General features: G+C 39.9%; 1 protein-coding gene across 1 annotated transcript; it reads left to right on the forward strand.

Annotated features, from left to right (window-relative positions):
* The first annotated feature begins 11,020 nt into the window (after positions 1–11,020).
* Positions 11,021–27,030, forward strand: CMAS (cytidine monophosphate N-acetylneuraminic acid synthetase). Its single transcript, XM_005893235.3, has 8 exons — positions 11,021–11,380; positions 18,371–18,513; positions 18,672–18,827; positions 21,334–21,467; positions 23,213–23,307; positions 23,684–23,855; positions 24,986–25,139; positions 26,204–27,030. Exons 1-8 carry the CDS (start codon positions 11,121–11,123, stop codon positions 26,392–26,394), a joined length of 1,305 nt encoding a protein of 434 aa, XP_005893297.1. The 5' UTR covers positions 11,021–11,120; the 3' UTR covers positions 26,395–27,030.
* Positions 27,031–72,089: the final 45,059 nt, after the last annotated feature.

Consider the following 72,089-nt stretch of genomic DNA (forward strand, 5'->3'; position numbering starts at 1 on the left):
CAAGGCATTAAAAATTAAAAAGTTCAGTTGTCCTCTGATGAAATACGAAATATTGTACCAACTCATAAACTAACATTTTGTTCTCTAATACCTTACTATTTCATTAATTCCACTCATTGGTCCCTTATATGATGTGTTAATCATTGTGCTAAATGCTTTTTATGCATTATTCCTTAATCTTCAAAACGATCTGGTGATGTGGCCATTATGAGATAGATGAGAAAATTCAGACTCACAGAGGCTAAGCTATTTGTCAAGGTCAATCAACTAAAAAGTGATAAAGGGAAAATCTGAACACAGAGACTATTGAGCACAAGGCATGCATAGGAGACACTGTGTCTTCTTTCAACCCAGTGCAAAAATCTTTGTATCACTTTGTGGCAGTTGGAGAAATGGGCAGAATGTTAACTAGGGTACTCTGATACTTCTGGCTTCCTCCAGGGTCACAGACTCCCAAATGCTTAAAAAGAGCTGTGCTGGCCAGACCCATGGCCACACTGGCAGGAGCAGTGCATGTGATCAGGACACTGGGCAACTTTGTGACATCCTCTGTAGATGACTCATCTCCTTCTACAGCCTCTTTTTTTCCCACCACAGGCTCCTTCAGGAATGGGGCTGGACCTCCAAGTGGGGCCCTATTTCTTTGGCCCTGTGTAACCTGGGACTGGGAGCTGTCTTCTGCTCAAGGCAACATCCGGGGACAAAGATCTGATCAGGTGATTCCCCTTTTTTATCCTCTGATCAAGGGACCACCCTGTGTTTCTACTTACTATGTGGCTCCTTTTAAGATATCTTCTTCCCACCCATTTCCAGCTGTAGGGCCCCTGTACCAAGGGAACTGTGAACTTTTCTACCAGCTCCCTTTCGGGAAGTAGTTTATGAGGGCACCTGATGATACCAGCACCACTCACTCCTAAGATCTCATGGTTTCCATAGGTTTTCCACAATCGTAGCCAAGAACTCCATTTGTATAAAAGATTAGGCACACTGCAAAAACATCTGTCACCAGATCCTATTTATTCTGGAACTGGATGCCCTCTCTGTGCTTCCCTCTCCCCATCAAGTCAAACTTTAACTACTAAATCATTCAAGATGGGTTCTCATCACATAAGGGTTCAGAACCCAGGTTCTAGAGTTCAAGATTATACATTCAACCTTTAGACCATGAAATTTTTGATCCTTGCTTTACATCCTTGGATATGCTCCAGTGTCTCCTGGTTTATAGTCTATAGGAACTTGAATAGAATTTGTATCCTGCTGGTTTGTGAAAATTATATAAATTTTAATTATGTTGAAATGGTTCATAATGCTTTTCAGGTCTACTATATCCTTCTATTATCCCATCTATTCCATCTATTAATTATTGAGAGTTTGACATTGAAACTCCAACTAAAAATCTTAATTTATCTACTTAAAAAGTAATGTAATATACAGTGAAACTATATGTAACTTTGTTCTGTATTTTCCAAGTTTTTTGTAAATGTGTTATCATACTTTCATAATTTAAAAAGTAAAAAGGAAAGAAAAAAAAAGATTCTGCATTCAAATCTCATCCTGAGCACTTGCTAGTCCTAGGGTTTTGAAGAGCACTTAAAGTTCCTTAAAAAGCCAAACAGGGCTCAGTTTTCTTATCTACCATTGGAGATGATTTTAAGAGTTGAGGGTCCAGGTTAAAAAAATAAAAGGGTTAGGGTTGTCATGACCATACCAGACCACCTTACCTGCCTCCTGAGAAATCTGTATGCAGGTCAAGAAGCAACAGTTAGAACCAGACATGGAACAACAGACTGATTCCAAATTGAGAAAGTAGTACATCAAGGGTGTATATAGTCACCCCACTTATTTAACTTATATGCAGAGTACATCATGTGAAATGCCAGGCTGGATGAAGCGCAAGCTGGAATCAAGATTGCCAGAAGAAATATCAATAACCTCAGATATGCAGATGACACCACCCTTATGGCAGAAAGTGAAGAGAAACTGAAGAGCCTTTTGATGAAAGTGAAAGAAGAGAGTGAAAAACCTGGCTTAAAGCTCAACATTCAGAAAACTAAGATCATAGCATTCGGTCCCACCACTTCATGGATAATAGATGGGGAAACAATGGAAACAGTGACAGACTTTATTTTCTTGGGCTCCAAAATCACTGCAGATGGTGACTGCAGCCATGAAATCAAAAGACACTTGCTCCTTGGAAGGAAAGCTATGACCAACTTAGACAGCATATTAAAAAGCAGAGACATTACTTTGCTGACTGAGAGAGTCATTTCCTAGGCAGGTTGATAAGGAGTCTAGGGGTCCCCAAGGAGAGAGGGGTCTGGAATTCTCAAGGAAGAAAGCTCAAACTTTTTTTCCTTCTCTACATTCCTTACGATTATACAACAATAATGTATCCTGCCTGAGGACAGTCTCTGGATTAAGGATAGTCTCTGGATTAAACCTTCTGGCTAATTCTGTTATCTTAAAAGGTAAATTATGGGAGTAGGTCTGGTGAGGTCTTTACAATCTCCAGACATTCTTCGGATCCATTGGAGAGTATATAACTTCATTGCTAACACTAGCAAGGGGGTACTCTTTCTGCCCCCTTCTCATGCCTATGTCAGAAGCTTTCTCTATCTCCTTTATACTTTAATAAAACTTTATTACACAAAAGCTCTGAGTGATCAAGCCTCTTCTCTGGCCCCGGATCGAATCTTCTCCTCTGGGGGCCAAGAATCCCGGTGTCTTCGTGTGATTCAACAACAACCTTTCACTGATAAAAGTCCCTCTAGTCAAAGCTATGGTTTTTCCAGTAGTCATGTATGGATGTAAGAGTTGGACTATAAAGAAAGCTGAGCACCTAAGCATTGATGCTTTTGAACTGTGGTGTTGGAGAAGACTCTTGAGAGTCCCTTGGACTGCAAGGAGATCCAACCAGTCCATCCTAAAGGAGATCAGTCCTGAATATTCATTGGAAGGACTGATGCTGAAGCTGAAACTCCAATAATTTGGCCACGTGATGGGAAGAACTGACTCATTTGAAAAGACCCTGATACTGGGAAAGATTGAAGGCAGGAGGAGAAGGGGACAACAGAGGATGAGATGGTTGGATTGCATGAGTTTGAATAAGCTCAAACCAACTCAATGGACATGAGTTTGAGTAAGCTCTGGGAGTTGGTGATGCACAGGGAAGCCTGGTGTGCTGCAGTGCATGGGGTCTCAAAGAGTCGGACACGACTGAGCGACTGAACTGAACTGAAGGGTTGTCAAGAACCTGAAATGAGATAACACATGTAAAGACTCAGCAGTCTGCCTGGCACCAAGTTCTCCAAAAATAACTGTACTTATTAATAACTACAATTATGAATACATCCTTCTGTGCTGTGCTAAGTCGCCTCAGCTGTGTCTGATTCTTTGTGACTCCATGGACTATACCCACCAGGCTCCTCTGTCCACAGAATTCTCCATGCAGGAATACTGGAGTGAGTTGTCATGCCCTCCTTCAGGGCATCTTCCCAACCCAGGGATTGAACCCACGTCTCTTATGTCTCCTGCACTGGCAGGCTGGTTCTTTACCACTGTCCTTCTAAAAAACGGTCATTCTCTATTAACATCAAAAAAGTGGTGGAAATTTTTCATTCACCACATTGCACAGTATTGTTCCAGAAACATTCTCCGTTCAGGATCTTCTCTGGTTGCTGTTGTTTGTTCTTGCCTTAAATCTAGTCTTTGAGGGGTTGGGTCCACAGCTTCGTGGAACATAAAACCTTGGTATCTTTCCGACCCTTCTCGTGCCCCTGCCTTGGCATCCTCAGTAACAGTGGATGGCTACCTTGGCAGTTACAATTTACCTGCTTCCCTCCAAACAAGTCACAGAACCATGGTTTTGTTTGCCTGTAAAAAGCTGATACATTGCTTAGCAGACAGTTCTTATCAGATGTTTTGAATACCACAGGCAGCTCTCCCACCCTCTGGCCTCACTCTTATCGACTTCTTCCTCCCATAGAGTTCACAGTCTCTAATAGCTGGAGGCCTGACTGGTTCTGAGATCAGGAGTTCTAAGGCACCTCCTTTTCCTTCTCCTAAAATTCTTAACAGATAAGGATCCAGGAAATCCTTCAAGTCCACTAAATAATCTGAGCTTCCACAGTAACATTTCTTTACAGATGAACGCTTCTTTTACTTGTTTCATGAAAGTTTTCAAGTTTGTTTTCTACAGCTTCTTTCCAACCTGCTTTTTGAGATCGTTTCCTTAGCATTAATATATCCATGTTTTTAAAAAACATTTGTCTTTTTACAGATTGAAAAATTCATCTGTTCATTCCAGGTGTTACATGCCAGTTCAAATTTAAAGAAATATAAGGTCTCAAACACCAAACCGGAGAAGGCAATGGCACCCACTCCAGTACTCTTGCCTGGAAAACCCCATGGACGGAGGAGCCTGGTAGGCTCCAGTCCATGGGGTCGCGAAGAGTCAGGCACGACTGAACAACTTCACTTTCACTTTTCACTTTCATGCATTGGAGAAGGCAATGGCACCCCACTCTAGTATTCTTGCCTGGAGAATCCCAGGGACAGAGGAGCCTGGTGGGCTGCCATCTATGGGGTCGCACAGAGTTGGACACGACTGAAGCGACTTAGCAGTAGCAGCAAACACCAAACCATGAACAATTTTGTGTCAGTGGAAGTCCTCTTGGTCAGGATTTTTCACTCTGTTTATTACTTACTACTTCTGTTTGACAGATGTGTATCTTGGGTTGTTGTTGTTCAGTCGTTCAGTTGTGTCCGACTCTTTGTGACCTCATGGAGTGCAGCCCGCCAGGCTTTCATCTCCTGGAGCGTGCTCAAACTCATGTCCTAGAGTCAGTTTTGCCATCCAACAATTTCATCCTCTGTCGCCCCCTTCTCCTCCTGCCCTCAATCATTCCCAGCATCAGGAGCTTTTCCAATGAGTCAGCTCTTCGCATCAGGTGGCCAAAGTATTGGAGCTTCAGCTTCAACATCAGTCCTTCAGCATCTTGGGTTACATCCCAGCAGAGTCTGGCCAAGTTGAAATTTCTCCTCCACAGGTATTGTCGTCACATCTTCCAGGAAAACCTATGATTTGGTGACCATGTAGGACTCTCTCGTGGGCTGTAAAAAAAATTCTACCAGATCTATTGTCTATCTGGGGCTATCAATCTAGTCTTTGGGCTTCCCTCACATCTCAGTTGGTAAAGAAGCTGCCTGCAATGCAGGAGACCTGGGTTCGATCCCTGGGTTGGTAAGATCCCTGGGAGAAGGAAATGGCAACCCACCCCAGTATTCTTGCCTGGAGAATCCCATGGACAGAGTATTCGGGCTTCCTAGGTGGTGCTAATGGTAAAGAACCTGCCTGCCAATGCAGGAGACATAAGAAATGCGGGTGCGATCCCTAGGTGGGAAGATCCCCAGAGGAGGGCATGGCAACTGACTCCAATATTCTTGACTGGAGAATCCCATGGACAGAGGAGCTTGCTGGGACACAATCCATAGGGTCCCAACCCAGGAATCGAACCAGCCTCTCTTATGTCTCCCTTAAGTCTCCCGCAATGGCAGATATACAGATGACACCACCCTTATGACAGAAAGTGAAGAGGAACTAAAAAGGCTCTTGATGAAAGTGAAAGTGGAGAGTGAAAAAGTTGGCTTAAAGCTCAACATTTAGAAAACGAAGATCATGGCATCCGGTCCCATCACTTCATGGGAAATAGATGGGGAAACAGTGGAAACAGTGTCAGACTTTATTTTTGGGGGCTCCAAAATCACTGCAGATGCTGACTGCAGCCATGAGATGAAAAGACTCTTACTCCTTGGAAGAAAAGTTATGATCAACCTAGATAGCATATTGAAAAGCAGAGACATTACTTTGCCAACAAAGGTCCGTCTAGTCAAGGCTATGGTTTTTCCTGTGGTCATGTATGGATGTGAGAGTTGGACTGTGAAGAAGGCTGAACGCTGAAGAATTGATGCTTTTGAACTGTGGTGTTGGAGAAGACTCTTGAGAGTCCCTTGGACTGCAAGGAGATCCAACCAGTCCATTCTGAAGGAGATCAGCCCTGGGATTTCTTTGGAAGGAATGATGCTGAAGCTGAAACTCCAGTACTTTGGCCACCTCATGCGAAGAGTTGACTCATTGGAAAAGACTCTGATGCTTGGAGGGATTGGGGGCAGGAGGAGAAGGGGACAACAGAGGATGAGATGGCTGGATGGCATCTCTGACTCGATGGACGTGAGTGAACTCCGGGAGTTGGTGATGGACAGGGAGGCCTGGCGTGCTGCGATTCATGGGGTCGTAAAGAGTCGGACACAACTGAGCGACTGAACTGAACTGAATTGAGCCTCAGAAACTGTGAAATAGAAATGTCTGTTCATTTAAGCTGCTAAGTTTTAAGGTAATTTATTGTGTGGCAAGAGATAACTTATACATGAATAGTAATGTGGCCAACCTACCCAGATAAAGCACTGAATCTTAATTTGGATTCAAACGAAGATACATTTTAATTGGGTAATTTCATTTATAGAAATCTATTCCAGAAACTATTGCCTACATCATTACAAATTTATACACAAATTTATTAGGGATTATTACCTTACATAAAAATGTCCAACAATAAGGAATTGCTAAATAAAGTATGGTCTGTTCATTGAAAGTAATTTTAAATAACTTCTAACAGAAAGTTTAAAGACTTTATACTGTAATGATACAAACAACAAAAGAATATAAAATTTTATATACAATACAATTTTATATTGTTATATTTATGTCCCAGCTTCCCTGGTAGCCCAGCAGTAAGGAATCTGCCTGCCAATGTAGAAGATGCAGGTTCAATCCCTGGATCGGGAAGATGCCCTGGAGAAGGAAATGGCAACCCACTCCAGTATTCTTGTCTGCACAATCCCATGGACAGAGGAGCCCAGAGGGCTTCAGTACCTAGGGTTACAAAGAGCTGGACTGAGCAACTAAACAACAGCATACACATACACAGAGACATATAGTATTTACAACTCAAAAAAAAAAAAAAAAATCCATGTGTTAAAAAACCAGTAAGAAAGTCTTAGCTGTAGCTCGAGAGAGAGAAGTAAGTCTGTGGGTCTCTAGCAACTGCAGTCACTGTAAGTCACAGCCAGGACTTTAATTTTCATGGGCACATGTAAGACACTCTTAAGGACTCCCAGAAATACTAAGGGTAGGGCACTTTCTGCAGAGTTGGGACTCGTTTACATCACCAGAGACTGACTGATCCCTAGATCCAGACTTTGGTGTGGCTTCATTCCTACCCACTTGATGGTGAGATTCACCAACATTAAAGAATGCTAATGCTCAGAGGCCAAAGACCCTGCCACCACTTTTGTCTTCCTTCTTCTCTCACGCCCCTCATTTGACCTGTCAGCAAATCCTATTCACTATACTTCTAGGATACACTATACTTCTAGGATACACAAATCCTATTCACGATACTTCTAGGATACACTCAATACAAGAAATTGAGCACTTTCCAGCACCTTCCATCTATTTCCAGGGCCTGGCGATGTACCCGGCACACAGTAGTTATGCAGTAATGATTTGTTGAAAGAATGGAGTGAGTCTTATGTTCATAATGTCCACAAGGTCTGGCCCCTAACAGCTTTTTGTGCTGTTATCTGGCCCATATGATCCCTTCAGGAAATGGCAACCCACTCTAGTGTTCTTGCCTGGAGAATCCCAGGGACAGGGGAGCCTGGTGGGCTACCGTCTATGGGGTCACACAGAGTCAGACACGACTGAAGTGACTTAGCAGCAGCAGCAGCTTATCATCTTTTATCACAAACCCACCTGTGTCATATGCTCAAATTATAGTGAACTACTTCTAGTTTCCCAGTTTCTCATTGGGAAGCTGTTTTGCTCTTCTATGACTTCTCCAATACTATTCCTTCAGCCTAGAAGAGATTCTTACACTTAAACAGTATTGCACGAGTCATCTTAGCCAACAAAAACTCACTCTAGTCTAAATACTTCTCCCTTGTTCTTTGCCTACCCCAGCACATGCATTTCTATCAAAGCACAAACTGCACTCTACTGAGGTCTGCCTATTTCCCCATCAAAACGCTAGGTTCTGTGTCTTGGCCATGTTGCTTTGGCATTCTTGAAGTGTCGCGCAAGGCCTGGCTTCTGGAATGCAATAAATGCCAGCAAATCAATGAATTAAATGACTTCTCTGTGTGTTGAGTTTGTTCACATACAGAATCACAAAACAAGAGGCACTACAAATATATGTTCTTTCACTATAAATACAAATGAATTATTCTTTGGCAGCAATATACTTCACGCTCATCTTTAAAGAAAGGACAAGTCTGAATATTCGATTTGAGAGCAGTTTATTTTTAACTCCTTCAGAGTAACCCAAAGACAAGCTAACATTTCCTCTTCTTGGCACAATCATTATCCTTCTCTTTTTTCAAAATTCCATTTATTGTGTTATGAATACATCTGCCATCTTAAATTTTAAGTGTGCAATACATGATTGTTGACTATAGGTTATACAACGTTGTACAGCAGATTGCTAGAATTTATCAATCTTGTTTGTGTGTGTGCTCAGTCTTAACTGACTCTGTGATACCACGAACTGTAGCCCACCAGGCTCCTCCGACCATGGAATTTTCCAGGCAAGAATACTGGAGTGAGTTGCCGTTTCCTTCTCCAGGGGATCCCGAAACTTTATGCCCATAGACCATACACAAGAAAAATATATTAAATGATATGGTCTTAATTTTATTGAAAACAAATTATCAAACTGTCATATAGTGAACTAGATAATCACCTTCCACTTTGACTACCCCCTCCTGAACTTCTCTCTTTCTTTCTCAAGATTAGGAATCAACTAGCTGTCAGGTCTAACCAAAACCTCCCTGTAAAAATGCAAAGAATACAAGGTGCTTTATTATCGTAAGACTGCAAAGGGATACAAAAGTATGTGTGGGCAAAGACTGGAAAAGTAACATGAGATGGAGTTCACTGCCTATACCAAGCAGATACTGCAAACCACACGCTGTTGCAGATGCAATTACAAAGAAGGAACTGTCCCTTTCCTGGAGGAGTCCACAGTCTCATAGCTTTAACGCAAATTGCAGTAATCTCCTTTGATAAGAAACAATGGTGCCACTGTGTGGAGGACACCAGCGTGCCAGAGGAGTTAAACTACTCAGATGTCCATGGTCCACTAGGGTTTACAGGCCTCTAGGGAATGCCCGTGGAGCATGGCAACTTTCTTATCGGTGGGAACTAAGGTCATTATTGGAGTGGAGAAGGAAAAAGAGGTTTTGCGTGTCAGAAGCAGTAGTACCATGTGAGCATTAACTTCACATGGTAACCTCACATGGTTGCCAAAAAAATCAGTGTTGCTGTTTCTCAGCATAATAACCGGGAAGGTCCCATTCAAAGAGACAGTGCATTGAGGGCAAAATGACCATGTGGCCTGTAGTGCTAGGATGGTTCCTGGGGCCTGGCCCCTTCTCCAGGCCCTGCATTGATATCTGTTTATAGTCATCCTTCCCCATATCCAGCACCTTCTCCCAGAACCAGACCCTAGAAGGGCTGGGCTACTTCACAGGGAAAAAGATGAGATGTGAAGTTTCCAGTGACTGTCTGGAACTCAAAACACTACAGGCTTACTCTGTCTCCTTCAGAAAGGGCCAAGACCTGGGAAGCACACAGACCTTCTGTCACTCCTGGAGAAGGAAAGGCAATACCACCACCTTTCATTCATTCTGGGTGGACTAGCCTCCACCTAGGACAGACAAGCAGACTCTCTACTTCCAGATACAGGCTTGCAAAAGTGGAAAAATGCAAAATGTATGTTAGGTAGGAGATTTCTTTCTAAAAAATCACACAAAAAAGATATATGTGTGCGTGTACATGAGTGTGTGTGTGTGTGTCTGTATGCACCTTTGAATCTTTCGGCTGGCTCAAGAGCTTTTCCCTTCTCCCTGTGTGGCTTGACCTTGCTTTGCTCCATGTGAACAAAAGCCTCCCAATTTCAGATCAGAAACTCTCCTCATCCCCCTTCCCTCATCCTCCCCTGAGGATTCAGGTTTAGAGGGTCCTTAGCACCCAAATATTCAGCAAGAAAAAGATCCTTTCTTTCCCAGAGTCTCTGGAAAGGACTTGAGGGGGATCTGCTTGATCATTTTCCTGTCTCCCGGCCACAACTGTTCTCAGGAAGATGAGGTACTTTGATCAGCCTGGGTCATACATTCACTGCAACACTGCTGAAGATTTGTGTGAAATGCCCACCAGGTAAGAGAGCTAACAATACCCGAAAGGAAAAGATTTCAGTAGTCCAAAAACAAACAAACAAAACCACACAGATGTCTGTTGGACTTAGAAGGGACTAAGCAAGGTTGACTTCCAAGTTTTTCCACCTAGGTGGATGGTGATGTTGATAGAATATGCAGACAGACATTTTCACATTGTAGTGATCATATCTCACTATACACAAACTCAGAATCACTACATTGGACACCTGAAACGAACACGTTACATGTCAATTATATCCCAATTGGAAAAAAAGAAAGAAAAAGAAAATGCAAAGATGGAAGCAGTTTGAGCCCATAGGGAGAGCTGTTTTTAAAATGTTGAATTTAAAGGGCCTGGAGGACATTCGAATGAGATCATCTCTTAGAAACAAGGAGTAGGTAGCACAGCCGAAAAACAGACACTTAAATTTTTAAATGAAAATTGTTTCGAGTTAGGGTGCATCAGGGTGTGATGTGGGAAACCCACTACAATTTCTAATGGGGAAATTCTTCAGCAGAAGAACTATTTGTTGCCCGTGTTGCCTATTTTATTAATCTCCATACAATATCAAGCTCCGCAGAAGCTGCACTTCCTTCCAGTCAGGACCAGGCTCTCCGTGCCGGACTTTGGCTTGGGGGTCTCGAAGGCGGAGCCTACTGGCCCTGCGAGCGACCCGCGGACTACAACTCCCGGCGTGCCCCGCGAGGGTGCGGGATCGGAGGTGGGCGGGGCCGGGAACAGCCACCCCCGCGGGCAGTCGGGCGGGGAGATCGGGCGGCGCCGAGCTGAGGTGGCGAGACAAGAGCTCCCGGATGTGGAGAAGCTGGGGAGAAGGCGTGGGAGGAAGATGGACTCGGTGGAGAAGGGGGCCGCCACCTCCGTCTCCAACCCGCGGGGGCGACCCTCTCGGGGCCGGCCGCCGAAGCTACAGCGCAACTCCCGAGGCGGCCAGGGCCGAGGGGTGGAGAAGCCCCCGCATATGGCGGCCCTCATCCTGGCCCGGGGCGGCAGCAAGGGCATCCCCCTGAAGAACATTAAGCACCTGGCGGGGGTCCCGCTCATTGGCTGGGTCCTGCGTGCGGCCCTGGACTCGGGGGTCTTCCAGAGGTGCGCATGTGCGAGAGTGGGCGGCGCGGCCTGGGCGGGGGTCGAGAGGGGGAGCCGGGCCGCCGGAGGGGCCAGGGCCCCGTGGTAGCGGCCCCCGGAAGGGGTGCACAAGATCCGGGGTGCCTGGGCCCCGGCTGCCCGCGGGGGAGGCAGGGCTCCAGTTTCTTCCTTGTTCCGTAACTGCTAATAGCCATGAACTTGGGACAGTTCCTGCCCCAGCCCTTGAGAATGACACCCGTAAAAGGGGAGATTTCCTCTTTTCAAAAGTCTGCGCTGCCCAGGTTGACCTCACAGGGTAAAGGCAAGGAGGCCACCCTTGTGAAACATCTGCGATAATTAACTCCTTTAGACGGAGGCCACTAGCTTTCCCCTGTTGCTCAGCGTCTGCTACCCACCTGGTGCTGATCGATTAAGGAGGCGTCAGGTTCATAAATGGAGTGGGGTGTCAAGGCTTTTCTCATTTCCAGCTCAGCTTGGAGATCCTTTCCTGACCTTTGGAAAATACTCTAAGCCTGTTGTGAGTCAGCACAATCTAGAAAGCTGCCCACATTTGTACCTGGGTGCGAGATAGTGGGACAGCGTACCGCGGGGCTGTTCGATGAAATGCTTCTAAATGATTTGAGCATACCTTTGGAACCTCGTTTGCCCTAAGGACGGTTTTAATTGTGCATCATTTAAGAGTCATGGCCATATGCCATGTTAGTCAGGAGTTATGTCATTCATAAAAGGGAGGAGGCACTCTGTGCCAAGAATGAATTTACACATGGTAATTTCAGCCTAATTGTGCTTGAATTTGTTCCCCGTGAAAAGTAAATTATCTTCACCTTTTGATTGTCGAGTTTTGGTTTTTAAAGAGATGGCTGTCTCTGGAGCATATTAATTACATACATTAATATATGGACAAATGATTTTCATTTAATCGAACGTGTTTACAAAGGAGATACCAAAATAGTATAAATTTACTAATTTTCTTGATGTTTTTATCCAAAGGAAGTCTTGGGTGGTGCTGGGTGAATAGGTGCCTGCACGCAGAAGATATTAATAACAGTAATGTAACAGGAAGTGTGCAGAGGAGAGATAGGGAAAGAGTTGGGGATTTAGTTCAATTCGGTAAACACTGAGTTTCTGCCATACACATCCAAGGGTATTACAAGATGAATGTGACATGGTTCTTTCCCTGTGAGACTCACAGACTTTGGGACATTTTTACCTCCTCACAAAAGGTACACACTGGAAAACAAAAAAGGACAGAGAGAAGGTGCATCCAAGTTAGTAGTGAAGTAGTAAAACCGTATTTCTGTGATATAAACCAGAGATCAAAATCACATTCTTAATAGATTGAAAACAGAACTCCTTTACAACTCCTATTGCATATGTCAGAAGACCCTTTCAAACTGGCTTAACCTAAAAAAAGGTAGGGCGTGTTTGAGATACAAATTTAAGAGCAAAAATGATTCATTCATTCTGCAAATATTTATTGACTACCTACTATGTGACAGGCACTGTTATGTGTCCTTAACCAGGAGTTTAGCAATAGGGTCCATCCATAGATGGAGCTGGCATTATAATAGGGAGAAGATAGTTAATATATAGTGTACTGTATCAGGTAGTAATTCATATTTTTAAGAAAAAGTAAGGGGATGATACGTTTGATCACCATAATCCTCTATTTCTTGGTTCCTCTAGAAAGGAAAGAGCCAAAAAGGCTCTCCCTTTTATGGTATGGGGGTGGTTTTGCTGAAAACTGCAAAACTTTCTACACATAACAACTCTATCCAAGCCTCTGTGGTCAACCAAACTCCATCATGGTTTCTAACGGCTTAAAGGCCTAGTTCTTAGGATGATTCCAGCCCCATAAAAGGAGTGCTTAATGCTGCCAGGAGGATTTACCTTCTTTCTGGCAGATAGCCCCTATACACCCTCCTTCAACAGTTAATTTAGGAAGCTTGTAATTATCCATTCATTCTCTTCCCTTTGAGGTCTAATCTACCACCCCAAAGAGGTAGGTTTGAATTTAATTGACTTATTCTGAAGCTGCAGTCAGTTTGGATGGAGCAGCCTTCCTGCTTCTCACCTACTTTCTTCAAAAAAATCTTATCTACCCTGTGAAGGAATTGGAGAAAACTGTAGCTCATGCGATTTGTTTTTCAGGCCTGGAGATTACTTTGTCCAAAATCATTTTGACTTAATTGAGTTTCTAGCCTGCTTAGAATCAAAGCTAACAATACTTTCAAGGTTGCTAACTTTGCCCGTTAACTTACATAGTTAACAGTCAAGAAAAAATGCTGAGATATTATTTTCATTTAGTAAAAAGTGATTGTGAGAGCTGAGTTTGTAAGAGCTTGGTTTTCAACACTAGTTGAATGCTGTGTAAGTAAAGCTTAGAGTACATCGATTTTTTTTACATGTTGCCTAATATACTTGTGAAAAATAAACGTAAGTGTTGGTTTCACTTTTAGGGTATGGGTTTATGATTAATGAAAGGCCTGGGCTGTGTTGTCCTTGAAATGGCAGTTTCTGATTTGAAGTGTCTGTTACAGGGATCATGGTTGATACTCCTGTTCATCCTGTTAGATGGAGTATGACTTCATTTGAGGCTAAAGCCATTGGCATTCCACTTTGATGTTTACTTTATACTTGATTTTAAATTTTATTAAAAAGGTCTGTTTGTTCATTTGCTCATCCTTTTCTCTTGCACTTGCTAATGTAATGGTGCCCCTTAGCTGAGTGGAAATGATTGACTTCCTTATGATGATGTAATAAATAATGACTATTGTATTTTAAGTGTACATGTAGGATGCTGTTTTCATATTCATAGTGCCATTGCCTTACATAATACATATAAATTAAACGTTTGAACCTTTGAAGGTCTGAAAGCAAAACTTCAGTTTTCCTTCAAACAGAGCTAGTGTAAGGATTAAATGAGACTGTCAACTGTTCCTTTATCACCATTCCTATTATTTTCAATAGCTATTACTTACTAAACATTTATTTTATATTGTGGTTTATATTGATTTGTCATAACACCCATATTTGGTAATTGCTGTCATTGTCACCTCTGTTTTAGTGAAAATTTAGGCTTAGGGAGATTTGGCCTTGGGTCATACTACTAGCTTGTGGTAGAGCCGAGACTTGAAGTCCTTCCTTCAGAGTCCATGCTCTTAACCGTTTACTGTTTCATTCATTCAGCAAGTATATATTGAGCACCTGTTATGTAGCAGGCACTATAAAAATACTTTGTAAAAAGTAAAGCGTTATAGAAAGGTCAGTTATTGCTTCCTGGCCATTCTCTGTTTCTACTAATAGGTTGAGAATTTCTCATGTCAATGGATTTTGTATCCCTGGTGTCCAGAGAAGGGCCTGAAACAGACTACACAGTCAAGAGTCATTTCCATATCATGAAAGAAGGAATCAATGAATAATGAAAGAAGAAACATAGGCAAACCTCTGTTTTTATTTACTGTTTAAGCATTTCCAAAAGATCACTGAATCCTGAGGTGTTGAATGTTTATTACAGTAAAGATCAGGATATTAAAGTAAACGGCTTCAGTAATTTATTTCAGTTAGTGATTTAACTAGATGTCAAAAGATTGCTCTCTTTTACTGTTTGCTTTTTACTTTGTTATCATCACCACCCTCCTTTTATCCTCTCTTTAAAAAATTTACTGAGTTTTAATTGGTATTTCAGTTTGTTGTATACCTTTGTGACATTTTCCAGTAAAAAACTTATCCCAAAACTTTTATATTTTGCAGTGGAGGGAAATGAGGGCTTCTGTGTTCTGCCTTTTGCAGAATGACACGAGTAGATATGACACACTTGACTTCTAGCCAGTAGCTCATCTTGTTTATTAGGCTTCCTCTGAAAAAAATTAGGGGGCAGGGTGGGGGTTTATTGACTTTATCTTTAGATTTAAATCTTCCTTCTGCCAATAGTAAAGGGAATTTCTTAAATCTAGAGCTGTTAGAAATCTTTCTTTAGTTTCTTTCTTTTCACTCTTGACAATTGAGCATAGATGTTTGAAACATGAAGTTTCTCTTTCATTCAGTAGATGTTGAATGAAAGGGGTGAAAAATACAGTTGACCCTTAAAAAATATGAGAATTGGGGTGCCAGCTCCCCTCCTCAGCCAGGGCAGTCAGAAGTCCCAGATCAGCTTTTGATCTCCCAGAACTTAACTACTAGTAGCCTACTGTTGACCAAAGCCTTCCTAATATCATAAACACATTTTTTTTTTTAAATTTAGGGCTTTCCTGATGGCTCAGATGATAAAGAATCTGCCAGCAATGGAGGAGACCTGGGTTTGATCCCAGGGTTGGGAAGATCCCCCGGAGAAGGGAATATCCCCTGGAGAAGGGCATGGCTACCCACTCCAGTATTCTTGCCTGGAGAATTCCACGGATAGCGGAGCCTGGCAGGCTACAGTTCATGGGGTTGTAAAGAGTCAGACACAACTGAGCATCCTACTTTTTACATTTTTTTTTAATTGAAGGAAAAATTCTTTAAATTCTGTAGTGCTTTACATTTTTCAAAAGTTTTACACACATGATTTCATGTAATCTCATTTTTTTCTCTCTACCCCTGTATTCCCTGGTGGCTTAGACGGTAAAGCATCTGCCTGCAAGGCAGGAGACCTGGGTTCATTCCCTGGGTTGGGAAGATCTCCTGGAGAAGGAAATGGCAACCCAGTCCAGTATTCTTACCTGGAAAATCCTATGGACAGAGGAACCTGGTTAGGCTATAGTCCATGGGTTCGCAAAGAGTTGGACACGACTGAGTGACTTCTCTCTCTCACTCACTCACCCCTATATTGGCCCTCCCCCTTTCTCTCTCCCCACTGGTAACCACTAGTTCTCTATATCTGAGACACATTATGCCTTATTTAGTTTTATTTATTTTCATTATTTATTAACACATTTTATATATTTATTATATAGTATGTTACAGTAAAGTAAGCTAGAGAAAAGAAAATGTTATCAAGGAAATCATAAGGAAGACAAAATACATTTACTGTACTTAGCTATATAGATATCATAATTTTACTTTGTTTATAAGATGGATCATCTGTCACTACCTACATCAATATTGTCTTATATGATACAAAACACTATAGATGTTATATATATTACTAACACTGAACATCAAAAATGAAAAGTATTGTGAAAAAGAAATTCATATTTATCTACAGGTATAATGGTTCAGGCATTGATAACAAAGAAGCAGCTATCTGATTGCTTTGTGGTAGTCTAGGGCTTCCCTGGTGGCTCAGTGGTAAAGAACCCAGCTGCTAATGCTGGAGACTAGGGTTCAGTCCCTGGGTCAGAAAGATCCTTGGAGAAGGAAATGGCAACCTGCTCCAATATTCTTGCCTGGGAAATCCTGTGGACAGAATTGTCTGGCAGGCGACAGTCCATGGGGTCACAAAGAGTTGGACAGGACTTAGCAAGTAAACACAATAATGGTGGTCTATTTTAATCACTATGATTGCTTCATGGTAGCCTAGCCCACACACACTGATGAATGAATCATTATAAAAATTTTATGGTATACAGTATTACAGTCATATTCATAATGCAGTGTCAGAAATGTTGTTCCATTTTTTAAAAGCCAAAAGTACAACATTATTAACTTTATATTAAGTATCAGTCATCTTATACCTATGTGAGGGTAGACTATTATTTATCTACATGAAAGTAAAGTGAAAGTGTTGTATTGTCATGTATTATCTACATGAAAGTAAAGTGAAAGACAGTCGTGTCTACTCTTTGCGACCCCATGGACTGTAGCCTGCCAGGCTTCTCTGTCCACAGAATTCTCCAGTCAAGCATACTAGAGTGGGTTGCCATTTCCTACTTCAGGGGATCTTCCTGACCCAGGGATCAAACCCAGGTCTCCTGCGTTGTGAGCACATTCTTTACTATCTGAGCCACCAGGGAAACCAATTATCTACATATGTTTTATGTATTCATGGCACACCTAACTTTATTTTTTCTGATAGTACTAGGCTGCACAGTTTGTAATTTTGTTCACACTGTTGGCAAATCTCCTTAAATTTTTCCCATACATTTATTGAAAAAAATTAACGTGGTTCAAACCTGTGTTGGTTAAGGATCAACTGCCTGTGCATATACCGAAGAAGTCATTCAGATGTCTTTGTGGAATGTCAGTCTAAAAGTATTGTGGCTAGAGTAAAACATTCTGTTTCTAGCAATGGAAATTTATAAAGGTTAAGAAAACTTCAGTAGAGACTAGTATGCATCCCCTAAATAATCTTTTATATTTTACTGTGAGTCATCATCTTATAAAGTGCAAAAGGTCAGCTATGTAAGGTGTGGTTAATAGAGCTGTTACACTAAGCTCTCCTGAGCCAGTCAAGTCATGTTCTCCATGACTTTGATTGTTATTGGTGGCTTCACCCAGTTGATTCTGTGTTCATATATTTATGTACCCATTGTTAGTTGCCCCCGTCCCGGCCAAAAAAGAGTTGGCTTGTCTGACTGTTTTGGGCATATAAGTCTTTACTAAGCTTGAAACTCAGCCTTGTGATTTGGCTATGCCACGCCCATTTTTTTCCCTCAGCAGACATATTAACTATACAATGTTTTGGATTTTGATGGGAAAAAAGAAATAGTGTCTTCTTTATTTCCTTTAGATTTGAACTTCCAGTGTTACTAGTATTTTTAATAAACCATTAGCCTTAAAAATATCAATTTTTTCTAATTTTATAAATGATATCTAGGGCTGTGTAAATAATATGTATATAAATGTATATAATATAAATATAAATATTACATCTGGGACCACATTTATAATTGAAGCAGTTAAAAATGTGGTTTCCATAGAAAATTCTTTATTTTTCTTTAAATTTTATGTTGCTTTGAATCTGTAACATTATTTTGATGGTACAAAAACTATTCTAACATGTAAGCTGTATTTTGGGGGTTGCAGAGCTCCTTTTTATCTTTAATTTTTTTTTTTTTAATATCTCTACAGTATATGGGTTTCAACAGACCATGATGAAATTGAGAATGTGGCCAAACAGTTTGGTGCACAAGTTCATCGAAGAAGTTCTGAAGCTTCAAAAGACAGTTCTACCTCACTAGATGCCATCATAGAATTTCTTAATTATCACAATGGTATGAATTTGACTAATAGTTTATTCAAAATTTTATGTAATTTCCAACTTGTTACTCATTTCACAAGACTTGTTTAACATTTGAATTTAGATCTTAGTATTACTTGCTTGCAAAGAACTTCATTTTGATGATCTTTTCATTTGTCTTGTCTTTTTAAGAGGTTGACATTGTAGGAAATATTCAAGCTACTTCTCCGTGTTTACATCCTACTGATCTTCAAAAAGTTGCAGAAATGATTCGAGAAGAAGGATACGATTCTGTTTTCTCTGTTGTGAGACGGCATCAGTTTCGATGGGGTGAAATTCAGAAAGGAGGTAATCTGTTGTATTTTTATTTTAGCTCATCTTATGGAGAATTAATTTTTCTTATGTAAAAAGTCTTTAGGAGTGGGAGAGTTAAAAAGGGAGCAGTAAAATAGAACGTGGGACTTTTATCACTGTAGTTGATAATAACATTTATAATCAGTTCTAAATCTTGGGATTGTTGAGACAAAACAATGGAAACCAAATTAATTCTCTTTCTTTTTACAAAGGATTATTTTAACCCTCTATTTGTATTTTGAGGCAAATATGCCATTTTTCTAGAGCAGATACTTTTGTGTTGTTCTACCTATGAATCATATAGAATGGTGGGAATAGAAGTCTTCCACCAAAAAGTTCTGGAGAACCTCAAGAATGAATCTAGAATTGCTTCGCAAAGTTCACAACTTCTTACAGCAAGAGTACTGTAACATTTAGTTAGAGCCTTATTTCTCTCCAGACAAACTAGCAAAATATGTCACAAAAGAATAGAATTACCAACAAATAGGTAAATGAAACATACACGAAGAAAGGCAGTATGGTTTCTATTCAGTCCTGATGTTTGTTGAGTGTAGGAAAACTGGGCCAATTGTGTCTAACCTATGTTTGATTTAAAGGAGATAGTAAGGAAGATGCAGTAAAAATGGAGATGGTCCACAGAAGAGCGATTAAGATAAGAAGATAAAGTTACAGGCAGAAAATGATTTTCAGTCTCTAAATGTGAATGTCATCAAAACTAACAAAATATATCAATGACTAGTTTATTGATTTCATTCAATAAACAATTATTGAGTATCTTCTCTGTAGCAAATTCATTTTTTTATTTATATAATATTTTGAACTTATTCACTAAATATCAAGGGGCTTCCCTTGTAGCTCAGTCGGTAAAGAATCTGCCAGCAATGCAGGAGACCCAGGTTCAATTCCTGGGTTAGGAAGATCCCCTAGAGAAGGAAATGGCAACCCACTCGAGTATTCTTGCTTGGAGAATACCATGGACAGAGGAGCCTGGCAGGCTGCAGTCCATGGGGTCGCAAGAGTCATACACGACTTAGTGACTAAACCACCACCACTAAATATCAAAAATAAAATATAGGAAGAATTAAAGCTTGAAAAGCACACTTTTGAATAAGTTAAGGAAACCCAGTGTTAAACTGAATGTTGAGCTTTATATGATTAAGTTTTATATTATTAAAGTTAAAAAGGGTTAGAAAATATCTATACATGTCGACAAATACAAATTTGTGAAGTTTAGTGAAAAGGCAAGGGAATTCCAATATGTACTATACTATGCTATTAATAAAATGTACATAGGTTTGACCCTGTCACCGCCCCCCCCACCCAGGTTGCATTTCTAGGAAAGAAATTATAGAGAAATATGCCAATAATGGAGAGAAAAAATCCACTTAAATACCCTGCAAAACTTGATTATCTATAAAATCAAATACTTTACAACCATTAAGAACAGTACTGTAATATATACTCTCTGACATAGTCAGATGTCACAAGTTTTTCACTTTAGAATTAAGCAAGTATTAATGTATTTGTCAGGTGTCTCCTCTGTGCATGCTTGGATCTGACTGCTGGGACTTATTGCTTACAGAGTGTATGGTCTAATGATGTCAGCATTTTAAGTATCAGTAATGTTATTAAATACATAATAACTATAAACTGTGTACGAGATACAAATTTACTAGGACAGTTCGGGCCTAAAGAGAAAAGTATAAGGATACTATGGGAGCGTGTCATCCGGGGACTTCAGGAACAGCCTTTGAATCCCATGTGAAGATTCAGTGGAGAAAAACACTATAGGACCTTTAATAGAAAGGCTTCATTTATTATATCATGGTGTAATTAATGTTGGTGTTGTTTGGCCTTCATTATTACTAATGATAATAAACATAATTTATTGTTATATATATTTTATATTAGTATTTTTTAAATTACTGGTAAGAATGTATCATACATTATATAAGCATTTCCCATCAATATGTAAGGTTCAATAATTTAATGAGGAAATAGTCATTTTTCAGTAATTCCATAAATGTAGTTTCTCAACCACATTAGATAAATAACACACACATTGTATTTCTATAGAAGCACATAGTGTGCAATAGATTTAAAGGGCTCATATATTGAATATAGTATTTTATGACAAGTTCAGTTCTTTGGCAACTAAGGTTGCTTTTATGTCCTCCCAAAGTGTTATATATGTATGAATCCCTTAAAACCTTAATTATTCAGGATTTCTCCATAAGATACTTTATTTTCCTCTTATTATTATTATTGAAGAGCTAAGATAAATCATCAGAATTATTTATCAGAATTATTATCAGATACGTCATCTGAGAGTTGTTATCAGAGGTTTTGTTCCTTTAAAAAAATCTTCTAAATTGTTTATTTAGAAACAGAAATATTCTACGTTCTGAGTTTATTTTTGTTTGCTTTTTAAAAAAAATTACTGAATGAACTATTTCAGTGTTCAGAGCACCTGGGATTTATTGTAGCTTTTTGCCTTTAGTTCGTGAAATGACTGAGCCTCTGAATTTGAATCCAGCTAAACGACCTCGCCGGCAAGACTGGGATGGAGAATTATATGAAAATGGCTCATTTTATTTTGCTAAAAGACATTTGATAGAGATGGGTTACTTACAGGTTTGTGCTCTTGTTTTGCAAAAAATCTTTTAAACCCTTTTGTGTACGTACTTTGAGTTCTAAGAAAAAAGTATGGCACAGTTCATAAAGGAAAGTATCAACCCCTAGAGGAAAAGGAGTAACTGATAAGATTTATCATCCGAGGTATTTATTTGGCACACTTACCCCAAACCGATCTGGGATACATTCAGTAAATATGCAAGGGATTCTGCTACAATTCTAACATTCAGATAAGAAATCAACTATTGAGTATTCTACGTATGTTGTGGTATTCATATTGTTTCATTCAAAACTCTGTTTTTAATCCATGGTTGTATTATTGTCAAGTTGTGGTTGTACAGTTGAATAATCTTTACTGCTTTTAAAAGAGACAAAAAAAAAAAAAAAAAGCAGCAGTATAGTAGAGGTAAAAGAGCACCAACCTAGGCATCAGGAAAACCAGATTATAGTAATATCTCTATCTGTAACTATTTAACCTTGAATATATCATTTTATCTGTTCTGAATCTTAGTGCTCTCCTTTTACAATAAGTGCTCTCACTTTACAATAAGTGGGTTGGATGCCTCTCTCAGCTTTAGAGCTTACATGATTATATACTATTTATTCATTTTAGTTATTGTATTGTTGATTCAACACCTACTGTTGATTATATGAAATACTACATAGGTTATCTCATAATGAAATAAAGTGCATGTTCCTAGTTTTGTTTCAGAGGAGGAAATGGCAGCTCTGAAAAATGAAGTCATTGGCTCAAAGCAAAAACAAGTTGTAAATGGCATTGTTAGGATTTTAATTCAGATCCTTGTGTTACTCAAAAAATAGCATTTTAAAACCCCAAAACTCTACTGTTTATAGTAAAAATTCTAATGTGACTCATTCTCTAAGGGGAAGAAATTTTCCAGTCTTCTGGTCAGTAGGTATACCATAGGCTAACTGTTCAGTTAAGTTTGAGCATTCAGGAAAATTAGATTTGACATCTATAGGTACAACTCTCCCTGTGCTCTTTGCTAAGGGAGACTGTAATTTGACCCTTTCCTAAGTGTGGGGAAAAATAGAAGTTCCTCATTATAACAAGATTTGTAAAGAGACTGACAACTGTGAAAAATGTAAATTTCTAGTAATTGATCTTGACCTTGCAATAATTACAATCATAAGAAATGCCTCAACCCTCTTGCCCTGTGCATACCCCAGGATCATGACGCTCATTGTTCTTACTTTTGCCCACATGTGATCCATTCAGTTGTTGTTGACTCCTGTCTGTACCTCAGGGATCAGTTCTGTGCAATAGATATTACAGTTCCTTTTCCTCCCCACTCTGACCCCTATTGCAAATAGGAACAGAAGTTCCAAAAATATTTATACTACTGCTTTTGGATGTTGATGGGAGAGACTACCAGAACAAAGGGAATACAACTAGGGATTCTCAGAAAATTCCTTGTGGTCAGAACCCTGGAGGATATGTATTATTTCTACCCTTGTCCAATGTTAAAATAGAATTCTGAAAAATGGGAACTTGCGCTATGTAGGTAGAATTTGAAAAGGGTTAAATTTACTTGTTTTACACGGTGGAATATATGAAGCTCTCCCCTCCAAAAGAAATTACTTGTTGTATGTCTGATACTGCTGGGTTGTTCATTTTTCTTAGTACTGTAGCAGTGAATTCATCGTTCTGTATTTTAATAAATTTGTTGGTAAGCGTGAATGCGTGTTGACAACAGTCCTCATGGCACTCGTAATATGTTTAGGGTGGGAAGATGGCGTACTACGAGATGAGAGCCGAGCACAGTGTGGACATCGATGTGGACATTGATTGGCCTATTGCCGAACAAAGAGTATTAAGGTGAAAACAAGACCTCATAGCCTTTGCACTAGACCATAACAAATTATTTTTGTAGATCCATTTAAATTCACTTTTAGACACAGATTTCTGATCCTCCAAACATCTTAAAATCTCTTGTAGTATCTTGCTTACGTGAGAAAGACATATACATAAAATATGCCTATAGATGGCTGACTCAGTAACTCAGAACCACATAGTTTGGTTGGACCACACTTAAAGTTCTTGCACTGTAACCTGAAGTGTGTGACGTACCTTGAAAAGGTAATGTTTGAATAATTGGATGGGAATGAACTATCCAGTTTATTGGTGTTGGCCAGATGAGAGGGAGTGATTAGTTTCACACTTGGATTCAAAGGTCTGTTTTGGTTTCTTTTAGATACGGTTATTTTGGCAAAGAGAAACTGAAGGAGATAAAACTTTTTGTTTGCAATATTGATGGATGTCTCACCAATGGCCACATTTATGTATCAGGAGACCAAAAAGAAATAATATCTTATGATGTAAAAGATGCTATTGGGATAAGTTTATTAAAGAAAAGTGGTATTGAGGTATGTGCCCCCTGAACATAGCAATGTCTTTCATGATTGTGATATAGGGTCAAGGTACATGTGACTGAAATAAGAGATTTACATTTTTAGTATTATCAGTTAAAGTGTCTCAAATTTAGCTTTGACATGCCTAGAAAATTATGCTGTTTTTACTTTTAGGTGAGTAGAATTAGGAAACTATCAACAAATAGATTTCTTGTTTATTTAATGAATGTGAACATACTGTTTTAAATAGTTGCTACCTAATATTTCCCATAGGATCTTGCAACCAGAAAGATTTCATAGAAAATAGGTGTCAGCATTTAGAAGAAAGCAAATGTCAGATGGATCTTTTTTTAAAAAAAATGTAGCTTCTTATTGCGATCCCTTGGACTGCAAGGAGATCCAACCAGTCCATCCTAAAGGAAATCAGTACTGAATATTCATTGGAAGGACTGATGCTGAAGCTGAAACTTCAATACTTTGGCTACCTCATGCGAAGAGCTGACTCATTGGAAAAGACCCTGATGCTGGGAGGGATTGAAGGCCGGAGAAGGGGATGACAGAGGATGAGATGGTTGGATGGCATCACCAACTCAATGGACATGAGCTTGAATAAATTCCGGGATTTGGTGATGGACAGGGAGGCCTGAGGTGCTGCAGTCCATGGGGTCGTAAAGAGTCAGACACGACTGAGTGAACTGAACTGAACTGATTCTTACAATTGAATATTTTAATTCAAAGTAACAATACTTATTTGTATTTTCTTTTTTTTTTTCAAAAATGAAGTTTAAGATGATTTTTTATAGTTCATTAGAGATCTTAAATACGTGTTCCTGAGCAGGTCGAAAGACAAGTTACAGACTTTCTTCTGAATAAAATGAGTTATAGGGGAATCTTAGATTGCTAACGGACAATATATGTTTTATTTTTTGCCTGTAGATAGATTACTTTTCATTGTGGAGAAGTCTTTCACCTTTATTGGACTACTAGAAATAAATCTGCTAAAGCTTCATCATTTTAAAAGAAGTTAGTTGATTTTTCTTAATTAGTCCTTCAAAGGACTACTCACTTGTGATTTGTATTATTTAAAAGGTATTATTTTATTGTGAGTGATGTCTGTTTTCTCACTTTGCTCTTTTATTTTTTAGGTGAGGTTAATCTCAGAAAGGGCCTGTTCAAAGCAGACCCTCTCGTCCTTAAAACTGGATTGCAAAATGGAAGTCAATGTGCCAGATAAACTTGCAGTTGTAGATGAATGGAGAAAAGAAATGGGCCTGTGCTGGAAAGAAGTAGCATATCTTGGTTGGTATCCTTCTTTTCAGCCATAATAATGGAAAGCCATAATTATGCAAAGAGATACTTTAATACTTATTATCTTTCACTGAAAACAATTCAAATTTCCATACATTTAATAATTAAAAATTTCAGTAGGTACAGGTAGAACAAATTTAAAAATAAACACTCTTAACCAACATTTTATTAGTAATATTTGGTCTATATTATAGTAATAGTTGTATTCAGAATGGTGAATTTTAGGTCCTGAGAGTTTCTGAAATTTATCCAATCAAAGGAAAGATAAGAGAGGGAGATAGAGTAAAAGCAAGGCAGGGAGGAGGAATATAGTTAGGTCAGTGTGATGAAATTATTTATCAAGCAGCATACAAATCAGAACTGTTAAAGGGAGACTTAAGATGTAAATCAACAAAATGTAATATGTGGACCTTTTTTGATTTCTGATTCAAATAAATCAACTATAAAAAGACAATTTTGAGACAGCTGAGGATATTTGAGCATGTACTAGGTTATTAGATGATAGTAAGGAATTACTGTTGATTTTGTTAGTTGGATGGCATTGTGTCACTTCTTAAAAATGTATTTATTATAGGGAAATGGTGAAGTGTTTATGGCTTAAGTATGTTGTCTGGGAATTCCTTCTCCCTTTCCTTCAAAAAACTTGGCAGGGAATGGATAAAAATATTGATACATAAGGCAAAACATTAATAATTATTCCACATAAATTTGGGGTTCTTGCTTATTGGAAATTTTCCTTCATAAAAAAGTTTAACTAATTATAATTTATATGTAGAATTTCTAGTCCCTGTGATAGGCATGGCACACAGAGAGGATACTCCACTCTCCTCTAATTGATAAGCATTTATGTTGAATTGCTTAAGAAAAAACACTAGACCTTAAGTATTTACTCTTCATAGAAATACTTGAACTCATTTTGTTCCATCCAATCTGTAGCATTCTTATATGCAGTGTCTGAAGTTGCCAGAACTGTTTATTGACTGCTCTTTGCATTATTTAGAAAGAATATTCCTTATCTCTTTAAATATTCAACCAGTGTTTCTTCAACTTGATAGGAAATGAAGTGTCTGATGAGGAGTGCTTGAAGAAAGTGGGCCTCAGCGGCGTGCCTGCTGACGCCTGTGCCGCTGCCCAGAAGGCTGTTGGATATATTTGCAAAAGCAGTGGAGGCCGAGGTGCCCTCCGAGAGTTTGCAGAGCACATTTTCCTACTCATGGAAAAGGTTATCAATTCATGCCAAAAATAGAAAGTAGTGTTATGTTGGAAAAGAACATTTGCAGCCTTCGTCAGCCATTTTAACTTTTATTTTTGATTAACTACAATTCCATGCTGTAATGTTAACAGTGTGATTTAATTTGTGATCTATCTGATACCTTTTAAAGCACTCAGACTCTCACTCTGAAACCTTCTATGAAATAACTGTGCTCTACTTTTCCTCTTTATGCAGAATCATTATTTAGAGGTTGGTTGATTACAGTCTTTCTCAGATTTTTAGTCAATGCAAGTAAGAACATCATCAAAATTGACTTTGTATTGTACTCTGTAAAGTTGTGTGTTTGTGTGCTTTTAATGATGCTGAAACTTTATTTATTTGGGGATAGTTTGTCTGGTAAGACATGCCCTTCTATTAATAAAATTACATTTCACAAACTTGATGAAAACTGCCTTGTTTTAGAAGAGATTTACCAAACATTGCCCTGTTTCCTTTAAACACTGACAGTGCAATTGGCATAAGAAACAAGCCACCAAATACCAGCTGTAGAGCATCCTGTTGTACTTCATATATGGATACATATAGCATATACATACAGATAGAGATGTCTGCATAAATTTGTATATTGTCAAGGTTAAATATTGATTTCTAGTAAATCATTTGCAATTACCTCTGAGGTCATGGTGATTTTGTATACTATATTTGGCTGTTATTACAATTTTACAACCACCACAAATCACTCTCCTTCCTGGTTAGATTCCAAGAATGGGGCATTAGCTCATAAATGTGGACCCTTACCTAATAAACACTAACCATTTCCTGTGGAACATTTTCATCTATTTCCACTATAAAGAGAGTTCATGTAAAACTCTAGCAAGAAGCAGGCCACTCATACTGTGCTATATAGGAAGTTGTTTTTCTGTCAGGGCTGAGTGAATCTTCAGTTCAAAGACTGCCCCTATACGCCAGACATAAGTTAGAATAAAAAAGGATCCTGTTCTACGTTAATTTCCATTACATTTTGTCCTGGCTTTACTCCCATCTTTCTTGCTTTCCCACAGCAACTTCTTTTCTCCAGTCCCCTTAAATTTGCACATTCCCAAAGGTTCTTACCCCTATTCTTGTTCTTCCCAAAGACCACATCTCTATTCAAAATTTCAGCTATAGACTCCATGCAGATGACTCCAAAATCTAATGACTCTAAAGTCTAATGTCCATTGTGAGTTCTGGTTGCATTTCAAATTCTTCATATTACAGGCCAGACACCTGTACCTCATCTCCCAAAGGCCTCATTTTATCAGGGACATCACAGCCTTCTTCAGTTTCTCCATTTCTAGTCAGACACTAAATCTTGAGCTTGACCCTATAGCCCAGTGTCCTTTCAGATTAGCTAATACTATTGCTAGATTGATTATATATTTGCTGTTACCCTTTACAAAATGGATACCACAGAATGTGATCACACATGTCCTGGTCCAAATGTACTCTGGACACGTAATATTTCCAGCTTTGGTTCCTATTCCCTCCACCCCAATCAAGCTATTCTACGTAATTCTCCAACAATGCCTCTATTAGCCTATTCCCAAACCCTACTTTCTATTCACCAAATGAGTTACTTGTTCCTACAAAAACTCCTGCCAAAATATCTCCCATAAATACCATGTGTGAGTATAGATTATACTGGAGTCCTCGCTTCATTTCCATTACTGCTAAGTCCCTTCAGTCGTGTCTGACTCTGTGCGACCCCATAGACAGCAGCCCACCAGGCTCCCCCGTCCCTGGGATTCTCCAGGCAAGAACACTGGAGTGGGTTGCCATTTCCTTCTCCAATGCGTGAAAGTGAAGTCGCTCAGTCGTGTCCGACTCCTGGTGACCCATGGACTGCAGCCCACCAGGCTCCTCCGTCCATGGGATTTTCCAGGCAAGAGTACTGGAGTGGGGTGCCATTGCCTTCTCTGTCATTTCCATTTCCCAAAGCCAAATACCAGGAGACCTTCAGTCCTCATCGTGACTCCTACTTTCCATGTGCCTGGTAGTGGGGAATCTTAGTCAAGAAAATATATGTTCAGCACTGACATGTTAAAAGACTTAGAAGTTGCCAACCCCTTCCTTATAAGATGGACTTCCCTGGTGGCTCAGACGGTAAAGAATCTGCCTGTAATGCGGGTGACCTGGGTTCCATCCTTGGGTCAGGAAGATGCCCTGGAGAAGGAAATGGCTATCCACTCCAGTATTCTTGCCTGGAGAATTCCATGGACAGAGAAGCCTGGCGGGCTATAGCCCATGGGGTCTCAGTCAGACACGACTGAGCCACTAACACTTTCACTTTCCTTATAAGACAAACTGGCCAAACAAAATCAATGCCTTTTCTTAGGCCTCTCAAGAGAACTGAGATAGGACAAACATCCAGAATCGGAAGTGGTTTGCCTGGAGCAAAAGCTGCTGGATGCCATAAATGAACAATTAACTACTAATTTCGAAAGCTGTTGGAGGTTGTGTGAACCAGTGTGAGGGAGTAGTCATGGAGATTGTAGTCATGATGGGTGGAAGGGTGTAGGGCACACTTTCCCTGTGGAAATCACAGACCGGGTCTGAGGATTCAGGAAGAATCCCCATGTGGCCCTGATAGCCATTGTGAAGGGAGAAGGGAACTTTGCTCCACTCCAACTTTTCTGTCTCACCTAAGGTGGGTAAACTCTCCCTTAGTCAACAGGGGAGATAACATCAAGGAAACATAGTGAATGCTGCAGGCAGAAAGAAAGTAAAAGCAGGAGAAAGAAAGCTATATACCTTGTAGGAGAGACAAACACTTGTGAAAGCCAAGAGAGAGCCAATATTCCCAAGAGCCAACTGAAAGATCACGACTTTGAAGATTTTAGAATGTTCTCTGTCTTTCATACCCTATGCCACACACCAACATATTGCTAGCATCATAACAGTGGATTACACCTTTAAAAGGTACAAGACACACATGTTCTCTGAGGACCAATAAAAAAGGAAGTCCCCAAACTAAAAACAAGGACATTGGATAAATTTGAGGTCTCTGGTACTTCTTGCTACAAGAAACAGCCCAACTCCTAGCAAGATTAACGTGAATCTTCGCACTAAAAACCTGTATGTATCAGCACCTATTACTCAATAACATATCTAGCTTTACAAGGCATACCAAAAGATGAGAAAAAGCAGAATCTGAAGAGACAAAGCAATCATCAGATACAGACTCAGATGTGACACAGATGTTAGTATTATCAGACAGGCAATTTAAATAGCTATGATTAATATGAAAGGCTGCAATGGGCAATGTACACAACATGAACGACTAGATAATATCAGTAGAAAAATGGAAACGATAAGGGAATCAGAAAGAAATGCTAGCAATCAGACATAGTAACAGAAATGAAGAATGTCTTTGAGAGTGGGTGAGTATGCTTGAAACAGCTCAGGAAAGAATGGGTGAACTCTCTAATGTTAGCCAATTTAATTTTTCTCTATACACCTGAATTACATGTTTATTTTATTATGTTTTATGATTTTCCAGCTTTATTGAGATTTCCTTGACGTTCAGTCACTCAGTTGTGTCCCACTCTTTGCGACCCCGTGGACTGCAGCACGCTAGGCTTCCCTGTCCACCGTCTCCCAGAGCTTGCTCAAACTCATGTCCATTGAGTCAATGATGCCATCCAACCATCTCATCCTCTGTTATCCCCTTCTCCTGCCTCAGTCTTTTCCAGCATCAGGGTATTTTTCAATGAGTCGGCCCTTCACATCAGGTGACCAAATTATTGGAGCTTCAGTTACAGCATCAGTCCTTCCAATGAATATTCAGGACTGATTTCCTTTAGGATGGACTGGTTTGCTGTCCTTGAAGTCCAAGGGATTCTCAAGAGTCTTCCCCAACACCACAGTTCAAAAGCATCAATTTTTCAGTGCTCAGCCTTCTTTATGCTCCAGCTCTCACATCTGAACATGACTACCAGAAAAACCATAGCTTTGACCTGTGCTATACTTGACATATAACATAGTGTATGTTTAAGGTACTCAACATGATGATTTGAAATACATATATATTGTATGATTACCACAATAATGTTAGTCAACACATCCATTACCTCATACATTACCATCCCATGTGTGTATGTGTGTGTGTGTGTGTGTGGTAAGAACATTTAAGACTTACTCTTTTAGTAACTTTCAAGTTTCAGTACAATACAATTTCAATACAATACAGTATTGCTAACTACAGTCAGCATGTTATATATTAGTTCCCAGAAATTTACATATCTTATAACTGAAAGTTTGGACCCTTTGACCAACATCATCTATTTGCCTTACTCCCTAGCCCCTGGCAACCATCAATACACTATTAATCCTTTTTTGTTGGTTTTATTTTATTTAAGACTCCACATGTAGGTGAAATCATGTGATATTTGTCTTTTTCTCTTGAGTGTATTTCACTTAGCATAATGCCCTTAAGTTTCACTCATGTGGCTGCAAATGGCAGGATTTCTTCCTACTTATGGCTGAATAATATTCCACTGTAAATATCTATGTAGGACTTTCCCAGTGGCTCAGCGGTAAAGAACCTGCCTGCATTGTAAGAGAGACAGTAGGAGCCATGGGTTTGATTCCTGGGTCAGGAAGATCCCTTGGAGAAGGAATTATAACCCACTCCAGTATTCTTGCTTGGAAAATCCCATGGACAGCCCATAGGGTAGAAAAAGAATCAGACACAACTTAGTGACACAAACACACACACATATATATTCAACATTTTCTTCATTCATCATTGACAGACAGGTTGTTGACATGAGTTATGAATTTGTCAAGTTAACATTTATAAAGTGGATCACATAGATATGCGTGTGCATGCTCAGTCCTGTCCAACTTTTTGCAACCCCATGGACTGTCCTTCAGCAGGTTCTTCTGTCTATGGGATTTTCAAGCAAGAATAGTGGAGTGGGTTGTCACTTCCTCCTCCAGGGGATCTTCCCAACACAGTAATCAAACCTGCATCTCCAGTGTCTCCTGCATTGCAGGTGGATTCTTTATCACTGAGCCACCAGGGAAGCCCATCACATAAGATATGGAATCAACCAATATGGTAACACAAGATACTGCTGAACTCCACACAGACACAACAGATGTACGGCAATTTTCTTCAAAAGAAATTCAGAAACTAGCTGAGTGATTCCTAAACATCAGACAAGTGGGAAAATACACATGCTGAAACTGGTAGGAGAGGCTGACACAAAGACTGAGACACACTCTCCCTATAAACTCCACCTCCATCACAGTACCGAACGACCAAGAGGAAACTCCCAAATACCAGCTTCTTCCTGAAGAGTGAAAGGTTTGGACTTCACATTTAGCACCCCCTCTTTTAAGAGTCCCGTCCAAGAAATGGGCTCCCAAAACACCCAACTCAGAGAGCCAATCAGGCTTGCATACCTCAGACCCAAAGACTAGCAAACAGGGAAGAAATTGTTAATGGGCAAGTGAGCACTTGCCAACTCTATTCCCTCAGGACTCAGTGCAGAGGAAGCTGGCAAAACAGCCTTCTCACAGTTTCTCCCTGGAAGCAGCTGAACTACTTTCTTTACCAGCTGCTGCTTTAGAGTCTAATCTTGGTAAGATATATGTTTCTAGGAATTTATCCACATCTAGGCTATTCTATTGATTGGACTCTGACTTTTCTTAGCAGCTTCTTACAGTCCTTTATATTTTTGTGGTATCAGTTGTAATGCCTCCTCTTTCATTTATAATTTTATTTGAGTACTCTCTTTTTTTCTTGGTTAGTCAAAAGTTTTCCAGTTTTGCTTATTTTTGAAAAAATCAACTCTTAGTTTCACTGATATTTTTCCTGCTGTCTTTCTAGTCTCTGTTTCATTTATTTCTGTTTTAATCTTTATTATTTCCTTCTTTCTGTTAACTTAGGACTTAGTTTGTTCTTTTTCTAATTCTTTGACATTAGGTTGTTTGAGATATTTCTCTTAATATATATGTTTATCGCTATAAAATTACCTCTTAGAGCTGCTTTTGCTATGTTCCATAAGTTTCAGTAAGTTGTGTTTCCATTTTCATTTGTCTTGACATATTTTTTATGTCCAGGGGTGTGTTAATTTCCACATATGTGTGACTTTTCCCATTTTCCTCCTACTATTAACTTCTAGTTTTATACCACTGTGGACAGAAAAAACTATTGACATGATTTCAACATTCTTAAATTTGTTAAGGTTTGCTTTGTGACCCAACATATGATCTCTGCTAGAGAATGTTCCATGTGTGCTTGAGAAGAATGTGCATTTTGGTGGTCTTGGGTGGAATATTCTATATTTTGTTAGGTCCATTTAGTCTACAGTATTATTCAGGTCTGCTCTTTCCTTATTGATTTTCTGTCTGGTTAATCTCTCTGGGGTGATTATGACATATGAATAAATTAAATGACTGACAGCATTATCACAAGGGATAGGAAGGCTGACTTGAGAATATACTCATAAAGTGGAGCAGTATAGTATTATTTGAAGGTGGATTTAGATTATTTTAAAATATATATTATAACTCCTAGGGTAACAACTGAAAATGTGCTTTTGAAGTACTGAGATCAAGAGGAAATAAAATAGAATCAATCAAAATTCTCAAACTCATGAAAATCAGAAAAAGATGGGTGGGATAACAATGAACAAATGTAATGAAGAGAGAACAGTTACAAAGATGATATATTTTAATCCAACTATATCAATAATCACTTTAAATATGAGTGGTCCACGCACTAGTTCTGGAGGAGAAAATGGCAACCCACTCCAGTATTCTTGCCTAGGAATCCCATGGACAAAGGGGCCTGGCAGGTTACAGTCCATGGGGTTGCAGAGTTGGCCATGACTGAGCACACATGCGCACATGCTAGTTAAAAGACAGAGACTTTCAGACTGAATTAAAGAAAACTAGACCTAACTTTATGCTGTCTACCACAAACATAGTTTAAATATGTGGTTTTTAGCGGCTAAGCCATGTCCAACACTTGCGACCCCATAGACTATAGCCCTCCAAGCTCCTCTGTCCATGGGATTTCCCAGGCAAGAATACTGGAGTGGGTTGCCATTTCCTTCTCCAGGGTATCTTCCCAACCCAGGAATTGTATCCGGGTCTCCTGCATTGTAGGTGGACTCCTGCACCGTGGGCAGATTCTTTACCAACTGAGCTACAAGGAAGCCCCCACTTAAAATATAATGACTCAGAAAAACTGAAAGTAATGAGATGGAAAAGAAACGCCACACTAACACTAATCAAATGATAATATCATATACTGTACCGCTTGTCCATTGCTATATTATGAACTACTTCAAACTGTATTTGCTTAAAACAGCCACCATTTAATTTCTCACAGTTCTTTGGGTCAGCAGCTAGCGCAGAGAACAGCATGGTTGTGCCTCTGGTCTCTCCTGGGCTCACTCTTGTGGTTGCAACCACCTGGTGGCTAGAATGACTGAATGATCCAAGCTAGTTTTACTCACATGATGGCTGTTACCTAGGTCTTCCTCTTTTTGTAATCTTTCAGCTTCAAAGAGACTAACCTAGGCTTCTTAACCTGGCAATCCCAGAGCAGCAAGGTGAAATTGAAAGCCACAGCACCTCTCAAGGGCTCCCTTAGAAGTCATCCAATATCACTTCAGTCCCAGTTCTACAGGAGAAAATGAGGCAAGTTGCTGACTACCCAGTCCAGATCAAGAAGTCAGGAGGAGAGAGTCTGTTTCCTAATGGAAGAAGTTTTATTTTTAGCCCACTATCTATGCTGATATGTTCAGGTTTGGGGAATTAAAGAAGCTGGAAAAAGAGATATGTTTAAGGGCTTTTATTATAATTATTGGGTCAGTCAAAAAGTTAGGAAAAACCCAAATGATCATTTTGTCCAATTAAGTCAATTTCTTTGTGCCCTACCTTCCTCATTAGAATAGTATCACCTCATAACATTGTGAAGATTAAATAAGACAGCATATTAGTAGCATCTTTACAGAAGGACCTGGTTCATGTAGGGCCCCTAAACATTGATGGTGATAATGATGATGATGGTGAGTGATGAAATGATTTAGCAATTGTGACTTCTGGATTCTAGATTCAACTTTGTTACTAACTAGCTAGGTGGCATTTTTGAAATCATTTGACCCTCTGAAATTAATTTGACTATGATTTGAGGGGCTTATATAATAGACTACCTCTATGAGCCCTTCTCATTCTATAATTGCAAATGTTCAGTTCAGTGCAGTTGTGTCTGACTCTTTGCAATCCCAGAAACTGCAGCACGCCAGGCCTCCCTGTCCATCACCAACTCCCAGAGTCCACCCAAACCCATGTCCATTGAGTCGGTGATGCCATCCAACCATCTCATCCTCTGTTGTCCCCTTCTCCTCCTGCCCTCAATCTTTCCCAGTATGAGGGTCTTTTCCAATGAGTCACCTCTTCGCATGAGGTGGCCAAAGAATTGGAGCTTCAGCTGTAACATCAGTCCTTCCAATGAACACCTAGGACTGATCTCATTTAGGATGGACTGGTTGGATCTCCTTGCAGTCCCAGGGACTCTCAAGAGTCTTCTCCAACACCACAGTTCAAAAGCATCAATTCTTCTGCGCTCAGCTTTCTTTATTGTCCAACTTTCACATCCATACATGACTACTGGAAAAACCATAGCCTGACTAGATGGACCTTTGTTGGCAAAGTACTGTTTCTGCTCTCTAATATGCTGTCTAGGTTGGTCATAACTTTCTTTCCAAGGAGTAAGCATCTTTTAATTTCATGGCTGAAATCTCCATCTGCAGTGATTTTGGAGCCCAGGAAAATAAAGTCAGCTACTATTTCCACTGTTTCCCCATTTATTTGCCTTGAAGTGAAGGGACCGGATACCATGATCTTAGTTTTCTGAATGTTGAGCTTTAAGCCAACTTTTTCACTCTCCTCTTTCACTTTCATCAAGAGGCTCTTTAGTCCTTTTTCACTTTCTGCCATAAGGGTGGTGTCATCTGCATATCTGAGGTTATTGATATTTCTCCCAGAAATCTTGATTCCAGCTCGTGCTTAATCCAGCCATGCGTTTCTCATGATGTACTCTGCATAGAAGTTAAATAAGCAGGGTGACAATATACAGTCTTGATGTACTCGTTTTCCTATTTGGAACCAGTCTGATGTTCCATGTCCAGTTCTAACTGTTGCTTCCTGACCTGCATACAGGTTTCTCAAGAGTCAGGTCAGGTGGTCTGGTATTCCCAACTCTTCCAGAATTTTCCACAGTTTACTGTGATCCACACAGTCAAAGGCTTTGGCATAGTCAATAAAGCAGAAATAGATGTTTTTCTTGAACTCTCTTGCTTTTCCAAATTGCAAATGTACTGATGTTTAACTGAGAAGAAATGTTTCACATGGGAGAAATAGATGCCAAATATATGGTAGGTATTTAGGGCTCTTGGATGACTGGACACAGAATTGCAGTGCAGAAGTCTTTTAAGTTTCTTTTACAAAAACGAACTTGGAAAAAAAATACTCTTCATTAGATTCTGTGGTTCTTTGAGGGAGAGCAACTATCAGCAAAGTAACTTAATCTGTTAGGACTATGTACTTTTCTTCAATTCAACAATGGAGCATTTATCCTATGAAAGATATTGCTGTAGTCCCTGAAGATAAGAAGATAAATAAGACAACCAGTTCACCACCTAGGCTGATTGATAGATATAGGGGAATGAGATGAAAGATGAGTCTGGAGTGGTAAATAAAGAGAACTAAATCATACATGGTCTTGTAAGTTACATTAAGGGATTTCTATTTTTATTTTAAGACTAAGGGTAAAGAGATGTCCTTAAAGATCTTGAAGTAGGAAAAGCTTTTCAGGTGAAGGTACAATTTGTCCTGGGCCATAAAGACTATGGAAATTTATTAGATGTCAAAGGATAACATGAGAGAAATGGGATTAACATGTTTAAAGAATAGAAGAGGCCCACTGTGTACATGACCCTAGAGAATCTAGAAGGAAATGGTGAGAAACGAGACCAGAAATCTAGGATCAAATTGGGGGTGACCTTTAAAAGTAAATAGTCAAGCCTTGTGTTGACTTGGAAATGTCCAAAGTTCTTCCCAAGTCAATCTATTGTACTTGTTTGTCTACTTAGCGCTTGCAGTTCTCTTTGTAAAAACTTACAGTGACTCCATGGACTTCCCTGGTGGTCCAGTGGTAAGGAATCCACCTCCCAATGCAGGGGACACAGGTTTTATCTCTAGTCAAGGAAGATTCCACATGCTGAGGGGCAACTAAGCCCATCTGCCACAGCTGCTGAGCCCATGAGCTGCAGATACTAAGCCCATGCATCCTAGAGCCTGTGCTTTGCAACAAGTGAAGCCACCACTATGAGAAGCCCACGCACCACAACTACAGAGTATCCCCACTTCCAGCAACTAGAGAAAGCCTGCACAACGAAGACGCAGCACAGCCAAAAATAAAAAGACTTACAGTGACTCAAAACTGCCCACAGGAACACTTCCCAGTCCAAGTGTGATAGTTCTCTCTATCCTTCCTGCTCTTCTACTCTGATGCAGAAATCGGCAGAGCCAAAATTAACCTTCCTCTCCTTACTCCACCTGTGCCCATTATTCTCTTAAAGTTCATTCTTCCTTCATAGCCCTGAGTATTTATTTGGGTGATCAGGGCTTCCCTGATGGCTCAGATGGTAAAGAATCTGCCTACAATGCAGGACACTCGGGTTTGATTCCTGGATCAGAAAGATTCCCTGGAGAAGGAAATGGCTACCCACTCCAGTATTCTTGCCTGGAGAATTCCATGAACAGAGGAGCCTAGTGGGCTACAGTCCATGGGGTCACAAAGAGTCAGACAGGACTGAGCAACTAACAGTTTTGTTTAAGGTCAGAAGGTCAATCTGTTCTATGGGCATTGTATGGTATCAGCATGGTAATTTACAGGATGTTGAGATGGGCCAAGCAGATCATCTTGAGAATGAAGGACTTATTGCTGGGAGTATTGTCAGCAGGTGAACCTCAGCTGTCAGCCCTCTTAAGTGCTGCTTCAGCTAAAAAAGTGTTGCTTCACCCAAGGTCACCTCTTCTAAAGGGTAGCCCACATCCAATGACTGGATGGACACAGAGGATAAAATTTCTCCCCCGCCCTCCTTTCTCCAACAAGAGACAACACTAATGGGCCATGCTAGCTTCGGAGCTCCCTGTGGGGAAAGCGGAAGTCTTTGTTGAGACTGCACAGCAGTCCATCTTCTCCCTCTGCCCAATCCTTTCAAGATCACTTTGCTGTAAGCCTCCTGGACACTCCTCTCCCTCTCAGAGCCTGGTTCTCAACTGGGACATTGGGAAATACTTTCTGAATGAGCAAATGAATAAATACACAGAAGGATAAATCCTATACCAATTTGGGAGGGGAACTAGATAGAGGGATTTCTGTTACCCGAATTGTTAAATATTTCCTAATTATTTAAAGGGCTAGAGTGAATTCAATGGACAAGAACTTGGGCAAACTCCAGGAGATAATGAGGCACAGGGAGGCCTGGTGTCCTGCAGTCCATGGAGTCCCAAAGAGTCAGACACGACTGAGTGACTGAACTACAACAGCAACAACAACAATGTGAAGTCTTACTAACCCCTGTTACAACTCTCCGGTGTCTGGTCTTCTGTTTCTTTCCTACATACTGACCCAAATTGCTTTCTCCAAGTGGAAAAGTTTTCGTTAGGAATGTCATCTTTGATAATCTGCAGCTCTTGTTTGCCTGAATAGGAGTATCAGTTCAGTTCAGTTCAGTTGCTCAGTCGGGTCCGACTCTTCGTGACCCCATGAATCGCAGCACGCCAGGCCTCCCTGTCCATCATCAACTCCTGGAGTTCACTCAGACTCACGTCCATCGAGTCAGTGATGCCATCCAGCCATCTCATCCTCTGTCGTCCCCTTCTCCTCCTGCCCCAGTCCCTCCCAGCATCAGAGTCTTTTCCAATGAGTCAACTCTTCACATGAGGTGGCCAAAGTACTGGACTTTCAGCTTTAGCATCATTCCTTCCAAAGAAATCCCAGGGCTGATCTCCTTGCAGTCCAAGGGACTCTCAAGAGTCTTCTCCAACACCACAGTTCAAAAGCATCAATTCTTTGGCACTCAGCCTTCTTCATAGTCCAACTCTTACATCCATACACGACCACAGGAAAAACCATAGCCTTGACTAGATGGACCTTTGTTGGCAAAGTAATGTCTCTGCTTTTTAATATGCTATCTAGGTTGGTCATAACTTTCCTTCCAAGGAGTAAGTGTCTTTTAATTTCATGGCTGCAGTCAGCATCTGCAGTGATTTTGGAGCCCCCAAAAATAAAGTCTGACACTGTTTCCACTGTTTCCCCATCTATTTCCCATGAAGTGATGGGACCACATGCCGTGATTTTCGTTTTCTGAATGTTGAGCTTTAAACCAACTTTTTCACTCTCCTCTTTCACTTTCATCAAGAGGCTTTTTAATTCCTCTTCACTTTCTGCCATAAGGGTGGTGTCATCTGCATATCTGAGGTTATTGATATTTCTCCCGGAAATCTTGATTCCAGCTTGTGTTTCTTCGATTCCAGTGTTTCTCATGATGTACTCTGCATATAAGTTAAATAAACAGGGTGACAATATACAGCCTTGACGTACTCCTTTTCCTATTTGGAACCAGTCTGTTGTTCCATGTCCAGTTCTAACTGTTGCTTCCTGACCTGCATACAGATTCCTCAAGAGGCAGGTCAGGTGGTCTGGTATTCCCATCTCTTTCAGAATTTTCCACAGTTTATTGTGATCCACACAGTCAAAGGCTTTGGCATAGTCAATAAAGCAGAAATAGATGTTTTTCTGGAACTCTCTTGCTTTTTCCATGATTCAGCAGATGTTGGCAATTTGATCTCTGGTTCCTCTGCCTTTTCTAAAACCAGCTTGAACATCAGGAAGTTCATGGTTCACGTATTGCTGAAGCCTGGCTTGGAGAATTTTGAGCATTACTTTACTAGCATGTGAGATGAGTGCAATTGTGCAGTAGTTTGAGCATTCTTTGGCATTGCCTTAAATGTTCTTGGAAATTAAAATGCAAGACATATTCCCTAGATTCTCTTTCCTGTCTCCATCCACCACTCCCTTAGTTTGTTTCTATCTCTTGGACTCTCTGGACTCTGTTAGGAATCTGTGCCCAACAAACAAGGTCATGAGTTCCTGCTGTCTTCTTTTTGGCCATGTGTGAGCATCTGTGCTTGATATGCGACTATAGGAGTATAGCTGATTGGTAATATTGTGTTAGTTTCGGTGTACAGTAAAGTGAATCATTTATACATATACGTATGTGTGTGTTCAGTCACTCAGTAGTATTCGACTCTTTGCAACCCTGTGGACTGTAGTCCACCAGGCTCCTCTGTCCATGGGATTTTCCAGGCAAGAACACTGGAGGGGGTTGCCATTTCCTCCTCCAGGGGATATTCCAGACCCAGGGATCGAATCCACACCTACTGCATTGCAGACGGATTCTTTACTTTGGAGCCACTGGGAAAGACACACATAAACATATATCCACTCTTTTTTAAATTCTTTTCCCATATAGGTCATTACAGAGTATTGAATAGAGTTCCTTGTGCTATACAGTAGGTCCTTATTAGTGATCTCTTTTATATATAGTACTGTGTATATGTCAATTCCAATCTTCCAATTTATACTTCCCCATACCCCTTGTCCCTGGTAAGTATAAGATTGCTTTCTGTATCTGTGACTCTATTTCTGTTTCATAAATAAGTTTATTTGTACCATTTTTTTTAGATTCCACATACAAGTGATATTATTGATGATATACTTAATTCAGGATTATTTCATGCTGTATTACTAAATTGCTCCCAAAATATAAACACTAAGTAGATTCAATATTAAGTATTTGTATGCTGAGGAAACTCAACATTCAAAAAACTAAGATCGTGGAACCCAGTCCTATCACTTCATGGCAAATAGATGGAAAAACAATGGAAACAGTGACAGACTTTATTTTCTTGGGCTCCAAAACACTGCAGATGGTGACTGCAGCCATGAATTTAAACGATGCTTGCTCCTTGGAAGGAAAGTTGTGACCAACCTAGACAGCATATTAAAAAGCAGAGACATTACTTTGACAACAAAGGTCCATCTAGTCAAGGCTATGGTTTTTCCAGTGGCCATGTATGGATGTGAGAGTTGGACCATAAAGAAAGCTGAGCACTGAAGAATTGATGCTTTTGAACTGTGGTGTTGGAGAAGACTCTTGAGAGTCCCTTGGACTGCAAGGAGATCCAACCAGTCCATCCTAAAGGAAATCAGTCCTGAATATTCATTGGAAGGACTGGTACTGAAACTGAAACTCCAATACTTTGGCCACCTGATGTGAAGAACTGATTCATTGGAAAAGACCCTGATGCTGGGAATGATTGAAGGTGGGAGGAGAAGGGAACGACAGAGGATGAGATGGTTGGATGGCATCACCGATTCAATGGACATGAGTTTGAGCAAGCTCCAGGAGTTGGTGATGGGCAGGGAAGCCTGGTGTGCTGCAGTGCGTGGGGTCTCAAAGAGTCGGACACGACTGAGCGACTGAACTGAACTGATGCTGAGGAAAATGTACATATTTTTAAAATCTCAGTGATAGCTCAGTTGGTAAAGAATCTGCCTGTAGGCGGTCCTAAGATGGCGGAGGAATAGAACAAGGCAACCACTTTCTCCCCCACAAATTCATCAAAAGAACATTTGAACGCTGAGTAAATTCCACAAAACAACTTCTGAATGCCGGCAGAGGACATTAGGCACCCAGAAAAGCAGCCCATTTTCTTCGAAAAGAGGTAGGAAAAAATATAAAAGATGAAAAAAGAAACAAAAGAGGTAGAGACAGAGATCTGTCCTGGGAAGGGAGTCTTAAAAAAGAGAGAAGTTTCCAAACACCAGGAAACACTCTCATTGGTGAGTCTGTGGTGAACCTTGGAACCACAGAGGGCAACATAACCAGGAGGGAAAATAAATAAATAATTAAAACCCACACATTAAGTGCCCAACAGTAACTCGCAGCGGAGAAGCAGCACAGACGCCTGCATCCTCCACTAGCAAGCGGGGGCTGGGCAGGGAGGTGCGGGCTGCATTGCTTAGAATAAGGACCAGGCCTGAATACCCTGAGGGCAATCTGAGGGAATTAACTTGAGATAGCAAACCAGACTGTGGGATAGCTACCCTGCGAAAAGCCCTAATCTAAGACACCGCGGGCCGCTCACAGAACAAAGGACTGAGCAGAGCTAGCCTGCTGCAGACCGGCCCATCCCCCACAGGAGACAGGCAGGCGAGGGCAGCCCCAGCTGGAAGGGGCAATCGCAGCCCCAGAGAGGCATTATCTACTAAACTGCAAGCAGGCTTTGTTGCTAACCAAGACTTCTTGGGATTCTGGACGGTCAACATCCGCCTGAGAAGGTTCGCCGGTTACACACCCAGAAAACCAAGCGGCAGGGATGGGGGAGGCGATAAGTCACAGTGACCGTGCTCGCCAAATACCTGATCACCTGAGCTGCTCGGACCTGGGAAGGGCACAAAACACAGGTCCAACCGAGCCTGCACCTCTGAGGACTACCCAAGTACCTGAACCTGAGCGGCTTAGACCTGGGAAGTGCACAGAACCCAGGACCGACCTCAGACAGTTCCCAGCAGAGCAACCTAGAGCCTAAGCAGTGTAGATAGGGAGGGCACACACGCCGTGAGCAGGGGCAAACCCAGTGCAGCTGAAACATTGCAAGCACTCCCCACACACGCCAGTGATATTTGTTTGCAGCGTTCCTCCCTCCCCACAGCAGGACTGAACAAATGAGCCTTAAAAAGTGTCCACCACCGCCCCCTTGTGTCAGGGCAGAAATTAGACACTGAAGAGATCAGCAAACAGAAGAAGCTAAAACAGAGGGAACCGCCTTGGAAGTGACAGGTGCAATAGATTAAAACCCTGTAGTTAGCACCGACCACATAGGAAGGGGCCTATAGATCTTGAGAAGTATAAGCCGATCAAGGAACTATCTGAAAATGAACTGACCCCACACTGTCCACAACAACACCAGAGAAAGTCCTAGATATATTTTTACTATTATCACTTTTTAAATTAAAATTTTTAAAAATTTAAGTTCTCTATTACTCCTTTAATTTTCATTGTTAAAACCTACTATTACTTTGCCAAAAATAAGACCCTATTTTTTAAAGCAAACTTCACATATATATATTTTCTAATTTTTGTGACTTTGTTTTTTTTTTCTTTAAAATTGTATTTTTGAAAATCCAACCTCTACTCTAGATTTTTAATCTTTGCTTTGTGGTATTTGTTATCAATTTTGTACCTTTAAGAACCCCATCTTCAGTACCCATTTTTACTTGGGAGTGAGATTATTGGCTTGACTACTCTCTCCCCCTTTGGACTCTCCTTTTTCTCCACCAGGTCGCCTCTATCTCCTCCCTCCCCCTTCTCTTCTCTACCCAACTCTGTGAATCTCTTTGTGTGTTCTGGACTGTGGAGAACACTTAGGGAACTGAGTACTGGCTGGATCTGTGCTCTCCTTTTGATTCCCCCCTTTATCCTCCTGTCCACCTCTGTCTCCTTCCACCCTCTTCTCTTCTCTGTATAACTCCATGGACATCTCTGAGTGGTCCAGACTGTGGAGAGCACATAGGAAGTGATTACTGGCTAGCTTGCTCTCTCCTCTTTTGATTCCCCTTGGTCTCATCCTGGTCACCTCTATCTCCCTCCTGTCTCTTCTCTTCTCCATGTAACTCTGTGAACCTCTCTGGGTGTCCCTCACTGTGGAGTAACTTTTCATCTTTAACCTAGATGTTTTATCAACGGTGCTGTATAGATGGAGAAGTCTTGAGGCTATTGTAAATATAAGACTCAAAACCAGAGGCAGGAGGCTTAAGTCCAAATCCTGAGAACACCAGAGAACTCCTGACTCCAGGGGACATTAATCGATAGGAGTTCATCAAACGCCTCCATACCTACACTGAAACCAAGCACCACCCAATAACCAACAAGTTCCAGAGCAAGACATACCACGCAAATTCTCCAGCAACACAGGAACATAGCCCTGAGCTTCAATATACAGGCTGCCCAAAGTCACTCCAAACTCATTGACATCTCATAACTCATTACTGGACCCTTCATTGCACTCCAGAGAGAAGAAATCCAGCTCCACACACCAGAACACCGACACAAGCTTCCCTAATCAGGAAACCTTGACAAGCCACCCATCCAACCTCACCCACAGCAAGGAAACTCCACAATAAAGAGAACTCCTCAAACTGCCAGAATACAGAAAGGCCACCCCAAACACAGCAATATAAACAAGATGAAGAGGCAGAGGAATACCCAGAAGGTAAAGGAACAGGATAAATGTCCTCCAAACCAAACAAAAGAGGAAGAGATAGGGAATCTACCTGATAAAGAATACCGAATAATGATAGTGAAAATGATCCAAAATCTTGAAAACAAAATGGAGTTACAGATAAATAGCCTGGAGACAAGGATTGAGAAGATGCAAGAAAGGTTTAACAAGGACCTAGAAGAAATAAAAAAGAGTCAATATATAGTGAATAATGCAATAAATGAGATCAAAAACACGCTGGAGGGAACCAACAGTAGAATAACGGAGGCAGAAGATAGGATAAGTGAGGTAGAAGATAGAATGGTAGAAATAAATGAAACAGAGAGGAAAAAAGAATAATGAATTAAAAGAAATGAGGACAATCTCAGAGACCTCTGGGACAATGTTAAATGCCCCAACATTCGAATCATCGGAGTCCCAGAAGAAGACAAAAAGAAAGACCATGAGAAAATACTTGAGGAGATAATAGTTGAAAACTTCCCTAAAATGGGGAAGGAAATAATCACCCAAGTCCAAGAAACCCAGAGAGTCCCAAACAGGATAAACCCAAGGCAAAACACCCCAAGACACATATTAATCAAATTAACAAAGATCAAACACAAAGAACTAATATTAAAAGCAGCAAGGGAAAAACAACAAACAGCACACAAGGGGATTCCCATAAGGATAACAGCTGATCTTTCGATAGGCCAGGAGGGAATGGCAGGACATACTTAAAGTGATGAAAGAAAATAACCTACAGCCCAGATTACTGTACCCAGCAAGGATCTCATTCAAATATGAAGGCGAAATCAAAAGCTTTACAGACAAGCAAAAGCTGAGACAATTCAGCACCACCAAACCAGCTCTCCAACAAATGCTAAAGGATCTTCTCTAGACAGGAAACACAGAAATGGTGCATAAACTCAAAACCAGAACAATAAAGTAAATGACAACAGGATCATACTTATCAATAATTACCTTAAATGTAAATGGGTTGAATGCCCCAACCAAAAGATAAAGACTGACTGAATGGATACAAAAACAAGACCCCTATATATGTTGTCTACAAGAGACCCACCTCGAAACAAGGGACACATACAGACTGAAAGTGAAGGGCTGGAAAAAGATATTTCATGCAAATAGAGACCAAAAGAAAGCAGGAGTAGCAATATTCATATCAGATAAAATAAACTTTAAAACAAAGGCTGTGAAAAGAGACAAAGAAGGACACTACATAATGATCAAAGGATCAATCCAAGAAGAAGATATAACAATTATAAATATATATGCACCCAACACGGGAGCACCGCAATATGTAAGACAAATGCTAACCAGTATGAAAGGGGAAATTAACAATAACACAATAATAGTGGGAGACTTTAATACCCCACTCACACCTATGGATAGATCAACTAAACAGGAAATTAACAAGGAAACACAAACTTTAAATAATACAATAAATCAGTTAGACCTAATTGATATCTATAGGACACTTCACCGCAAAACAATGAATTTCACTTTTTTCTCAAGCGCACACGGAACCTTCTCCAGGATAGGTCACATCCTGGGCCGTAAATCTAGCCTTGGTAAATTCAAAAAAATTGAAATCATTCCAAGCATCTTTTCTGACCACAATGCAGTAAGATTAGATCTCAATTACAGGAGAAAAACTATTAAAAATTCCAACATATGGAGGCTGAACAACACACTGCTGAATAACCAACAAATCACAGAAGAAATCAAAAAAGAAATCAAAATATGCATAGAAATGAAAGAAAATGAAAACACAACAACCTCAAACCTGTGGGACACTGTAAAAGCAGTGGTAAGGGGAAGGTTCATAGCGATACAGGCATACCTCAAGAAACAAGAAAAAAGTCAAATAAATAACCTAACTCTACATCTAAAGCAACTAGAAAAGGAAGAAATGAAGAACCCCAGGGTTAATAGAAGGAAAGAAATCTTAAAAATTAGGGCAGAAATAAATGCAAAAGAAACAAAAGAGACCATAGCAAAAATCAACAAAGCCAAAAGCTGGTTCTTTGAAAGGATAAATAAAATTGACAAACCATTAGCCAGGCTGATCAAGAAACAAAGGGAGAAAAATCAAATCAATAAAATTATAAATGAAAATGGAGAGATCACAACAGACAACACAGAAATACAAAGGATCATTACTATCAGCAATTATATGCCAATAAAATGGACAACTTGGAAGAAATGGACAAATTCTTAGAAAAGTACAACTTTCCAAAACTGAACCAGGAAGAAGTAGAAAATCTTAACAGACCCATAACAAGCACGGAAATTGAAACTGTAATCAGAAATCTTCCAGCAAACCAAAGTTCAGGTCCAGACGGCTTCACAGCTGAATTCTACCAAAAGTTTAGAGAAGAGCTAACACCTATTCTACTCAAAGTCTTCCAGAAAATTTCAGAGGAAGGTAAACTTCCAAACTCATTCTATGAGGCCACCATCACCCTAATCCCAAAACCTGACAAAGATGCCACAAAAAAAAAGAAAAGAAAAGAAAAGAAAACTACAGGCTAATATCACTGATGAACATAGATGCAAAAATCCTTAACAAAATTCTAGCAATCAGAATCCAACAACACATTAAAAAGATCATACATTTTGACCAAGTGGGCTTTATCCCGGGGATGCAAGGATTCTTCAATATCTGCAAATCAATCAGTGTAATACACCACATTAACAAATTGAAAAATAAAAGCCATATGATTATCTCAATAGATGCAGAGAAAGCCTTTGACAAAATTCAACATTCATTTATGATAAAAACTCTCCAGAAAGCAGGAATAGAAGGAACATACCTCAACATAATAAAAGCTATATATGACAAACCCACAGCAAACATTATCCTCAATGGTGAAAAATTGAAAGCATTTCCCCTAAAGTCAGGAACAAGACAAGGGTGCCCACTCTTACCACTACTATTCAACATAGTTTTGGAAGTTTTGGCCACAGCAATCAGAGCAGAAAAAGAAATAAAAGGAATCCAAATTGGAAAATAAGAAGTAAAACTCTCACTGTTTGCAGATGACATGATCCTCTACATAGAAAACCCTAAAGACTCCACCAGAAAATTACTAGAGCTAATCAATAAATATAGTAAAGTTGCAGAATATAAAATCAACACACAGAAATCCCTTGCATTCCTATACACTAATAATGAGAAAATAGAAAGAGAAATTAAGGAAACAATTCCATTCACCATTGCAACGAAAAGAATAAAATACTTAGGAATATATCTACCTAAAGAAACAAAAGACCTATATATAGAAAACTATAAAACACTGGTGAAAGAAATCAAAGAGGACACTAATAGATGGAAAAATATACTATGTTCACGGATCAGAAGAATCAATATAGTGAAAATGAGTACTACCCAAAGCAATCTATAGGTTCAACGCAATCCCTATCAAGCTACCAACAGTATTTTTCACAGAGCTAGAGCAAATAATTTCACAATTTGTATGGAAATACAAAACACCTCGAATAGCCAAAGCCATCTTGAGAAAGAAGAATGGAACTGGAGGAATCAACCTGCCTGACTTCAGGCTCTACGACAAAGCCATAGTCACCAAGACAGTATGGTACTGGCACAAAGACAGAAATATAGATCAATTGAACAAAATAGAAAGCCCAGAGATAAATCCACGCACATATGGACACCTTATCTTTGACAAAGGAGGCAAGAATATACAATGGATTAAAGACAATTTCTTTAACAAGTGGTGCTGGGAAAACTGGTCAACCACTTGTAAACAAATGAAACTAGAACACTTTCTAACACCATACACAAAAATAAACTCAAAAGGGATTAAAGATCTAAATGTAAGACCAGAAACTATAAAACTCCTAGAGGAGAACATAGGCAAAACACTCTCCGACATAAATCACAGCAGGATCATCTATGGCCCACCTCCCAGAATATTGGAAATAAAAGCAAAAATAAACAGATGGGACCTAATTAAACTTAAAAGCTTCTGCACAACAAAGGAAACTATAAGCAAGGTGAAAAGACAGCCTTCAGAATGGGAGAAAATAATAGCAAATGAAGCAACTGACAAACAACTAATCTCAAAAATATACAAGCAACTCCTGCAGCTCAATTCCAGAAAAATAAACAACCCAATCAAAAAATGGGCCAAAGAACTAAATAGACATTTCTCCAAAGAAGACGTACAGATGGCTAACAAACACATGAAAAAATGCTCAACATCACTCATTATCAGAGAAGTGCAAATCAAAACCACAATGAGGTACCATTTCATGCCAGTCAGAATGGCTGCTATCCAAAAGTCTACAAGCAATAAATGCTGGAGAGGGTGTGGAGAAACGGGAACCCTCTTACACTGTTGGTGGGAATGCAAACTAGTTCAGCCACTATGGAGAACAGTGTGGAGAGTCCTTAAAAAACTAGAAATAGAACTGCCATACAACCCAGCAATCTCACTGCTGGGCATACACACCAAGGAAATCAGAATTGAAAGAAACACGTGTACCCCAATGTTCATCGCAGCACTGTTTATAATAGCCAGGACATGGAAGCAACCTAGATGTCCATCAGCAGACGAATGGATAAGAAAGCTGTGGTACATATACACAATGGAGTATTACTCAGCATTAAAAAGAATACATTTGAATCAGTTCTAATGAGATGGATGAAACTGGAGCCTATTATACAGAGTGAAATAAGCCAGAAAGAAAAACACCAATACAGTATACAAATGCATATTTATGGAATTTAGAAAGATGGTAATGATAACCCTATATGCGAGACAGCATAAGAGACACAGATGTATAGCACAGTCTTTTGGACTCTGTGGGAGAGAGCGAGGGTGGGATGATTTGGGAGAATGGCATTGAAACATGTATATTATAATATGTGAAACGAATCGCCAGTCCAGGTTCGATGCATGATCCAGTATGCTCGGGGCTGGTGCACTGGGATGACCCAGAGGGATTGTATGGGGAAGGAGGTGGGAGGGGGTTCAGGATGCAGAACATGTGTACACCTGTGGCAGATTCGCGTCGATGTATGGCAAAACCAAGGCAATATTGTAATTAGCCTCCAATTAAAGTAAATAAATTTATATTAAAAAAAAAAAGAATCTGCCTGTTATGCAGGAGACCTCAGTTCACTTCCTGGGTTGGGAAGATCCCCTGGAGAAGGGAAAAGCTGCCTACTCCAGTATGCTGGCCTGGAGAATTCCATGGACTGTATAGTCCACGGAGTCACAGAGTTGGACACGACCGAGCGACTTTCACTCACTAGTCAACATTTGGCCACTAGGTGTCATCACAGTTCTAGCTTTAAAAAAAAAAAAAAAAAATATATATATATATATATATATATAAATATAAATTATCATCTCCTTAATTTCTCTTTATGATGGTTCATTTTTAGTGTATAGAAATGCAAGAAATTTTTCTGTGCTAATTTCATATTCTTCAACTTTATCAGATTCATTAATAAGCTCTAGTAGGTTTCTGGTAGCATCTTTACGATTTTCTATGTGTAGTATCATGTCATCTGCAAATAGTGATAGTTCTTTTTTTCCCAACTTGGATTCCTTTTATTTCTTTTTCTTCTCTGATTGTTGTGGCTAGGACTTCCAAAACTATGTTGAATAAAAATCATGAGAGTGACATCTTTGCCTTGTTCCTGATCTTAAAGGAGATGCTTTCAGCTTTTCACTGTTGAGTGTCATGTTAGCTGTAGGTTTGTCATATGTGGCCTTTATTAAGATTAAGGTAGTTTTCTTTTATGTTCACTTTCTGGAGAGTTTCTTTTTTAATCCTAAATGAATGTTGAATTTTGTCAAAAGCTTTCTTCTGCATTTATTGAAATGATCATATGGTTTTTAATCCTTCAGTTTGTTGATGTGGTTATCATACTGATTGATTTGTGGATATTAAAATATCCTTGCATCCTTGGGATAGATCCTACTTGATCATTGTGTATGATCTTTCTAATGTATTTTGGGATTCAGGGTGCTAATGTTCATCACTTATACTGGACTGTAATTGTCTTCTTTTTGTGGTATCTTTGACTGGTTTTTGTATCAGGGTGATGGTAGCTTCATAGAATGAGTACTCCTTCCTCTGAAATTTTTTGGAATAGGTTCAGAAGAATAGGTGTTAACTCTTCTCTAAATGTTTGATAGAATTCACCTGTGAAACCAACTCTTCCTGGACTTTTGTTGCATGGGATTTTTAAATCAAAGTTTCAATTTCAGCTGTTCATATTTTCTATTTTTTCCTGGTTCAGTCTTTTACTTTTCTAGGAATTTGTCCATTTCTTCCAGATTGTCCATTTTATTGGTATATATTTGCTTGTAGTAATTCTCTTATGAGAGCTTCCCAGGGGCCTCAGTGATAATCTGCCTGCCAATTCAGGAGATGTGGGTTCAATCCTGGGTCAGGAAGATCTCCTGGAGGAGGAAATGGCAACACACTCCAGTATTCTTGCCTGGAGAATCCCATGAACAGAGGAGCTTGGCAGACTACAGTCCATGGGGTTGAAAAGAGTCAGACATAACTTAGCAACTGAGCATGCACTTACTGTCTCTTATGATCCTTTTTATTTCTGTAGTGTCCATTGTAACTTCTCCTTTTTCATTTCTAATTTTTTTGACTTGAGCACTCTCTCCTTTTTTCTTGATCAGTCTGGCTAAGGGTTATCAATTTTGTTTATCTTTTCAAAGATAAAGTCGGTGTCATTACAGTTTTACATTTTAAAAAGACAGAATTAACCAACTGGCTGGAAGTAACTAATAAATTATTTGTTCAGTTCAGTTCAGTCGCTCAGTCATGTCTGACTCTTTGAGACCCCATGGACTGCAGCACATCAGGCTTCTCTGGTCCATCACCAACTCCCAGAGCCTGCTCAGACTCATGTCCATTGAGTCAGTGATGCCAACCAACCATCTCATCCTCTGTTGTCCCCTTCTCCTCCTGCCTTCAATCTTTCCCAGCATCAGGGTCTTTTCCAATGAGTCAGTTCTTCACATCAAGTGGCCAAAGTATTGGAGTTTCAGCTTCAGCATCAGTCCTTCCAATGAATATTCAGGACTGATTTCCTTTACAATGGACTTCTTAGATCTCCTTGCAGTTCAAGGGACTCTCAAGAGTCTTCTCCAACACCACAGTTCAAAAGCATCAATTCTTAGGTGCTCAGCTTTCTTCATAGTCCAACTCTCACATCCATTCATGACTACTGGAAAAACCATAGTTTTGACTAGACAGACCTTTATTGGCAAAGTAATGTCTCTGCTTTTTAATATGCTGTCTAGGTGGTCATAACTTTTCTTCCAAGGAGCAAATGTCTTTTAATTTCATGGCTGCAGTCATCAGCTGCAGTGACTTTGGAGCCCCCCGAAATAAAGTTTCTCACTGTTTCCACTAGTTCCCCATCTATTTGCCATGAAGTGGTGGGACCAGATACCATGATCTTAGTTTTCTGAATGTTGAACTTTAAGCCAACTTTTTCACTCTCCTCTTTCACTTTTATCAAGAGGCTCTTTAGTTTTCCTTCGCTTTCTGCCATAAGGATGATGTCATCTGTGTATCTGAGGTTATTGATATTTCTCCTGGCAATCTTGATTCTAGCTTGTGCTTCATCCAGCCCAGCATTTCTCATGATGTACCTGCATATAAGTTAAATAAGCAGGGTGACAATATACAGCCTTGACGTACTCCTTTCCCAATTTGGAAGCAGTCTGTTGTTCCATGTCCAGTTCTAACTGTTGCTTCCTGACCTGCAAACAGATTTCTCAAGAGGCAGGTCAGGTGGTCTGGTATTCCCATCTCTTTCAGAATTTTTCAGGATTTTCCAGAGTTTGTTGTGGTCCACACGGTCAAAGGCTTTGGCATAGTCAATAAAGCAGAAGTATATGTTTTTCTGGAACTTTCTTAATTAATAAGAAATTAATTAATGTTAAATCTAATGAGATTATTAAATCTCATGATTATTAATTTTATTAGAGATTTAATCATGTATTTTCATTGTTCAAATGTCATATGTTGAGCATTAATATCCACTAGAGGAAATTCTTTGTAAAATACAATTTTAGGACATTTAGTTTTTCTTCATAGCAGATCATATGGAGAGGAAGTTTCTTCTAATCATGACTGGAAAATCTTGTGCTAAGTCACTTCAGTCATGTCTGACTCTTTGTGACCCTACAGACCTTAAGCCACCAGGTTCTGCTGTTCATGGGATTCTCCAGGCAAGAAATACTAGAGGGGGTTGCCATTTCCTTCACCAGGGGATCTTCCTAACTTGGGGATTGAACCCACATATCTTATGTCTCCCACATTAGCAGGTGGGTTCTTTATCACTAATGCCACTTGGGAAGACTTGGCAAATGGAATGGGAAGGCTAAGGCTGAAGGGAACACAAAAACAGTTGAATTATTGCCTTTTTAAAGGCCTAGAACCAACTATAGAGATTCCCAAGATAAAAATGACCTCTCTCTGTCTAATTCTCACAACTTCCATAAAGTAAGTACTTTTATTTCCTCCATTTTACAGACGGAGAAGCTGAGACACTGAGAGGTTAAAGTACCCAAGATCATACAGGAGCTGGCGGAACCAGAATTCAAGACAGAGAGCATCCCCGAGGGTAGCATATTAAATCTTTGATGAAGGCCTAGACAGTGTTTTCAAAATGTCATGGTACCTTAACACCTTCATCAAAGTTGTTTATAATCTTTTTTTTTTTTTAGTGAAAATCGCTCAGTCATGTCCGACTCTTTGCAACCATATGGACTGTGGCATGGACTGTAGCCTGCCAGGTTCCTCTGTCCGTGGAATTCTCCAGGCAAGAATACTGGAGTGGGTAGCTGTTCCCTTCTCTACGGGATCTTCCGAACCCAGGGATAGAACCTGTGTCTCTTGCGTCTCCTACATTGGCAGGTAGGTTCTTTACCCCTGCACCACCTAGGAAGCCCAGACAGTCTACCGGGCCCCTTTAAGGACCCCATTCCTGATCTCACACACAGAGATTCAGGCCTGCAGAGCTCTGCCACTGGGCTTTTTAATCACCACCCTCCATTTCTGGCCATAAGCACTGAAGAAGCAATATCTTCTGGCTTATTCACCAGTACTTTCTAGAACAGCACCTGGAATCCATTCTAAGGGATTCTCGATCCTTCTTCCATCACCTGTAAAAATAAGAGAGCCAGAAGTAGTGGCAGGAAGAAAGCAACACAGACTGCAGTAGGAGTAAAGACATGACCGGATGTGGCTGGGGAAATGACAACACAGTTCTGTCCTGCTTTTTCCATCCTCTATCCACACCTGGCACCCACATGTCTCATCCTTGCACTCCTTAGGGGAGAAGGTGGGAAGAGAGAGACCCTGAGGAGGATGGTTTAGGGCGTGAGAAAGATGCTGAGTTACATGGGACTTGAGGGGCCTTTTTGTCTCCTCATTTTATAGAAATATATACCATTGCCCAAGTTGTCTTTCTTTGAATTTCAGATTTCTCATTTCAGAGCAGGGACCCAGGCCTGGGCCAAACTTTAAGAGCCAACACCTCTACATCTGCATCTCTATTCCTACCCAACGGACTGGTGGACACAATGTGGGAAGGAGAGGGTGAGATGAATTGAGAGAGTAGCACTGACATATATACACTATCATCTGTAAAGCAGATAACTAGTGGGAAGCTGCTGTATAACACAGGGAGCCCCACCCAGCTCTCTGTGACAACCTAGAGGGGTGGGATAGAGGGGTGGGAGGGAGGCTCAATAGGGAGGGGATATATATATATATATATGGAGAAGGCAATGGCACCCCACTCCAGTACTCTTGCCTGGAAAATCCCATGGATGGAGGAGCCTGGAAGGCTGCAGTCCATGGGGTCACTAAGAGTCAGACATGACTGAGTGACTTCACTTTCACTTTTCACTTTCATGCATTGGAGAAGGAAATGGCAACCCACTCCAGTGTTCTTGCCTGGAGAATCCCAGGGACGGGGGAGCCTGGTGGGATGCCGTCTATGGGGTCGCACAGAGTCGGACACGACTGAAGCGACTTAGCAGCAGTATGTATATGTGTGTGTGTATATATATATATATATATATATATATATATTCTTATGGCTGATTTGTGTTGTTGTACAGCAGAAACCAACTTCCCAGGTGGGCTTCCCAGGTGGCTTAGCGGATAAAGAATTCACCTGCAATGCAGGAGACACAGGAGATGTGGGTTTGATCCCTGGATCAGGAAAATCCCCTGGAGGAGGTCCTGGCAATCCACTCAAGTATTCTTGCCTGGAGAATCCCTTGGAGAGAGGAGCCAGATAAGCTACAGTCTGTGGGGTCACAAAGAGTCAGAAAAGACTGAGCAACTAAATGCGCACAACAGAAATCAACACAATATTGTAAAGCAATTATTCTGGAATTTAAGAGAGGGAGACAGAGAGAGAGAGAGAGAAAGAGAGAGCCAGCACTTCTGACTGAAGCCAGGAGCTTAACAGTCTAGGTATCAAACAAGGCCTGGCCAGTGAGCTTGTCAGCTGTCCTTCCTGTGACCCTGGGCCCTTTGGTTTGATTGGCATCATAGAAAGAGCACTGTGACAAGTCCTGTCACTGCAGCTCATCCCCCTTGGTCCTTGATTTTATTTGCCCTCTATAGAAGGCTCAGGGATTTCCTACATCAGCTTTGTGACCATCAGGGCAGAAATGGTACTTTACCTATTATTGCCTGCAGAAGCCTTATAACCTTAGTTATGAAACAGAAGCTGAAATCTCACAAAACAGGATACAGTTGACCTTTACCATTTAAGAAAAAGAAGAATGAAACAAGACATTGATCAGACTGGCTTGAACTGACTTTTGGATCAAATGTAACATCAACAGTATTAATTCGTGTGTTTACCAGATGGCTTTAAAATATTTGTCAGGAGTGAATAAACTTCTCTGTGTCATTTTTTTTTTAACTCAGCTGTCTACTACCTGGCTAGATTTAGTTGTTCACATTTCTTTTAACTGAAATTTCCTTTGAGCCAATTACTTAGAATTATGCCCTCTTTTCTTAAAAAGGCTGGTTATGACCACTCTGATCTCTCCCTCCGTGCCTGCCTGAACCTCTCATCAGGGTCCTTAGCAGAGATCCTGGTGGACTATGAAACTTCCACAAAATGAAGGTGCAGTCTAAATAATTGAGAACATTCAAAGACCTATATTTTCTCATTTCTATTAAATTTGATAATGTAAATTAATATAAGCCATTGAAATAAATAGAAAATTTGAATTGAGCAGAATCATACTTTTAGAAACATATATATCCAAGTCTATGATGTATGTGCTCAGTTGCTCAGTCATGTCCAGCTCTTTGCGACCCCATGGACTGTAGCCCACCAGGCTACTCTGTCTATGGAATTTCTCAGACAAGAATACTGGAGTGAGTTGCCATTTCCTTCTCTAGGGGATCTTCCCAACCAAGGAATCAAACCCACGTCTCCTGCATCTCCTGCTTTGGCAGGTGGGTTCTTTACCCCTGTGCCACCTGGGAAACCCCACTATGATATACTGTAGACATAAACTGGCTCATATTTCTACTCCTGTTATTAATTAGTTTGAGATCCTCCTTTTCTTCCCAGGGATAATGATCATACAGCCAGTCAACAGTTAAAGATTAATAAACCCTCACAGTTATATACCAATAGTCATGAAGATTTTAAACTACTAAATGATTGTATTGTAAATAAACTGGAAAAAAAATGCCCAAGTTTATTTACCCAACCCTGTTATAGTGGTTATAGTGTGAGATTACTTCACACTTCAGATGGGTAATAAAGAGAACTGTCCTTATCCAAGTGGGACACGACTGCCAAGTAACCCTGCAGGCTCTAATTAGTTTCCAGATTGGCCGCTGGTGGTGGGAGGGGTGATTAGGTGGACTGAAGACCCCTTAGCTATTGATGTTTTATGTAGGTTTTCATCCAAAGTGACCATTGAGCCATTTCCTACTTCTTCCTCTGCTAACTCCTTAGAAAATTCTATCGAGATCTGTTTTTGTGCATTTAGATAAAGGATCAAGAATTCTTTTAATAAATCAATGTGAATATTATAGTTAAAGGTTACAGGATTCCTCTTTGACATTGATTTTAAATTACTTGACTTTAATTGATATTTTATTAATGTGTGAAAGAGCTGCTAAAGACAAAAGTATTTCTGTTTTATAGTCTTATACATGACAAGGAAAAATTGCAAAAAAAAAAAAAAAAAAAAAAAAACAAGGAAAGGCTAAAAGCACACACACATTGTATGGATCCCCACAGACTTCTCCAGGAGATTTAGTTACCCTATAGGTGGTAAGCTGTTCTTATCATTTATAACTTATCTTTACTTATTTAACGGTTGAGGGAAGATTGACAAAGTCTTTCATTGCATGCAGAATAGATTAAGAGAGACTGAAAAGCAAGAATCAATAGTATTTTTTGACTGGTTTGAGGTGGAAGGTGGTGGAAAAGCAAAGAATTAAATATGACTCTAGGCATTCATGCCTACTGCTGAGCAGGTAGATAGACAGGAATGTGTTTTCATTCCTTAAAGCATTCATTCATTAATTCATTCAAACCACCCTTACTGAATAATTTCTGAGATCAACACTGCATCGGTTACTGAAGAAGCTTTTGACAAGCTCTTTGTAAGTCTACTATAAAATTGAAAAGGAAAGACTTGCCTAATGTGAAATACTTAAGTAATAATTGAAGGAAATAAGTATAAACAAAATTGACTAATGCTGCTGCTGCTGCTAAGTCACTTCAGTCGTGTCCGACTCTGTGTGACCCCATAGACGGCAGCCCACCAGGCTCCCCCCTCCCTGGGATTCTCCAGGCAAGAACACTGGAGTGGGTTGCCATTTCCTTCTCCAATGCATGAAAGTGAAAAGTCAAAGTGAAGTCGCTCAGTCGTGTCCGACCCTCAGCGACCCTATGGACTGCAGCCTTCCAGGCTCCTCCATCCATAGGATTTTCCAGGCAAGAGTACTGGAGTGGGGTGCCATTGCCTTCTCCATGACTAATGCTAGCACGGAGTAATAGGAGAATACAAAAATAGGACCAAAGTGGATAATGGTACTGTAACTGAATTTCCCGGAAGATGTAAAATTAAACTGGTCCATAAATCCAATTGACAACCATTAGTTACACCTTTATGATGAGTGATGTCACAGGTTAGGTGTGGTAGAGGATACAAAAATGGACAGGCCATGGACTATAACTGGCAGGAACCTTATAAACTATAATATAATTTACCTAGTAATACAAAGCCTGAATTATTAAGTGTGGGAAGCAATACATAAGTAAAGGGTCACTGAAGAGCCAATGAGGAAGAAAGGAAAAACAATGGGGCAGAGAAAGGGGAATTTCAGAGAAGAGTTTCTCAGAGCTGGTGTTAAACCAATAATGGGGTGAAAGGCCTTTAAGACACAAATACATGGAAATGAGACAGTGCCTCCTAACGAACCTGTTGTTGTTCAGTCGCTAAGTCGTGTCCGACCCTTTGCGACCCCATGGACTGCAGCAGGCCAGGCCTCCCTGTCCTTCACCATCTCCTGGAGCTTGCTCAAACTCATGTCCATTGAGTTGGTGATGACATCCAACCATCTTATCCTCTGTCTCCCCCTTCTCCTCCTGCCCTCTCAGTCTATCCCAGCATCTTTCCCAGGGTCTTTCCCAATGAAACCTGAGAAAGATCATTAGGATCTGGCAGCGATGTATTAACTACAGAGAGGAAAGGGTAGAGCAGAGAAATAGAGGAAAAAGAGCAAAAAATTAAAAAAAAAAAAAAGACAAGGGAATCCATAAGGGAGTAGTGGGGAGCAATTTGGATGAGGAAATGGATAGAAGTTGTTTTGTCGGGTTCAAGGAAGTGAAGAAGCAATGTGGTGTGGGTCAGAGTTCAGGGGGAGATCCAGAACTTATCTCTGAAGTGGTGAAACCACCAGTGGCCATTAGCCTACAGTCCGTCTCCAGCAATAGCCATCACCATGCAGACGCTCATTTACAAGAGGCTCGGTAAATCTTCTAAATGGGCCCAACCTTTCATGCCTCTGCACCTTTTTTTTTTGGGCAATGCTTTTATTTTACAGTTTTGTCAAATATAGCCTTTCACAAAGTATTTTGAGGGAGCAGCAGAAGAGGAGGAGGGACATAGGGGAAAAAAAGCTCAGCTCACTTGTCTGCTCCACTAGCACACGTTCAGCAGGACCAGGGTTTGGGTTTTGTTTTTTTTTTTTCACATTCACTTAAATGATGTATTTGAAATTGAAAGTGCGGTCACAGGATAGGCATTTTCCTTTGTATCTCCCACACAAATCTGGACGGTGGGATTTTTCCCCACCTTCTTAAATCACCCTATTGGACCCTGGGAACAGTACCACAATCATTAGAGAGATTTTCTTTATTGTTGCTGCTCAATCATGTCCAACTCATTGAGACCCCATGGATTGCAACATGCCAGGTTTCCCTGTCCTTCACAATCTCCCGGAGCTTGCTCAAACTCATGTCCATCAAGTTGGTGATGCCATCCAACCATCTCATCTTCTGTTTTCCCCTTCTCCCCCTGCCTTCAATCTTTCTCAGCATCAGGGTCTTTTCTAATGAGTCAGTTCTTCACATCAGGTGTCCAAAGGACTGGAATTTCAGCTTCAGCATCAGTCCCTCCAATGAATATTCAGGACTAATTTCCTTTAGGATGGACTGGTTTGATCTCCTTGCAGTCCAAGGGACTCTCAGGAGTCTTCTCCAACACCACAGTTCAAAAGCATCAATTCTTTGGTGCTCAGCTTTCTTGATGGTCCAACACTCACATCCATACATAACTACTGGAAAGACCATCGCTTTGACTAGACAGACCTTTGTCAACAAAGTAATGTCTCTGCTTTTTAATAAACTGTCTAGGTTTGTCATAGCTTTTCTTCCAAGGAGCAAGCATCTTTTAATTTCATACCTTATCCTACCAGTTACCTGGTATCTAATAGACATTTCCAACAGCATGGTCCAAGCAGAGGTCTTGATCCTTAGCTCCCCCAATTGCCACCACCAAAATCATGCTGCTACCAAACCTTCATCTAAATAAAAAGTTTCTCAGATACTCAGCTGGTTAGCTAAAAATCTAGGCTTCATCTTCTATTCCTTTCTGTCTTTCATTTCTATAACAGGTGAGCTATTTCAATATCCATGTTATATCTTAAAATTGACCATTTCTCACCATTCCCACTGCTACATTATCCATGAGTCCCTCTTCCCTGACCTACACTCCTGTACTAGGCATTTGTACCTGTCTCTTACCTTGACCCGAGGTCCATCCTCCATCTAGTCATCAGATTGATCTTGTGAAAGGATCCATCAGGATGTTTCACTCCTCTATGGGAAATCCCCCATCTAGCACAAAATACAAATTCCCTGCCATGCCTCCAAGCCCAGGGAGCCCCACTCATCACTCACATTGAATCTCCTACACTGCCTCCTCAGGGTCTCAACTCAACACGCAGCTAAGGCCTCTCTGCAGTCACTCTTTGCTACCTTGCCTTATTTTATCTCCTTTAGAGAACATATTGGTACATGGCATATCTCAAATGTTTTTTTTTTTAATTATATATTTAGAATGTAGGCATCTTGAGAGCTTTTTCAAGTTCACCATGTGTCCCTAGAGTCTACAATAAGGCCTGGAACATAGAATATGCTCCCAAAACATTTTTTACCTGACTGATAGTGATGAATGAATCAAGGCTCTTGGTTATAACTTTAACTAATTGATCTTAAACAATTTCCTACCAAAAGTGGATTACAATGATCCCAAACATATCAAATAAAGTCCTATTTCAGTTCTTTCCATCTCAATGATGGTCTTTTTTGGCAAGGACCATTTTTTAAAGTCTTTATTGAATTTGTTGCAAAGCTGCTTCTGTTTTACGTTTTCGTTTTTTTGGCTACAAGGCATATGGGATCTTAGCTTCCTGACTAGGGATCGACCCTGCACCTTCTGCGCTGGAAGGAGAAGTCTTACTCATTGGACCTCCAGGGAAGCCCCTCAGTGATCATCTCACCATGAGAAGATGATACAGCCTCATGGAATTTGGTGCCTTGAAGACCACAGTCACTGTCTTCTCCTCCTGCCAGTCTCATTAGATTTTCTTTGCCTTACTCCGATGACTTAGTCATTCTCTGTACATTCACATCAGGGAAAGTGAAGTATGAATTTAGTTCCAACATGAAGATAAGGACTTGGCCAAAATCATACCTGATTGCCTTCCTCATTCACTAACCTTATTTATTCAGGAAAGGGAAGTGTTGAAGTAGATTTCTGTGAGTGTTTAATTTTGAAAAAAAAAATTATGCAAAAATGCTTTTTGCATAAAGTCCAAAAGAAAACATTTTATTCATAACAAATATGTCTATAGAGAAGACTGATCAAAATCTAATGGTTACTGAATTGTGATAAACTTGCCACAAAAGACTCCAAAAGTTACTAAAAATGATTAACAATACATTGAGATACAGAATCAAAGTGTTTGGCTGAATTAACTAACTCAATCCATGGCTTTCCATTTATAGCTGAGAGTCATATACAGTACACAGTTTTGATTTTCCATTTAGCCTTGAATTAGATAATATGGCCAAGGTGTAAACGATGTACCATAGATATTCAAAACTTGTCTTTTGTCATTTAGGTAATAATCCTAAAATAAGTTCACTGAAATTTCATTACAATGTCCTCTAGGCTAAAGCTACAGAATAATATTCATTACAGAAGAAAATTATGGAGATTGTGCTAATGCTAGAAATGCTTCTGGGAGAAAGCCTACATATTCAAAATACTGTAAAAAATCATAAATAATTCAAGGAAACATACTATTCAAAACTGAAAAGTAAGACATTTTGTAATTTGACTTTATTAAAGATAAAGAAAATACTGGAATGTCAAGCCAGTGTGAATTTAAAGCTGAAGAATATTTTTTCATTCTTCATCCTCACTAATATACCAGACTATCATTTAATATAATCTATTAAGAGTTCTCTCCTTAATAAAATGATGTCTGTCATTGTATGACACTGGAGAATATTTTTACATAGACACTGGGGAATGTTGAAATAAAAAATGTTTGTCTAGAGGTCACGATGGTCTAAATAGGCAGAAAATAATTTCCTCTCAGACATTTGTTATTTTGGTTAACCCCACACCTCTTTTGCTGTACATTAATGCAGCTTATAGAACACCCACAGTAATATTCTATCTATAAGTAAAAGTAATTTCCTTGTCTTATGAATATCCTGAAAGCAGACATATAATTCAGCCATGCAAAAATTGTATACTTCCTTTTATTAGTAATTATCTATCCCCAAATAGGCTAATAATTGTCTCTCACACATGACACTTTTTCATAAGGTGTCTGTTTTTCACTGCAAGAAATATCTGCTTTCCACACTGGTGAAAAATATTTATGTATTCCCCAAGCACTGCCTTGCATAAAATGGAAATTGGTTTCATTTCCCATTTATATTAAGAGTAATCTCCAAAGTGTTTTGCTAGTTCACTATGCTTCATTTTCTCTGTGAATAGTTCATCAAATACTCGCTTCTGCTTTGAAGTGAAGTAGTTTATCCAATCACCCACTGCCCCTGAAAAAAATCAGAAAGAAATCAGACAAGAACCAATTTAAATGTATAGTATGTACAAAAGGAAGCTGTCAGATTTATAAGAAAATGTGAATAATTTTATCTCTTGCTGCTAAGATGGTGGGGAACTATTGTTCACTTGCTTATCTGTTGTTTCTAATTTCTTCAGTAATTGCATATTAATTTGTATAGCTTGAAAAGTTATTTCTTGGAAAGGAAAGTAAAAATATATAAATACCCTAGGTTTTACTGTAGCAGGCAAAGAAGGATTTCACCTAAATTTAATACAAACAGAAAGCAAAGTGGACACAATGTTGCTTCATTTATTTTTCTACCTCCTCTGCAGTCCTAACAGGGCTGATAACATACTATAGGGGTGGTTCACTGGTCTCATTTTAGGAAATTTTCTTTTACAAAATTGGTTACAGAGAGTTAAAAACACAAATACCAAGTTACTTGTATGACACCCTTACTTTCAATATAAGGTGTCCTGAAATCGAAATAAGACATACAGGTCACATGGTCTTTTGGCCTCTCCTGATTGTTGGAGTCACCCTTAAAGCCTTGGCCACTGCATCAACCCCATAAGACTGCCCTTCTCACCTCCATCACACACACTACACCAAACCTCAATCCTTGACCTGGTGGATCACGGTCCTTTGTCACTTTGGCCCCAGGCTTCATCCCTGGGGTCTAGTCTAGGTGCCCTGGAGCTCAAAATACATCATTGTATCCCTTCATTACAGACTGTCTTGGGCTTCCCAGGTGGTGCTATTGGTAAAGAACCTGCCTGCCAATGCAGTGAGATAAGAGACATGGGTTTGATCCCTGGATTGGGAAGATCCCCTGGAGGAGGGCATGGCAACCTACTCCAGTATTCTTGCCTGGAGAATCCCATGGATGGAGGAGCCTGGCAGGCTACAGTCCATAAGGCCGCACAGAGTCAAACACAGCTGAAGCGACTTAGCATGCATGTACATTGACTGTCTTATATTATTCTCTATAATCTTTTCTCTCCAACTAGTTTATACACTCTGTCAAGTTAGGGACAGTAATGCATTGTTAGTACTGAGTCAGGTGCTGACCACATGGTGGGTGTTCAAAACCCATGGCTTGACTGAATGTCAGACAATGTCACCTACAGCAAAGAAACAGGTAACAACCTAAGAAATTTTGGGTGTTGTTGATTCCTGGTTCAGAAGATTGAGTTTATGTGGCAAAACCAATACAATATTGTAAAGTTTAAAAATAAAATAAAATTTAAAAAAAAGGAAAAGAAAAATAAAATAATGCCAAAAAAAAAAAAAAAAAAAAGTAAAGTGGAACTCTTCTGTTTGAGGGAGAAGAAAAAGGAAAGAGAGTCATATCAGAGATAGGAGATCCCAGAGTCAGGAAATGGTATTGCTTCTGAAATACATCATCAGTTGGGGCACAAAGTCAACTTCATAAGATCAAGGTGCCTGGCCCTTAGGAGAGCAGTGTTAATGCTATCAATTTACGTAATATTCTTTCATCCTTCTTGGCTCTCCTTTCTGGCTTCTTATATTAATTCACCTGAACCATTATTGTCTTTCTTTTTACATTTGACCTGACTTCTGTGTGCTTGGTTTCTGACTTATTCTTTTACTCTTTCTTCTACTTTTTAAATAAAAATATTTAAAGAATAATATATAGGTTTCAGAAAATACATACCTATAAGCAAAAGAAGATAAAAATCAAGAAAATACACCCAACTCACATGGCTGATAAATTGGTTAGCATGCATTCTTCTAGATGCTTTTCTTTGCAAACATATATAAGCGTATAAACTGCATTTAAAATCATACAATTATAACCTACTTTTCTCATTCTACTTTGACCATCTTCCAGTATTACTATTTGTACACCTACAATGAAAGTTACCCTGAGTAGAATAATACCATCTGGGTTCTAATCTTGACTCTGCCAACTACTAGTGGTGTGATATTGGATAAGTTATTCAGATGCCTGGTGTCTCAATAAAATCACATGAACAGCATCCTAAAAATCTGTTGCCAAGTTTTAGATAAATCAAATAACGTTCCTGGCATAGAATAAGTGCTCAGTAAACAGTGGCTATTCTTCATCTAGCATTTCTAGTTTTGGTGACTCCATCATAAACATGAATGTAACTTAATAGATTTAAATTATATATTAAGTGCCATTTAAGTGCATCCAAGGTTTTCATTGTTATAAGCAATATTGCAACATGCATCCTGTCCATATATATTTCTATCCTCCTGTGATATTCCCCCTAAGTTTTAGTTTGTATGGGCCTTTGGACTTCTGACACTTATATGAACTATGCTGCACCCTTCCTTATCACCTTATCGCTGTGGCCACCATAGTAATTTTCTAGAATATCAGCTCCATTTCTGACTTCAAAGACAACTGCAGACACAAATTCCCCTCTGAAAAGTAAGGAATGGCTCTGTTCACCATGGAGTCTGAATCAATAACTTTAGTCATTTGGTTGAAATGATTATTTTTAAAGGATGGATTCCCTACTCACTCCCACTCCATCCAGCCATTCAAGAAATGAAGTGAGTGGTCTCTATTGACCCATCCTTGTGTATAATTCCTCATATAATCCTAATTTACTAATTGGCCCTGAGGAGGACTAGTCTCAGAGAGGCTGTGTCCACTGTTACCTATTATATATATATATATATATATATATATATATATATAAAACAAGGAAACGACTTTTAGGGAGAATTTAAAGGTGTTAGAATTACTGTTGCTAGTTACAGGTATGTTGATATGGTTTCACCTGCTGATATTTGCTAGGGTCACTAGTTGGCAAGTCAGAGATTAACTCATTGGAGTAAAATTTCTCAAGGTTGCAGGATAAGCCATGTCTTATGATTAGCAATATTTATACTGAGTATTGCTAATCAGATCTCAAAGGGCAAAGATAAAAGACGTCAACAGAAGTACTGGACTAAGGATCAGAACTTCCTCATTTTTCAGCATTCTCTACCATGGACCCTCCGAGTGCCTTCCTGTTTCTCTCTACTCTTTTCTTCATGCATCCCTTTCTATGTTCTGTCTTCCCTTTATCATCTCTTCCTCTCCTTCTAACCCTTCTCCCCACCCTGCTTTGATATCTTTCCAATACTGTCCTCCATTCTTCCGCTTCTTAAGAGTGGTCTTTCGCTTCTGCTCCTCTTGTTTAATCTCTTATCTCTTTAACCTCCACCTCAATGTCGTTTTCATCTCCACTGCTATAGAAACTGCATTCTCAGAATTCACAAATGCTAAACAAACGGTCATGTTTGACCCTGGTTTTTCTTTCTACTAATTCTGGCAGATCTCTTTTCTTGGCTTGTCTTGGGCTGTTGATGTCAGGGTTCTTAGGATTTCCCACATCTACCCTTTCTTCACTAGTTCCTCCCACTCACCCTGAACAATTTTACCTAATTCCACAGTCTGGTGATGGCTCCTAAACTGACTTCTCAGCTGAGCAGCACCCATCAGTGGCTCACTGCCACTATCCAAATTGTGACCCTCGATGTTTCTTACCTGCACTATTACAACAACCTCTTAATTGCACTTTCTGCTTCTGCTTTCACTCTATTCTAATCAATTTCAACTCTGGTTCTATTAATTTTCTAGCAAACAGGTCTGACTATGTCAGGTCCATTCTTAAAACAGCAAACAGACCTCACGGTATCCATCAGAGATTTTACTCTCTGGCCATAATATTTCTCTCTCTCATTCTGCTTTATGTATCATCTATCACTTTAGAGTCCTTTGGACAGCAAGGAGGTCAAACCAGTCAATCTTAAAGGAAATCTACCCTGAACTTTCATTGGAAGGACTGATGCTGAAGCTGAAGCTCCAATACTTTTGCCACCTGATGCAAAGAGCCAACTCATTGGAAAAGACCCTGTTGCTGGGAAAGATTGAGGCAGGAGGAGAGGGGATGACAGAGGAAGAGATGGTTGGATGGCATCACTGACTCAATGGACATAAGTTGAGCAAACTCTGGGAGCAGATGGACAAGGGAGTCTAGGTGCACGGGATCACAAAGAGTGGGACACCACTGAGCAACTGAACAACCACCACCACTTTAGCACATGGCACTACCTGCTCCTTCTAGGAGATACCATCCAATTCCATTGTGGTTCTGAGGTTTTCTTCTTGCTATTGGCTCTTGATAGAATGTATTTCCTCCTGGCATTTTCCTAGTAAAATCTTGCATATGCTATCAGTTTCAGATCTGATCTCTTCACCTATTTTGCTAGGCAAACACGCTCTCTCCTTCATCCATACAGATTCACATTTGCTCATATTTTACTAGTATAGTTGTCATTACCTTATATTACTATCTAGATTATGATCTACTGAATGACAGGTCTGTATTTTATTCAATTTTTGAAACCTATTCAATTAATAAACCTGATAGTTTATTAATAAATATTAGGTAAAAATTTTAGAAAATAGTTTATTAATAAACATTTGGTAAACATTCAAAAATAGCTTATTAGCAAATATTGGTAAATAAATATTCCTTTCTCCTAGCCCTCATTCTTGAAACTCTAAGGAAATTTTTAAATGAATGACCCAAGAGGACAAAAGTAACCTGTAAAGTTAAAACAATATCTGGTCTATCAACACATGAGTTGGCCAACATCCTGGAATGTGAAGTCAAGTGGGCCTTAGAAAGCATCACTACGAACAAAGCTAGTGGAGGTGATAGAATTCCAGTTGAACTATTTCAAATCCTAAAAGATGATGCTGTGAAAGTGCTGCACTCCATATGCCAGCAAATTTGGAAAACTCAGCAGTGGCCACAGGACTGGAAAATGTCAGTTTTCATTCCAATCCCAAAGAAAGGCAATGCCAAAGAATGCTCAAAGTACCACACAATTGCATTCATCTCACACACTAATAAAGTAATGCTCAAAATTCTCCAAGCCAGGCTTCAGCAATACGTGAACTGTGAACTTCCAGATGTTCAAGCTGGTTTTAGAAAAGGCAGAGGAACCAGAGATCAAATTGCCAACATCCGCTGAATCATGGAAAAAGCAAGAGAGTTCCAGAAGAACATCTATTTCTGTTTTAATGACTACGCCAAAGCCTTTGACTGTGTGGATCACAATAAACTGTGGAAAATTCTGAAAGAGATGGGAATACCAGACCACCTGACCTGCCTCTTAAGAAACCTGTATGTAGGTCAGGAAGCAACAGTCAGAACTGGACATGGAAGAACAGACTGGTTCCAAATAGGAAAAGGAGTACACACACCAAGGCTATATATTGTCACCCTGCTTATTTAACTTATATGCACAGTACATCATGAGAAATGCTGGGCTGGAAGAAGCACAAGCTGGAATCAAGATTTCCGGGAGAAATATCAATAACCTCAGATATGCAGATGACACCACCCTTATGGCAGAAAGTGAGGAGGAACTAAAAAGCCTCTTGATGACAGTTAAAGAGGAGAGTGAGAAAGTTGGCTTAAAGCTCAACATTCAGAAAACTAAGATCATGGCATGTGGTCCCATCACTTCATGGGAAATGGATGGGGAAACAGTGGAAACAGTGTCAGACTTTATTTTTTTGGCTCCCAAATCACTCCAGATGGTGATTGCAACCATGAAATTAAAAGACGCTTACTCCTTGGAAGGAAAGTTATGACCAACCTAGACAGCATATTAAAAAGCAGAGACATTACTTTGCCAACAAAGGTCTGTCTAGTCAAGGATATGGTTTTTCCAGTGGTCATGTATGGATGTGAGAGTTGGATTATAAAGAAGCCTGAGCAATGTAGAATTGATGCTTTTGAACTGTGGTGTTGGAGAAGACTCTTGAGAGTCCCTTGGACTGCAAGGAGATCCAACCTGTCCATTCTAAAGGAGATCAGTCCTGGGTGTTCATTGGAAGGACTGATGCTAAAGCTGAAACTCCAATAGTTTGGCCACCTCATGCGAAGAGTTGACTCATTGGAAAAGACTCTGATGGTCGAGGGATTGAGGGTAGGAGGAGAAGGGGACGACAGAGGATGAGATGGTTGGATGGCATCACCGACTCGATGGACAAGAGTTTGAGTGAACTCCGGGAGTTGGTGATGGACAGGGAGCCCTGGCGTGCTGCAGTTCATGGGGTCACAAAGAGTCGGACACGGCTGAGGGATTGAACTGAACTAAACTGAACTGAACTGATAGGCTTGGTGGTAAAAGAATTTGCCTGCAGTTCAGGAAACCCAGTTTCAATCTCTGGGTCAGGATAATACCCTGGAGAAGGAAATGGCAACCCACTCAGTAGTCGTGCCAGGGAAATCCCATGGACAGAGGAGCCTGGTGGGCTACAGTTCATGGGGTTGCAAAGAGTCAGATACGACTTTAGTGACTAAGCAACATACGCAGTTGAGGCAAAGAACAAATAAATGTGTGTGTTTTAGTAAGAAATCTGAGTACATATATGCAAAGAATTTTGTTTTTGTAAGTTATGAAAAATATGAAAAATGTTAAAACATTTTCCTCCCAGATCTGGATTAAAATACACAAGGATTTCAAAATAATTCTATATCCAGGTGTACCCAAACTGTTTCTAAGTAAAATGTTAGGAATTTGTGGAGGTTTATTTCCTTCTCTCTGTGTTTCTGGCTTCCCAGGTGGCTCAGTGGTAAAGAATCTACCTACCAATGCAGGATACATAAGAGATGAGGGTTCGACCCCTGGGTCAAGAAGATCCCCTGGAGCAGAAAATGGCAACCCACTCCAGAATTCTTGATGCAAAATTCCATGGACAAAGGAGCGTAGTGGGCTCCAGTCCATGGGGTCAACAAGAATCAGACACGACTGAGCACATGTGCCCTCTGTGCTTCCAGGCAGAGGAATATCCCCAGATAACGATCCCAGCTTTTCTCTCCACCTCTTCCTTACTTCTGCAGGGCAAGTTGATTGATTGGTGAGGTTGGAAAAATGCCCTGGTCACATCCATCAGCTCTTTTTTCTCTCCTAGAGAAATCATGTGTCAGGTACTGCTCTGTACCACACTCTGAGTGTCCTGTGCCAGCAGGGGTCAAGACTACATTGGAGTGGCTATGACTAAGTGAGCATGTTTGTAAAATTCAGGATCCATTATGAGCAGTCACACTAGGCAGACCTGAAGCACATTCTTCAAGTTACTTTATCACTTCCATCTGTTTGACACCTGCATCTATCTCTCAGTTGGTTCCTAACTGGGCCTGGGAATCTCAACATCTGGAAAGAATGTAACTCAAGAATTTTACTTGATAAACCTTTACTGAGGGATAACAAGGCACAATCTGCTGTGCAAGGTATGGGGTGAACAAAGGTGAAACGAGACATTAAAATGTAACTACTTCCAAATATAAATCCAGGCAAAGCATCTCATCTCTGACTTACCTTTCCTAAATACCAGGTTCCTGTTAGAAGTGAGGGCGCAGATGGTGTGATTTGGATCACAGTTTTCTTTGGCTGTGTTATTTTTCATTTCAGTGAATGATGTTTTCCAAACAATCTGATTAATCTCACTGTCGGTCATGTTTAAACCGAGGAAAGTAGCTATTTTCTTTATGTTTTTAGAAGGATCCTGAGCAAACAGCAAATAAATAAATATACACAAAGCATAACTCATCAAAATATCAAATTCATTCTTTGAAATCTGAAAATGGGGTTCATTGATTGATTTCCTGTTTTAATTTTACTTAAATTTTCATTGTTGAAATGGCAGAAAAGGCTTACTTTCTTCATCTCTTCATAGGATATAATTAAAATGTTCTTAGCATTTTTGTGTTCTTCCCAGCTTAAAACATGATCAAACCAGGATCCATATACAACTAGAAGAAAAGTAAGTTGTTGTGTTAATATTAAATAACACATTTAATAAAAAGCTTTCATTACACATTATAACTTTGCATCCCTGGGTTCTTCCCACTTCGGTGAAGTAGTCAATATAAGGTACACACATACTAGACTCTGGAGTGAAAGAGTTTCCTTCAGAGAGCTCAGTTTCACCATTTTAACTATTAATAAATACACTATTGTGAAATGAAGCTGGGTGGTCACCTCTTTTAATTAAGCTGTGGGTTTTTTTCTTATTTCTAGTAAATATTCTTTTATCATCAGAAGTGACAGCAGAACTAGAAAGATACATTTTTTCCCAAGAATTGTGTTCTGATACTTTGGATCTTGGGAGAAATAGGGGAAATAATGAGAATTTATCATTTTCTTCCTGTAAAGTGACATGTGTTTCATAAGGATAAATTCTTAATGCAAAAACTTTACAAACTTCCTCCGAAAATTCTATTCACAGTTCAAGGCTGAAAAATACAGTCTTAGGGATTTGTCTGTAATTGATATGCTCTCTTTATTGTTTTGTTAAATTGACAGCCTTAAAAATCTCTAAGGCTTGAAAGTAAAATATTATCACGCAAAATAACCTCTAAGTGATGATGACTGAAAACAAACAGTGAGCAACTTCTCACCACAGAAAAGTTGACTAGCTTGACAATCTAAAGCATAAAATATAGTCATTTAAAATACTACATATGGGACTTCCCTGGTGGTTCAGTAGTTAGGAATATGCCTTGCAACGCAGGGAGCAGGCGTTTGATCACTGGTTGGGGAACGAAGATTCCACATGCCTCGGAGCAACGAAGCCTGCACACCACTCCTACTGAACCCACACTCCACAAGTAGAGAGTTTGGGTGGGGCAATGTAAGATCCTGCACGATGACACAACAAAGATTCCATGTGCCTCAGCTAAACCTGATGCAGCCAAATAAATTAATAAATATTAAAAATAAGTGACTATGTGCTCAGTCATGTTCGAATCTTTGTAACCCCATGGACTGTAGCCCACCAGGCTCCTGCTGTCCATGGACTATTTCAGGCAAGAATACTGGAGTGGATTGCCATTTCTTACTCTAGGGGATCTTCCTGACCCAGGGATAGGACCCACATCTCTTGCGTCTCCTGCATTGGCAAGAAGATTCTTTACTACTAGCGCCACCAAATGAATATTTTAAAATAAATAAGTAGACAAAATACTACATATACATATTTCCATGCCTCTGATGAGATAAAATTCAGTTTTTATGACAAGACAAAAATTTTAACATACACTGCTTTCTCTGTCCATTCGGCTCTCCTCCCTTCCCTTTAGAATATATTGTGCATCTCCATTCAGCTGGCCTCCTTAAGGTGGTAACATTCCTTCTTAAACATATAAAGGGTCACAACTCCTTAGGAAACAATTTTCCCCCTTAATCTTGTAAGGGGTTATGATGGCTCATAACCCACCACTCACTTTGTACCTGTAGATCTGGATCGTGTCAACTGTCAATAACACCTAATTTGACACATAATCCTTGGTTTCAAAACTGTGCTTTGACCTCTAAGGGGCAAAATAGTCATCAGAGCTTTCTGAAATAACTGTCTCATGAGTGATAATCTTCAGGCTGGCTTGAATGAAAATTTCCACTTCTTAGATTGACTGTTGATCAACATTTCATCAATATGCATGGTGTAACTGGCAGGACACCAGAAAGTACCTGGAATCTACCTGAACCTGTACTTGGTACCAGTGTGGACACACTGAGCCCCTCTGGCTTCTTGGTACAGCTCAGATGTTCTGGTGCATTCTCCTGCTATCCAGATCTCATTGCTTTTAAGTGATAATCCTAAAAATGTTATTGGAGTTGTTTTTTACTTCACTGAGACTTGGAATCTTAAGGCATACCAGTGCATTTTGGGGGAAGGGACCACAGAGGGCTTTGAGCAGGGAGCTCAAAGGAAAATGTAGGTGGCTGGGTTTTTGTTACATTTGACTTAAATTGAAAAAAATAAAAACAAACAAGGTGGTGATGTATGTTTTAAACAAACCATTTGCTAGTAAAATGAGAGACAGAATTATTCAGCTCCAAAGAGCAAGGGAACCCCACTACAACCATTAAGTAAATATTACTCTTCCAGGGACACATGACAAAAAGATGGGTCATCTTGTAGATGGTGATTTTAGACTATTGAGGAGAAAACTGAGACACATATGAAAGTTGAACTGACCCACTTTGGAGAGCTAGACTCAGAAGCAGCATGCATCCAATCCATCACACCGTCCTCAGAAAATTGATCAGATCATATATCATAAATAAATTAGGGTGTCAAGCTGATAGCAGGAAATTGTGCCTCCAAGGCCAAATAGGTCCCAAATGGACACCCACCTGTGGGGATACCAGCTGAATATATGTATGCTTGCAAGTGTTCATTTAATTGTGAATTAAAAGAAAACCTGCCCTGAAATGATCAAGATGGGGCTCTTTTTGTCATTCCAAAACTGAGTTTTGTGGGCACGACTAGGAAAAGCCTGTAGAACATCAGTTTTTACTATGTCAGTCAGTCTTCTGGATCCCTGCCTGCAAGGTTTACTTTCTCTTTTCTAAAAATTAAGTTAGCAGGGGGAAATGTAGAGTTAGGGCTAATTTCTTGGATCCTCTGAATTTTAAAGACTTAGAGAGCTCCTATCGTGTCCTTTGAATTGTAAAGACTTACTTTAAAGTTTGGAAGATCCCCTAGAGGACAGCATGACAATCCACTCCTGTATTCTTGCCTGGATAATCCCATAGTCTAGGATAATCCCCTGGACAGAGGAGCCTGGCAGTACATGGGCTTGCAAAAA

The sequence above is a fragment of the Bos mutus genome, chromosome 5 (genome assembly GCF_027580195.1).
Source record: "Bos mutus isolate GX-2022 chromosome 5, NWIPB_WYAK_1.1, whole genome shotgun sequence".
In the NCBI taxonomy this organism is placed as follows: domain Eukaryota; kingdom Metazoa; phylum Chordata; class Mammalia; order Artiodactyla; family Bovidae; genus Bos; species Bos mutus.

Coding starts and splice junctions, on each gene's coding strand:
- CMAS (XM_005893235.3), top strand. CDS start 11,121: ATGGACTCGGTGGAGAAGGGGGCCGCCACCTCCGTCTCCAACCCGCGG. Junction 18,828..21,333: donor GGGTGAAATTCAGAAAGGAG/GTAATCTGTTGT, acceptor TTTTGCCTTTAG/TTCGTGAAATGACTGAGCCT. Junction 25,140..26,203: donor GAAAGAAGTAGCATATCTTG/GTTGGTATCCTT, acceptor TCAACTTGATAG/GAAATGAAGTGTCTGATGAG.